Genomic DNA, 72,089 nt, shown 5'->3' with positions numbered 1-72,089 from the left:
CTAAATGGAATTGCAATTTGGAAAGTGGCTGGCGTGGAGACTATGAATTAGGAACTGATGGTACATTAACTGAGATTGTTTTCCTTTGAAGTATAGGGGAATCTTATTTACAAATATGCACCAAACTGCTCTCCAAGAAATTATTGAGATTTTGTCAGAAATTTAGCAAGTCTAGAAAATGTCACAATACAACAATGTGGTATCCTCTCATACAACATCTGCAGTAGCCTTTTTTTTTTAAGGTTTGTATATATAGGACAAAATATTAGCTAAAAGAATACTTTAGGGCTGGGGATATAGCTTAGTAGAGCATTTGCCTAGCATGTTCAAGGCTTTAGGTTTCATCTCTACTGCAAAAACAAAGGAAAAAAAGGCCTTAATTAATACTTTTTAATAAAGCAAGATTTTAAAGTTAGAAGTAAGGTATTCTCATTGGAGAAAATTAACAAAATTACAAAAAAAAAATTATTTTGAAATTATAAAATCTGGAGAGTTACTGTTAGTATTTTGGGTGAATTTTCTTTCCCAAAGAAATTATTTACATGTAGAATTTGTATTTGCTCTTTTGATTTTTTCATTTAATATTTTCCATGTCAGTAAAATTATAGGAATTTATTATAAAATAGTCAACGATGTAACTATTGATCTATGTTAGAAAATTTTGTGCTTAATGTTGGAAGGAGATATTTTCTCATGACTTAACTGATTGAACTTTAATATTATGGGTATTGAAAAATACATTGAGTTTTTATATTAGGAATTCGTGGGTAACCTCAAATCATATGAAAAAGACCTTTGCCTTCCATGTAAGATTTTGAATGTGTGTCTTGAAGTGATTAAATATTTATTGCAGTGTCCATTTTTCATATGACAATTTTTTTTTTTTACAGATTTAGAACTGGCTAACAATTTGGAAGAACATAACCAGGTGAGAATGTGTAATACTTAAACATTCAATTTTAATAACAATTATAAAACAATTTTTTGTCACATAATATTTTTTTTAAAAAATTATTACTACTAGCCAGGTGCGGTGGTGCACACCTATAATCCCAGCGGCTTTGGGGGTCTGAGACAGAAGAATCACCAGTTCAAAGCCAGCCTCAGCAAAAATGAGGTCCTAAGTAACTCAGGGATATCCTGTCTCTAAGTAAAATACAAAGTAGGGTTGGAAGATGTGGCTCAGTGGTAAAGTGCTCCTGAGTTCAATCTCCAGTAATGGCCCGCCCCTGGAAAAATTATTAATACTGTATTGTGAAACATTGTTCCGGCTGGAGAAAGAGTGAAACCAATATTTTTTAGGAATTGGTATACTATACAACACAAAACAATTAAAGTACACTATACAGCACAAAACAAAACTATGGCTGTATGATCTTAAGTATAAAATGTTTAGAAATCTAGATTGTAGTTTTAGCTCTCTAGTTATCCAAATATGAGAACTTGGGCCAACTAAAATTCTCTAGAAATCTCATCTGTAAAATAGGAGGCTAGAAATTGGTGTTTCTTCCAGTTATTATTTTTGAACCATGGGAAATTTTTTTCCCCCAACAAAATGTTGTGTGTTCTGTCTATGAAATATCTAAGAATGGAGCTACTGTAATTTAGGCAGATGGCTTGGAGAGCCTGCAGTGTGGACTTCTTGAAAGGGAGCCTCCTATCAACCTCATCTTCTCCACTCCTTGGCATTTTATGAAGATGGTTTGAAAATCATTGAATTGCATGATTTCTAAACTCTCTTGAATACAATTGGATGCTATTCCATTATTCTGTGAACTGTGTTGTCCTTGAGGAGAGAGAATTATGCCCATCATTCTCTTCCCAGCAGCAAGGATGTGGAGACATGAGTTGGTCCAGGCTGAACCCGATTTTGGTAGTTGTGTCTTCAGGGGTTAGGCAACTGGCAAGCTTGTTGAAAATTCAGACAAGTGGAATTTTGGATTGGAACCTTAGATTCTCAAAATATTTCTCCCTTCCTGTGAGAAAAGGACAAAGATTTCAGGAAATCCAGACTTTCCTATAACTATTTGGAACTCCTTGAAAGGACTTCTCATTATAGGTGACATAAAATCAAGTGCAACTACCCAGACTATATTTCCCCATGAATTGACACCCAGAGTTGTCTTCTTTCACCAAAGCTCTATTTCTCTGCATTCCTACCTGAGTCATGTACCTTTTTCAGACAGCCTCTAAATGCAAGTTTCCCAATGTTTTTTTGAAGGGGAGTGGGAATTGAGCCCAGGGGTGCTTTATTACTGAACCACATCCCCGAAGCTTTTTCTTTCTTGTTTTGAGACAGGGTCTTGCTAATTTTCCCTCTTGTGATCCTCCTCCCTCAGCATCCCATGTCTTTGGGATTACAGGCATGCACCCCCACACCTAGCTCCTATTTTTTTCAAGCGTTATCTTTTTGCTTATTTCCTCTTATTCCTTTCCTCTTTTTCTCTCTCTTCTTTTCTTCCATCTTTCTTTCTATTTCTTGCTTTTGTCCTTTCTTTTTCTTCAATGGAGACTACAGTGGTGGTTATTAAAGGCTAATTAATTATCTTTAAAAAACCTTAACAGCTAGAAAAACTCAAAGAACAGCTTATGGGGGCAAAAGATACTGAGCTGTCCTATGCTATAGATGGTCTATCCTCTTCCCATCCTATCAAACGAGGTAAGCTTTTATTTGAAAGTTTTGTAACTGACTTGTAAACTGTTATTTTCATAATTAATTCTGAGATGGAAAAGATTAAGTGGATATTTTTTAATCTGATGGTAGTTATCAAGATCAAGACTCATAGTTTTGAAAAGCAATTCTAATGAGAGTGTTCCCCTGGAATGAATCTGAGCTCTGTAATGGTTGGACGGTCATACTTACCAGGTTTCAGTGAAAAAGGTCCCTAATGCTTAAAACTTCTGGTTTACTGTTGCTATTTTGGCCTAAAAATCGATCCCAGGTGGTTAAAAAATAAAGGTAGTTCAATTTTCAGTTAATTCATATCTTCAGACCTTTTTCCTTTATGTGAGGGGAACCCCACTGCTGTAACACTTGCTCTGAACTCCAATGTTTATTCATAACAGTTAAACTTACCCAGATTCTTTTGCATCACTCTAAATTTTCATAGTTTTTCCAGGAAATTCTTGATTTTGCTGACTCAGTTCTTATTATTGAAAAAATTAAATGTACTCTGTCTATCCCCATCCATTATTGATGTGAAATTTCTTAGGGTACACATATTTTTACTTGTCTCCTTATTCCAGATGTGAATTTAAATTTTATAAAAAATATCTTTTTATAATACTACTAAAAAGAAGGAGGATAAACTAGTATCTAAGAACTTAGCATATATCAGAAGTTTTATATTTTCCAAAATAGACTAGGCATTAGCAAGACAGTCAGCAAGACACACTGGTAAATGTGTGCAAGTTTTTTTTTTTCTGAGTTTACATGAAGTCTTACCTATGTTCGTCATATTCCCTTCACTTTGTGCCTGTTGTGTAGAACACATGGTGTCCACACAGCAGAATAGAAAAGGAAGGAAGTAAACATGCTCTTAATTGTAGGAACTAAGTCCATGATCCAATTCTAACTTTATGAGATTGGGGGCACCTGGGAAATGTAGAGAAACACAAAGAATAGTTGGAAAGTTCCATCCCAATCTTGAAGAGCTCTGCCTCCACACAGTCCTTTGTTATCTTCTTAAAAACAGATCCCCCTCATCCACTCCCATTAGAGACAATTCCAAATGCTTTTCACTGGGGCCACAAAGCACTAAGAACAGGCATTGGGTGTGGTGACTAGTCTTCACTAAACACAACATGTCTACACTTTATTTACGGACATTTTAAACTAAAAAGACAAGTTATACACCCCATGCAAACCCAATAATTGGCAGAGGAACAGGGAAAGTATAACCACATTCAATAATCTCATTCATAAAGGAGGACAGGAGATAAACACTGACTGGAATGGTGGCTTCCTGCAATTTGGAAATATCTTGGGGCAAGTATTGTGAAGGACCCTGCCCTGAGGATGGAGAACGGTTTCTTGATTAGGGCTTGGTGGTTCTCAGAAGAGTTCCTTTGATGGTTGTTTAGTTTCCGTTGGCTCCATCTTTTTTGAAGTTTTGGTTTTTCCATTAATATCCCTGAATGCATGTCTCACTAGATGGAATATTCCTTCTTGTGAATCGCATGCTTTTTTGGGGTCTTTTCAAACTCTTACAAGGTTAGAAGTGTGAGCTTTGTTTCAAAGGGCCAAAGACATTTTTGTTTCTAAGGTTTATGACTTTTTTTTCAATGACACTTTTCACAAACTTAGAAAGCTTTTCCACTGTTTTCTACATAACATATCATATCTTTGAACTACTATAATTTTTTGCATTCTTACCCCAACTTAATAGCAGCTGCCTTGAAGGTGTCTGGAATAACCCTTAAACACTGCATACTTAGTCTGTGTGTCCACCCCTAACCCCCAGCTCTTTATTCCAACTGATATTTCCTGAATCTGTCACTTGAAGTTATTTTAAAATTTCCTTTCATAGTGCTTGGGATCTAGAAGCTGTTGGCTATTTTATCATCTCAAGACTCTGTACTTCTAATCTCTCTTTGATCCAGTTTTATTTGTTGACAAAGATACCAGTTCCTTCCTAAACTCATCAATCTCTTGCTAGTTTTTGCTAAATGAATCCCCAAATAACCAAACATATTTCTTATTTTTCTATTTTCCAAACTTTTTGTCTAGAAGATCAAGAGATGAATGATTTGAATTCCAAGCTATTACATATGCCAGCTTTACCACATATTTGACTGTTTTGTGAAATGGCTCTTAATTTTTCCAAAACATAATATCAGTTTCATTTTCTGCCATTAGTGAGTTGCTGAGACTGTGTCATATTTTATATATTTCTTGGAGAAGCATCCTACTTTGAGTTACAATTTGTATATTGGAATATATTACATTAACAAAATATCCTTAAAATAAAGAGGTGCGATGTCCTCTAAGTTTTTTTTTTTTCTGATTTTACATAAAGTCTTGCCTCTGTTCATCATATTCCCTCCACTTTATGTCTATTGTGTGGAACACATGGTGTCTTGTGTCTACACAGCAGAATAGAAGAGGAAAGAAGTAAACATGCTTTTAATAGTAGGAACTAAGTCTATGATCCAAATCTAACTTTATGAGATTGGGACACCTGGGAAATATAGGGGAAAGAAAAAGAAATAGTTGGAATGTTCCATCCCTATCACAGACATTTTGGGCTTATTATGTCATGTGTAACTAAACTGCCTTAGTAGTAATTTGAGGAGATCATTGGATATACGAATTTGGAATTTAGGAAATTAACCCAGATTGGAGATTTAAATTTGGTATTTATTAGCATCTCCATATTGGGCATTGTGATGAGACTACTGAGAAAATGATTCCAGATATAGAGAGAACATATGCAAAGGCCGAGGTCTAGGTGTCTCCAAATTTAGAGATTGGACAGATAAAAGGGAATTAGTTGAAGCGACTGAGTAGGAGTAATCACCACAGAAGGAGGCAACAAAGAAAATGTGCCCAGAAGTCAAGTAAGAAGGGGTTTCCAGAAAGGACACTAAAGCTATGATAGATACAATAAGAATTGATACCTTCCAGCTCAATTTGGCACCAAAAGAATGTCAATGACTTTGAAAATAATCGGTAAATTTTTGGTTAAAGAAATCATGATTAATAAACTAGAATCACTGACAACAGACAATACTTTTTAGGAATTTTGTCATAAAGGATAAAAAAAAATGGGAGATTAGCTAGAATTACTTGTTTGAGAGCATCAAGAAGCTTTTTTGTTTTTTCATTTTTATGCAAGGGGTATTAAAACATGTTTGTGTGTCATAGTAAATAAGTAAATATTCGTGGTGATGAATGTATGAAATAAAGTCACAAAAACTTAGCCCACATTATGTGCAAAGTGAGTATTATTGGCATAAGTAGAAACTGACTACCACATAAAACTATATGAGAATGTGAAATGGACCTAGAAATCCAGGTTTTGGCAGTAGGAATGTATACTTGCTGTGATATATTCTAACTTTTAAAATTGTTTAATATATAGTTAATGGATAACTGTTAAAAACATAGTCCTGTAATACCAAGCATAGCATTAATAACGGGACATTGAATGAGATATCAGGGGACACCAGGATGAGGGCTGAAGTTTTACTTCATGTAAATGATAAATGATTGTAATCATCGGTGAATTGGCTCTATGGCAATACCCCTCATGAGCAATTCCTTTCAACTAGGTCCAAAATTTCTCCAAATTGTATTGCATTACATATGTAGTTGAACTGCTTATGTGGTACAAGTATGTCTTGGCTAAGTGTAGTTTTATATTTTTCTGCCAGATAGAGATATTCAAAGATCTCTGAAAGGACAGAGAGCACAGTGATGATAACTTTCCAAGGCATACTATAAAAAGAAAATTGGATTTGTGGGCCAAGTTCCTCAGTTTCATGTCTGAAAATAGACTTCTGCTTTCACAGGGGTTTGAGTTTAGTTTTGTTTAAAGAAAGCTGTGGATCTTGTAGAAATGAGAAGTATACTCTTAGTATTATGCCATACACTATGTATATGTGGTGCCAAGCACAGGTGTTTTTAGAGTTTAGTTGGGGAAGGAAAGCTGGGCAAGCAGATAGAGTTTAATCATTTATTTCAGAGAGTGGCTAAATTATACTATGGGTTTTTAAACCCTTTCTCATTGTGCATCCCATTATTTCTGAACCAAAGACTCATCTCTCAAAGGTTTTATACACATTTAGATAGAAGAAACGAAAGAAATTGATAATTAGCTAGATGAACCTACTGTAAGAAACATAATAGATCAGGAATAGCCCATGGAAGACTTAAAATGATTTATTTGCATAATTACGGATTAAAAGGATGCTAAATTTTATTTGATTATTCTGAAGCGCCATTTTATGATCACAATTTGAAGGCTCAGTGTGATAAAGATTGAATTTACTTAAATATCACTTCGTGGTTTGCAATGCGATGTTGAAACTCTTTCTTCCTCTTTTCTCAATAAATAAAAGCAAATTTAGCACTGTGTTTTACTTATGTGACTTCCTCTTTGAGACTTCAATTACATAAAAGAGTGAATTTAACAGGTCAACCTACTATGTTCTCTGGATTGAATTACATGCCTTGTAATGTATAACAGTTATGTCTAATAGAACTTTCTGTGATGGGACCATTCTCTAATTTGCACTATCATTCTAGTAGACAATGGCTTCGAGTCACTTACTACCAAGTGCTTGACATGCAGCTGGTGTAATAGAGAAGCTGACTTGTCAGTTATTTAATTTTAATTAATTTAAAGATCCACATAAAGCTAGATCCACATAAAGCTACTATATTGGACATGCTTTTCACAAAGCAGTCCCTCCTACTTCCTGAAGTACACACATTTTATTAAAATATAAGGTTTCATAAAATACCCTTCTAATAAAAAATATTTTTTTTTCTTTAGCTTGCTTTTGGAAATACTGTGTCTAAAGCTTTTTCTATGGATGCAAAAAAGATAAGAATGGCAGACAAAGATCTATCTATATGTCTATATACAAAATCTCTACTGCTTAAAGATTGCAACTGTTTCAAACATAAGGAAGCTGTGGCATTTATTCTGAACATTATTTTTCTCACTTTGTTACTAAGTAGGTTCCAATGTACTTAATGTTTATGTTGTGAATATGACAAATCACTTGCATTGGTGAATTGCATGTGACTATTAAAATGACTTTTGAGCTGAAGTTGAAATTGTTGTATCTATTTATGTTTTCATAAATTCATTGCTTATAGTTTTGTCTTATGATGACTGCAGTTAAAATATTTTAAAAAGCATCTTGGAAAATTAAAATAAATTATACTGTCTCAATTTATGTGGAAAATATGAATTATTATTTTTTTATGATTGTGTTGGCCACCCTTTCTTTTCTGCTAATTTGAACAATTGTCACTGAGACTATTGAAAAAAAAATATATTACTGACAAGCAGAAATGTATTATTTATTGGACTCTTGGAGAAGTAGTGCTGGATGTCTCTTACAATAAAATGTAAGAAAACTTTCTTACAAAACATTATGTCTATTAATTTTCAGCTCTGTTTCCCCTACAACATTACAAAACCATTTGAGACTCCCAGCATGCCTGTAAGAGGATAGACCTAGTGTGATAAAAACCACCAACCAAAAACCAAAGAGCTTCTTGGTTTTCCTTTGTTACGTTTTTGTTTCACACCTATTTTTTTTTCTTTCTTCTCCTTCTTTTTTGGTACTGGGGATTGAAGCCAGGGCCTTATGCATGCTAGGCAAGCACTCTACCACTGAGCTACACTCTCAGGCCTTATTTCCTATCTATTCATCAGGCTAGTTATGCTTACATCTGAGCAAGCTTATTTAACCAATCCAAGGTTGGAAATTTAGCCTGAATTCTGTCTGCCACCCATACTGGAACAGAGGTATTATCAAAGAAACTTTATAGCTAAAGAATTTAAACGACTTGACTAGTATGTGGTAGCTGACCAGATGAGCTCACACACATTCCCTTACTTTACCATATGAGGAAGAAATGGATTTTTATCTAATCATGTGTGGTTCTTAAAGATAAAATCTCAAAAGATGACATGAACAGTATTTCTTAAACCCCTCAAAGTAAAACAGTACATAGAACAGACTAATTTTAGCAAGTTGCCTATAATGATACCAATATACTTACTTAAAAACCATTCAAGTGTACATTAATAAATATTAGTGGCACAGTAATGCCTGAACATGTTTCCATGTATTTACAACAGTTGTAAACACAAATGTACTTTTACCAAAAGAAAGATGAAAAATTCTTTTATCATCTCATGGTTATTAACTTTGGAAAAGCTGAACAATATTTAAGCATCTTAAATCTTTGGGTATAAGGAAATAATGACATTCACAAAGTTTTTGATGCCTCTTCTTTTTAGAAGATTTTATTATTTTTTTTCAATAATTTCTTTAAGAAATTTAATTCCCTGAAGATATCTATAGACTAAACATACAATTGACAGCCTTTTTGTAGTGTAAATTTTAAGATAATATAGCCAGGAATCAATGTCCTCTCATAAAAAGTTGGTTATGTAATTGCACCAGCAGGCAGAAATCCATGTTCACATATTCATTTGCATTATGAAACACTGCATGGGGGCAAGGAGTTAAAAAGGTAACATATTATTTTAAAACTAAACAATCCTTCACATTTGTGGCTTTCCAAGGAAATGTAGTTAGATTTAGTAATAAGCAAGTCCACTGAACAGAGAAATGAAATGAGTTTCATGTTCTTAACTGAAAGTGATGTCTTAATTTATAGTTATATTAGAAGAGGATCCTATTTAAAACTATGATATTGCTGACTTATTTTCTATTTTGTCTGAAGTGATAAAAATTAAAATATGAAAACAAAATTATAGATGGGGAAAACATTTTTTCTTCATTAAAATTTTGTGTATATTAGGCATTGCATATCAAAATAAACATCAATGAATAGATTGTGGTGTCATATTTTATTTAAATTGGATGTCATAACCCAATCTTGAATTAAAAATATTATATAGAAATCTATTTGTGAAACGCAACTTCAAATCTTTCCCATAAGAAATATTTCAGCTGAAGTCGTTTTTAATACCATTGGTCAAAGCACAAAGTAGCACCTAGTTGCTTTAGATGCTTACAAATATTCAAATGGGATTAAATGGAAAGAAAGAACTTCCCAGGAATAGGGAACAATTCCATAGTTCATCAGAAGGCTGGGGAAAGTAGATAGGAGAAATCATTATTTATTTTAATTAATTTTATTGGCTCTCTTTAGTTATACATGACAACAGGATGCATTTTCACATAATTATGGAAGCATGGTATATAATTTGTTCTAATTCAGTTCCCAATACTTCCTCTTCCTTCCCCCTCCTTCTTTCCCCTGTTCCCTTTTTTCTAATCTACTGATCTTTCTGCTATTTACTTAGTCTTTCTTTTTTTAATTATTGTCTGATGGATGTATCTGATGATAAAATTCACTGTGGTCTATTCATATATTTATAAAGGAAAGTTATGTCAGATTCATTCCACTGTCATTCTATATCCCATCCTTACTCCCTTTCTTTCATTCCTCTTTGTCTATTCTACTTATCTTTCTTCTAATCTTTTTAAAACCCATCCCCTTATTTTGGATTAGCTTCTATATATACATAATGGAGTATTACTCAGCTATGAAGAATGACTTTATGGCATTTGTTGATAAGTGGATGAAACTGGAAACTATCATGCCAAGTGAAATAGACCAGTCTACAAAAGTCAAAGGTTGCATATTTTCTGTGATCTGTAGTAACCATTACTTCTTAAATAATCCCTTCAAACTTTGAGCCCTGTAGAATATTTACCCATGTGCTACTTATACCTAAAACAAGAACTAGCTAAATAGCTAAAACAAGTATGAAGAACATAATTGGTTATCTTTCTCAAAATTAATTTCTCTTTACTGTAGCACTCTATTACAAATAAAAGAAACACTCATTTACTGTTTTCCCTACACTTTGAAGATTTTTCAGCAATTTGAAAATTTCCAGAAAAACTGAGAAGTTTTATGCAAAACAGCTATGTGTTCTAAGTATCCATCATTATTTCTTTTACCTCTTTTCAGATCTTCTAAATTGGGTTTCTAAAAAGCATGTTGCATAACTAAAAATTTAATTTTCTTTTTAACTTAGGCCAATCATCCATTCAATTCTTTTCTAATGCATTTTTGTCACCATGCTATTACTTTGAGTTTATTTTGCTCTGTGTACCATACAAGTATATTAGGTCTGTTGGATGGTGAGTTTTGTGAGAGTTTAAAGGAATAGTGTTCTACAGATGCTTTACACAGTTCTGTCAAATTACTCATGCTGAATCTCTGTTCCATGTTATTTTTGTATTTTGAAAGTATCTCCAGCACACAATGCTTATACACCTAAACTGCAGTAACATCACACTTTTTACTGAGAACTGAACTTTCGAAAGTGCAAACTCTTATGCCTTGATAGGTCAATTAAAAATAATCTGCCTCATTTTAAATACACCACTTCCAAATACATTACGCTCTTCAATGCCTTATTAAGCACAGTGTCTGAACTAGGGTAAATAATTTCCTAGATGAGTCAATACTTCCAAAAAAGATTTGCCATTGTTCTATACTGAAATGTTCTGTGCTGTGCTGGCCCTGGTCTGGGTGGTGGTTTACTGCTTACTGATTCTTTAACTTCCTGTCTACTTTCATCTGTTACTTTTGTGTGTAGTTTTTCCCCTCATAATGAACCACTGCTGCTGTTTATTAGCTATCAGTTAAAATTTAGAGAAAATTTGGGGAATAAGAAATATAAAAGTTTAACAAATGAGTAATATCCTTAACTCTAACACAACTCTGGCTTTACAGCTCACTGGGACTGTGTTTTATTTGGTTAAAGTGGACAAAACTTGAATATGATAAAAGTCTATTATTATTATTATTACCAACAAGTTTATGGACAAAGAAAAAGAGACAGGTGAATGTACTCCAGCGAAAATACACATCATGGCCTTTCCTTACTACCCAATAATGAACAAACAGATTTTATCTAGTTTTAAGACTCAAATATCTCTCATTACTATTCTTTAACTGAAAAAAAAAGAAGAAGAAGAATTGTACATGCTTATAGAAGGTATTTCTCTTTATATCATGCTTTTTGAATGTGATTAAAAAATAAGGTCTGGCGAGCAGGTAACCATGCCTGAATAATTAACATACATATTTAAAATATACATGCATTGAAGTGATCTGCATAATGTAATGAAACCAAAACAATACTGTGACGTGATGGACTGAAGTTCAAGGTTTGGAAAAGATTTGCAGAAGACCAGTTCCTTAAAATTTTATGCTTAAGGAGTATGAAGAACTTCACGGAAGCATCTTCCACATTTCGGTGTCATTTCACCCAAGGAAGTTGCATCTGAAAAAAATGAAAGTTGAAATTGCTAAAACTAATGAGATAGATCAGGTGAAAATCCATCAACTTTAATAAAGATGAGCTAAACCTCTAATTATATGATATTTCATAGTTTTTATATATATGGCATATTTTTATTTTGAAAATAATGCAAAATAATAGTTTTGGATCAAAATGCATTAAAGAACATTTTTAAAAATGTATATGTTCTAGGTGTTTGTGCTCATGTGTTAATAAAATTTATAAAAAGTTTCTGTTAAAACTCCTTTCTTCATATATCTACTGTATTCTGTTTCACTTGAACTTTCAATCTTGGCTCAAAGGATGCTCTTCCGACAAACCAAAGACAGATAAAGAAAAGCTGACTACAACTTTCTGTTTATTGTTAGCTAACATATCAATAATTGCTATCTATTTTGCTCTTGTTAAAAGGATCCCAACATACACTGTCATTTATGTATGATCGTCCTGCTATACTTGAGAGTTATATTAATTTATTTAAATGATAGTTATCAAAATTTTTCTAAAATAAAAATTGTCATGGGCTGGGGTGGTGGCTCAGCAATAGAGTGCTCACCTAGCATGTGCAAGGCCCTGGGTTTGATCCTCAGCACCACATAAAAAAATAAATAAAAGTATGAAAAATTATATAAAAATTATTTAAAAATTGTCATTGTAAAACCAAACATATTCATCACATTATTAAAATAATAGCCTTAATGCAGGCATCTTAATTGTCATATTGCTAATTTCATCAGGTAGGTATCCTGATTTTAATGGCAGAGGTACAGAACTTGCTAATTACGTCTAGAGAAGCTATGATACCTGAGACAGAATACCTCTTAAAATCTGTATTGCTTAGAACTAAGGCCCATTTAAAAACTCAAAACTTTGGTACAATGTATTAATAATTTGAGAAAGACATTGTGAAAATATTAGATTATCTTTTTTTCTAAAACACAGAGGAGATTGCTATCAGTTTGGAAACTAGGTAGTGCATAGCAGCTGTGTCTAGACTTGACCTCAAACCAAGCAAAACTTCCATGATTAGGTACCAGTTTCACTTTTGGTGTGAAGACTTAAAATGAAACCCAGAAGGTGAAAACCCACAACTAAACATGCTTCAAAAGATAATATTTCAACCCTCACAGAAATGAAACAAAGATTTTCAGAATGTCTAAGATCTTGTTTCTCTTTGTTTTAGAAAGAATAACCAGTGAAGTTAACATTCAACAATGACAATTTAGCACCAAGAAGACCTGATGGTCCATGAAGAGAATGTTGGCCTAGAAGGCCAAACCTGAGTTTTAGATCTTGCTTTGGCCAAGAGTCTGTAAATGTTTGGGTAAATCAATTTCCTCTCACAGCACCTGTTTCCTGAATTGCTTTAAAAACTGGAATTGGATTAAAAAACTCTAAGTTTCTGGATATCCAACTACTTAGCTGTTTGACTATAGGAACGTTATTTAATGACTTGTTATCTAATAAATGAGTTGCATGTTATATCACAATATCACATGCTTTTTTCAAAGGCATGTAGTCACAATAGGAAGAAAGAGTTCAAAAATAACCTTGAAAATTTGAATGGATATAAATATCATTTTATGGGTTTCTGTTATTCATATAAAACACAAAACTTCACATGAGGAAGTAAAAAATCTTGGGGATATTTGTGGGAATATAAACAATAATTAAGAAGGTGAATTCACAATGATTGACAAAAGGGAAAGAGAAAATACATGATATTAAGTTCTTTTCTAAACCAGTCTTTCATGATATTACTGTCTTAAGATTTTAAAGATTAAAAAAAGCAATTTTCAAGATGCTAAACAAGATTTGTTAAGAGAAGGATAAAATTTACTAATTTGGATTGCACCCAATAGTGATTCAGGAAAGATTATATTAATTCAACTCTGTAGATTAAGAGTAATCCAGAATTTCTATGGCCTGGAATTTCATATAAGTATTTATATGAACATGTATTTCCTGTACAGTTTGTTTATCATACTTGTTTTGGTTTAACTCAGAAATTTAAAAATGGGTAATGATCAAGGATGGCAAGTTGATTGGATTTAATTGTTTTAATCTCAGTGCCATTCAATTAATACATTAAGAAACTGGAGGACATGGGCCCTATTCCATGAGTTACTTGGTTTTTAATAGCAATTAGCTACTTCCTACTTTAATGTGGTGATTTTTAACAACTCGTAAGAGTGTACTTGGTATATTCTAGATGTGAAGAAAAAGTTCATTCTGAGTTTTGAAGATAGTGCAGTTCAAAAGGTAGTAGGAAGGGGAAGGGATATGGGGGTAGGAATTATAGTAGAAAGAATCAGACATTATTATCCTATGTACATTCGTGATTACACCACTGGTGTGATTCTACAACATGTACAATCAGAAAAATGAGAAGTTATACTCTATTTATGTATGATGTGACAAAATGTATACTATACTGTCATATATAACTAATTAGAACAAATAAAAATAGGTAGTATTCAATAAATGGTTATATTTATGGGCATTCAGTAACTGTAGAACATCATTAATCAACAAATACCCAGTGGACAAAATTTATTTTAATTAAGTCATTCTGATAAAAAATATGTACTTCTTATTGTGACTGTAAAGCATTTGAGGAGAAGGAAAATTGGGTCATTTAAATTAAGGGGGGAATGGGCAAAAACCATGCTTTTGGAGACTCTGCATTATTGATCTGAGGATTATTGTAAGAGAAAGAGGAAACAGAATTACCTCTTTGTTAGCTTGAAACTGATAAGGTAGTTATAGGTTGTCTTAAATGTTTGGGAGAAAAGATAAACCTGCGTAAGCCATATTGAGAGAAAATATATTGCCTAGATTTCATATTCAAAAATATTTAGTTTTTAAAACACAATGTATATGATTAAATAAAGTGTTTGACATATAAAATCAGGATTTAAGTTTCCTGGATTTTAATTCTATCTGCATGTATTACCATATGGCATTATGATTTAATTAATATATCTAAACCTTCTACTTGCTTATATAATAATGATAAAAATAATAATAATCATACACCTTATTAAATACTTATATGTTAGGCACTACCCTAAGTGCTTAATATGCATCCATTCATTTTTATCGTTAGGAAAATACTATGTGTTAGAAATTGTTATTATACTAATTTTATAAAGTAAGATTTAAGAATTTAAGGTCGGTCCTACAGCTAACAGGTAGATGACCTAGGATTTGAAACTAGAAAACCTGATGTCCCATGCTGGCACCTTTATTCCATTTTCTGCACTGCTTCTCAAGATACTGGAGATAGAAATAGTTCTACTTTAAGGGACAGAATGATTCAATGAAGAAATGCATGTGAAGCACTAAGTGTAGGGCCCAACACAGAGTATATTTTCAGAATGGTAATGTAAATTGTTGTTAATCGCAAGTATTGTGTGTGCAACATATTCTAGATTTACTACAAAGATCTGATTTAATCTTCACAACGACACTATACTAGTTTAACATAAAAGACATATAAAAATAAGGTATACTGACAGAAACAAGATAATGAATGACAACCAGGATTTGAATAGGGTATTTTGATTCCATGACTTATATTCTTTCTACTATATCATTCTCTCTCCTATGTTCCATATTATCATAATCCTAGTAATATCTTCATTGATAATAATCAATAAAATGTGTGGTGTTTATAACAAAGGGATGACTATACACTTATGCATATTTATGAAGGTGATTTATTGTGTTCATTATAAGTTTAAACCTTTTTCATGTTAATATTTAATAACTACATAGAAATTTGTGAAAATAATATTTTAGGATGAAGAAGATATAAGACATTCCTCTGTTTTCCAAATGTCTATTAAATTGCTTAGCATCAATGTACTAATTGTATACAGAAATGCTTGAAAAAGTGAATATATGAGCTAAGAAATCAAAAAGGTGATTTATAAGCAAGAATGGATTAGTCTATCATGAAACGTTAAATCAAATACTTGCATGCATTGCTACTTATTCAAATTGTACTCACACTTGAAATCAATTAGCCTCTAGAATTTGAAAGCCGGTTTCTACCAATCCGATCCACGGGGATGCCAAATCGTCTTTTTGGATGAGCTACTACTTTCCTGAAACAAAGAGAATATTTTTAAGCTAAAGTTGCCATTATTAACCATTACTTTTATGCTTCCATTTCATGCAGATCTGGGGGTTTTCTTTGGGAGTTGGAATAAAGAAAATAGTTACATTCACCAGTTACCATTCTCACACTCTGAATGTCTGTGGAAGTGAGTATAACCACATCCATTTTACACACCAGAAACCTGAGGCTTAGAGAAGCTAATATATGCAAAGTCAAATAGACAAAGTGAAAAACCAGGTTGTATTGGCATACTGATCTGCTAAGTGGGTAAATCTCTTGACCTCTTCAGATTTTATTCTTCTGTTTATTGAGGAAAACTGAACTGTTCTCTCCAAACTCTGCCTCAGAATAGATCTTTGGGGAAGTATGGTGGTGGGAGAGGAAAGGATGCAGAGAAGAAGGCTGAGTGGAAGGAAGTTTGCCTCTCATGCCTTCATGTAGACTTCACCCAGAAAAACCTTATATGCAGTGGTCTGGGTTGTGTGTATAATCTTGATATTAAATATTGTTTGAAAAATTTAAACAAGCTCCCTATTAAAATGAAGTTTGAAAATATCCACACAGGATTATAAGAGGCCCATTACATCTTTCAGTTTATATGTTCTATACATTGGCTTTTCATTTGGTACATTTATAGTAGTGGGATTCATTGTTACATATTTGTTCATGCAGACAATATTACAATATGATTTGGTCAATTCATTTCCCAGTAACTCCCCTTTTGTTAGCTCTTTTGTTTTATTTTAAAATATTTGCTCTTTAAAAGGAAAACTATATTTAAGCATTTTTATTTTATTTTTTTAGTATCATCATCTATTGCTGTCAAAACAAAATCCTAACATGAGATGTTCAAAAATTAGAATATGTAACTTTCACTTTCTAGCCTTGGAATTAGAGGAGAAACTAGAATTTACTTAATGAAGACAGAGATAGGTGGGATAAACTAAGAAGTCTCTATAAGTGACTTGCCTCTCAGCAAAAGGTTACTAATAAAAGCCAGGCTCCGTGGTGTACGCCTGTAATCCCAGTAGCACGGGAGGCTGAGATAGGAGGGTCATGAGTTAAAAATCAGCCTCAGCAACAGTAAGGCACTAAGCAACTCAGTGAGACCCTGTGTCTAAATAAAATGCAAAATAGGGCTGAGGATGTGGCTCAGTGGTCAAGTGCCCCTGAGTTCAATACCTAGTTATACCCCCTGCAATAGTTACTAATACACATATGGCTTTTGGTTGACTTCAAAGTAGGAATATTATAAATGAATTATATTAGACATGTACAGATACGTACAATAAACACCTAGATCAAAAAAATCAAAATATTATTAGTGAATACTTTAGGACTGAGAATCTGAAAAGTTATTCCCCAACCAAATGCAAGGTTTTCTGCTTTATATTTTTGCAAATGACTATAATAATACAGTTTATTGCTTGAAAATCTCAGTGATGTGGCACATATTGCATTATAGTTCAAGTTAATTTTCAACATCTTATTTAAAATATTTATTTTTTAGTTGTAGTTGGACACAAAACCTTCATTTTATTTATTTTTATGTGTTGCTGAGGATCTAACCCAGGGCCTTGCTCATGCTAGGCAAGCACTCCACCGCTGAGCCACAACCCCAGCCCAATTTTCAACATCTTAAAGAGTGGGAAAAAAAAAGACTTTTGGGGGGAATATTTTCAATAACTTCTTTAGTTCATTGCTGCTTGCATTATATAGTTAATCTCTACTACATAAGTGCCAAAAATTAATGAAAACCTCAATGATTTTTGAGGTTTTATCCTATAGTCATTCAATTGATTTATACTTTACTATGTCCTTACTATGTATAAGGTTGTTTCTGTGGCTGTCCTGACTTAGATGGATAAGAAATTGCCACAGTCCGGCTGCAGCAAAGTAACCGGGGGGGTGACGAGCAACTTGTGTAGATTGATACAGCAGGAGTGGGAGCCGTTTATTGTAGGACAGGAGGGGTATATATACATTCCACACAGCTTATCTTAATTAACATAAACTAGATACATCAGTCAACCAATAAGGAATCTCCACACTTAATGGCTTGCTGGCGTTACTTCACAAACCACTCCCTCTGGCAAAATGCCAGGCGCCATCTTGACTTGTTTATAGACCTTAACAGAAATAGTCTTTGCTTTCAAAAACCTTTAGACAAGTATTCTCAGAAGTGATGATAATTTAATGCAAATTATAGAGGAAAATCTCTTAGTCTTACTGAGACCAAACTTTTTCTTAATGATGGTCCTGATGGTACTGTGAAGCAAATAATTTATTAAAAAGCTCTGAAAAGCATGGAGAACAAACGAAACATGAGGGACTTTTAAAGTTGTACCTTGCACATAAAAATCTATAAATATCATTTAATTTATTTAAAAGAATTAATTTGTAAGTTATTAATATTTAGTGCCTTCTACATGCCTGATGCTGTGTATTGTGCTATCTATACAAGGATGATAACAACACACAGGGGAGCTGATATGTGATTACCATCAAATAATATTTAGGAATATTATATTTTCATCTAATCTAACTTTGTTTTCTGCTGATTCACATCCATCTTCCATTCTGGGTTGGCTCTTGGTTTTGTTAGCTGCATTGACTATATGTATTGTCTTATAAGATTTGTCTTCTAGGAAAAAATTTGGTCAGTTAACTGGGTATGGGAAAATACTTATTGCTCATTTTTACCATTTCTGCATCCCTACCTTCCTTCATTATTTCTGCAAAACATTACTTCTTAAGGTGATGTCTGTTGTTTGCACTTCTGGATTTCTTAATTACAAATTGACTATATATTTGTCAATTTGTTAACCAAATGGGAAATTAGTTATTTGTAAAATTAGCTTAAAATGCATGTTTAAGACTTATAAGAAACTAGGCATGTTGGTCATGCTTTCAGCCATTTGATACAATTATAAATAATTGCTGTGAAAAGAAAATAATGTCTCTTTTGCATTTTAAACTATCTTTAAGCAGTTGTTTTCTTTGTGGTAGTCAGAAAATCAGCTTTCCACAGATGTCTACATGGTAATCCCCAGAATCTGCAAATATGTCACTTGCACACAGGATTAAGTTTAAGGACCTTGAAATGGGAAGATGATGCTACTGTAGCTGAGTATTTCCAGTCTAGTCACTGAAGTCCTTAAAAGGAGATGATGACTGAAGGAGACTAGGTCAGACAGGAACAGCAAACTGAGAAGGACTGCCCACATTTGCTGGCTTTGAAGAGGAAGGAAAAGCTCATGCATTAAGGAATGATGCATCCCCTAGAAGTTTTGGAAAGGAAACAGGGACTTGAGCAACCATGAGGAACTGAATTCTGCCAACAATTTGAAAGAACAGAAAATAGATTTTCCCTTAGAAACTCTGGGAAAGAGGAACAGACGATGAATATCTAGATCTCCTCTTTGTCCAGATAGAAGACAATGCAAGAAGGACAGCATAGAGCACTCTGCAGTAGAAACTTTATAGGACACCTCTTGGCTAGCAATGGATTCTATGACTCATATGATCACATGACCATATGACCTAGCTGAAAGAAGCCTGGAAAAAGTCATCCAGCATTATATACATGTTGGGTGGTGAGAATATAATGGAGTCTGATCTACAGAATTTTAAGATGATCAATAATTTTGTTGTAATTTTTTTATCATAGCAATCAAAAACCAAATACATCTCTCTATGTGATGTAGGGCTTATGTCTGAGTGTAATGGGGTTAATATATAGAAAATACTAAGCCGATGTAATTTTCACCCTAAATCCCTTTACTGACTATTCCACCATTGTAACTCCAGGAGACCACCAATAGGGCAAAAGCCACTTCAGGAAGGGAGGGAATGTCCCCAGTAGTCTCTGATAAATAGGAACAGGAAGTGAAAAAGCAAACCCTCCCAGGTGTTAAAAGGACTGTCAAAAGGGGAAGGAAATAGCAGCTGGGACAAAGATTCATATGACATGTACACTGATTTCCCAAATCTTCTTTAAGAATAGTGGTCATAAAAAAACAAATATTTTTACTTTTTAAGAGAAGTGTGATATTCTCATAAATCATATAAATTAGAGCAGTAGTGTTCCCTACTGCCAATATATTTTTTCAAAAATGAAAGTAAAAGGAATAGAAATAATATTTTTTTCTTTTAGGCTTTACTACAGTTGATCTTTCCTTGAGAGATCGGACTGTGAAAGAAGATTTTATAGTGCTGAAAGCAAAATAAACCTGCTTTTTCCCTCTTTCCCAACTTCCCTCCCTTTCTTTCTTCTTTTCTTCCTTCCTGGATTCCCTTTCCCCCCTAATTTTTCTTCCCTCCCTTTTCCCAGATTTGATCAAAGCAGTATTAGGAACCGGGAAATGGACGGCTTGGGCTCTAATTTGATTGTTTTACTTAGTGCTAATGTGATCCTTTGCACGTCTGTTATTATCAGCTTCCTTTTTTTGATAAAATTTAGATAATACTTGTTGTTTCTATCTTCTGGAGCTGTTTATTCATTTAATATATTTACTTTTTAAGTAATAGTCAGTTGCATTTGGATTTATTCTATGCACTGGGGATACAGTGGTGAATAAGACATGCTACCTCTCAAGAGTTCACAATTCACCTTGAAAAGACCTAATGAGTTAACGCACGTGAAAACATTTTGTACTTTCCAACTGATATTATTCTTTTCTACCAGTCTAATCCAGTGATTTTCAAACTATTTATAGCCTACCTTTATAAACACAAACACTTTTTAAAAAAGAGCAATATCTAAAGTGTTAGGTGAATTGTGTCAGTAAGTTACCTCTCCTTGTCCATATATAGTGACCACTGAAAGAGCTTCCAGAAACGCTTAAGCCTCCTTAGAGCAGAGGAAGTAGCCAAGTGGGTAAAGTAGAGACTAACAATGGATACATAAGTACTTGATTTATTTTATCAAATTTAGGATTGGTTGCAAATGCTCAAAGGTATATAGAAAATAAATTTTAAAATTAAGCATATATATAACATATAATTGTTTATATAAATATAATATATATTATATATTATGTAATATATAAAATATAAATATGTATAAAATATATACATAATATATATTATATGTCATATTATATATGTATACACACACATCTACTCAGCATTAGTGCGTATATAAAAACAAAAACTTTTTTTCAAAAAGTAAATAGAAATTATAATTGTTCAATAAGTTAAAGAATTTCTGTATAATCTATATCATTTCAGAAGTAAACTGGTAATTTAGTTATTTTGCTATTATTATAAAAGTATAATAGTACTTTACACTAAAACACATGTGCTGACAAAAATAGAGTGTGTAAAAAATTAATATTAGAGCACTTTAAAAAATATTTTGAATAATTTTTTTAGTTGTCAATGGATCTTTATTTTTAAAATTTATTTATTTGTATGAGGTGTTGAGAATCAAACCCAGTGCCTCACACATGCTAGGCAAGCACTCCACCATTGAGCCACAGCCCCAGTCCATAGAGAAATATTCTTAAGACCAAAAAGGAAAGCTGTACTTTCTGAGTATTTAGTCCCTCTTGTGACAAAATGGTGGTATGACATGGCTTACACTATAGGCATTTAAAACAATCCACGTTTTTCATTCTAAAATATTCTTTAAGTAATTTAAAGATTTAGAATATCAAATTAATATAAAGGGAATTATTATTTTTTAATTTTTCCTTTTGGTGCTGGAAATTGAAACCAGGGGTACTTTACCACTGAGCTAGATCCCCAGTCCTTTTTATTTTTTATTTTGAAACAGGGTGCTGAGCGTCTTAAACTTGCATGCCTCAATCTTCTTGGTTGCTGGGATTACAGACTGTAATTACAGACTGTCCTTTTAAACATGACTAAACTATGTAGTTTAGTGTACACTAAAGTATAGACTTCCAATATTAAATAGGATTTTCTTTAAAATTTATATTCTTGGATAATTCCATTTCTAAAGGTACTTGAACATTCTAAAAAGGCACAGTTAAACATTTTATCAAGAATCACTTCATGTAAAATACTATAAATTTAGTTATAATCTGTTTAAAGAAAATGAAAAGGAGTTTTCTATTTGCAGCACCAGCATAAGAAATAGAATATTATCAGCACTTCTGACATTACCACAGCATCCCTCTCCCCTCTCATGGCTCATTTTCCCAGAGGTAATATATAGACAACTGAAGCTTAGCCTAATCATTCTCTGCTTTTCCTTATCTTATTATCTGTGTATGTATTCTTCAAAAATCTGGTATTTACCTTAGACAGTTCTAGAATTGTACTTAAAATGAGTCATGTACTGCAGACTTAATGTACAGCATGGTGACATAGTCATTAACAATATGTTAATACTATTACTAGTACTGATAATACTAATGTTAATATTAAAAATGGTAGTTTATTGTTTGACTATAATGTATTATATACATAAAATTTGCTAATTGAGTAGATCTAAGTATTTCATTACCAAATATGAAGGTAACTATGTGAAAGAATGGATATGCTAGCTTGATTTTGACAATCATTTCACAATATAGATTGTATTAAATACCATTTTATGCCCTGAATATAATCAAGTTTTGTCCATCATAAAAAGGAATCATGTATGACTCTTCTCTCTTTCAACAAGTATTATGTATTTTGAGATTAGACATTATGTTCTTGTCAGTGCTAACATGTGTTGCTATAGCTGCTTTATTTATAGTTGCTGCATATGATTTCATCACACGGATATACAATGGTTTGTCCATTCTACTGTGAATAAAAAATTCAGGCATTTTCTTTTTGGTCTTCAGACTGTTCTGCTGAATTTTTTCTTATGCATGCCTTTGGTGTTCATTTTAATGATTAAAGTATATTTTCAGAAGTAGAATTGCCAGCTATGCTTATACTTAATTTCATTTTATAGACCAGTTTCCAAAGGTGCACCAATTTACACACCTGAGAGCAATATATGGCAGATCCTATTATTTCAAAACTACGACAACCATTGTATTGTGAGAATTTCAATTTTGCCAATCTAATTCATCAGTAGTCATATATGGTTTGGGTGTTAGTTGACTTTTCCTGACTACTAATGAGGTTATTCACATTTTCATTTGTTTATTTTGGAAGTGCCTGTTTAAGTCTGTTATCTGTTTTTTTTTTTTAATTGTGCTTTTATTTTAAGTCTTTATTTGTAGGAGGGCTTAGAATACTCTGAATATTAAACTTTATAAGTTATATATATTCAAATATCTTGTCCCATCTGTGATTTTTCTTGTTTTTTTTTAATGAAAATAATATTTAGTTTTATTTTTATACCTCATCTAATAATCATCTCTATCCTAATAATGGATTCAGCTTGCCATGTTTACTGGAAATTTTATTGCAGTATAGACTGAAATTGAACATATAAGTCAATTTGAAGAGAATCAAAATCTTCATGATAGTGAGGCTGATTATTCAAGATCATTTATCATTTAGGTTATTTTTAATGCCTTCAAATAAACTGTTAATAATTTTCTCCATAAAAATCTTCTATAGTTTGTTGGATTTGTTTTTATTGGTGTCAGCTTAGAATATGTATAGTAGGTGTTTTTTTTTTTAAATAGATGTTCCTTCCCTTGTTATGAAGTTTCTTTTTATTATTAATTTACTGGTTATTTCTCTCAGGAATGGATATTGAATTTTTTCAAATGCTTTTTTTTCTTCTATTGGGATGATGTCCTTTATTTCTTTGATTTGTCAATTCCATTATTGATTTTCTATTACAAACCAGCCTTATACAGTATTTTTTGTGGTAACTCCTACATGATAATGAAGTGGCACCCCCTTTTTCCACAGAAAAGCCCTCTTCACCATGGCTGATTTTAGGACTGTCAGAAAAAGAGTCCATTGTAGATAAACTTCCTGTTTTCATGTCGCCCTGTTTACTTGGCCACTGGCCAAGAAGATACCAGCACTCCAGGTGCTGGGCACCCCTTACTAGTTTTTCACAAACGTATCCAGTACAGTACTTTGAAGAAATGTGCAAACAAGGCCTCTGGCCTTGAGCTGGGCTTCACAGAGATGTCTACATTTTTAAGATAAGTGACAAATGGGCTCCATGGTAACATCTGGCATGGGGAGGATAGAAAGAAGAGAAGAAGCTCTCCCCTTCTCAGGTGTTGTCCTTGAAGGGTTAACTTGCCCAGAACAGTGAAAGAAAAAGCTGCTTTTATGTGAACTGCTGCATACTGTGAACTTCTGAGCCCCTCCCCTTACATGTTGGGTATAAAACTCTGAAACTCCCTGAACTTGGGGTTCAGGGGATTGATTGATTACAGCAAAAGCTGTGCCCTCTGAACCTGGCTGCAGCCAAATAAAACTGTTTCCTGCTGTCTTGGGTGCCTTGCCTCGTTTGTCCCTACAACAATAATATTGCATTGTTTTTTAAAAATACATTCCTATATATTTTTTTTTTTTTTTGTGTGTGTGTGTGTGTGTGTGTGTATGTGTGTATGTGTGTGTCTGGGGAGGAGATGGGATTTGGTACCTGTGGTCATTAATGAAGATATCTGATAATTTTCTTTCCTGTTTTCTACATATGTGGTTTTGGTCTTCAGACAGCTCTATTCTCATTAAATGGCAAAGGATTATACCTTCCTCTTTGGTCTTCCTTTTGTTATTTATTTAATTGCATCATGGTTTGAGAACATGTTCTTTGTGAAAACCATGCCTCCACAATTTGTAAAGGTTTATTTTCCAGACTAGCAGTTCATTAATTTCATGTGTAAAGGTTGATTCATGTGTACTTAAAACCTTTTTCCTCCAACTGTTGGACACAACAACAAGTTTTACTTATTCTGTTTGTGGTTTTAAGTTCCTGGGGAAAGAAACTTGGAACCAGAGCATGGAGAATGTTCCTTCAAAACAATAGTCAGATTTGCTGCTCTATTTTAAAGAGGCAATAAAATGCTAGGCCTCTATGAAGAAAGTCATACAGCTCCACCCATATTCAGTATTATGCAAAAGGGGAGGAAATAGTAACAGTTAACTGAGGATGTAATTTGGATTAGTAAAACAGGGAGATGAATTATTAAGTGTCTATGAGTACAGCAGCCAGGCTGTGGCCCCCAATAATTCTGCCATTATATATTCTCCTTCCACATGGGGCAGAGCTGACTTGTCACCAAGGATCTTGTGGAAAGACCATGTGAAATCGAGGAAGCTGCTGCACCTCTTGCTTTGTTGTGTTGAATGAATGCCTGGAGGGTGTGGGGGGAAACCAGCAGCCATTTCCTAAGTACACTCCAACAGCCCTATAAAGAGGTTTTCATAGCAAAGAACTAAGGCCTTGAAAATAGCCAGTGAGGAAGTGGGACTCCCAGCTGTCAACCCATTTTGGAAATGGATACTTCAGCTCCAGCAGAGCCTCAGGTGCTGAGGCCCTGGTTAACATCTTCACTGTAACCTTGGAGAGCCTGAATCAGAAGCACCCATCAAGTTTTTTTTTTTTTTTTTTTTTTTGAATTGTTAATGCACCAAAATGGTTTGAAAATTATAATGCTTGTTGTTTTCTTAAGCTGCTCAATTTTGGATAATTTGTTTCACTACAATTGATATTTATTACCATGAGATTCTCAAGCAATCACACACCAATTTAGGGCTTCCAGGAAAAACTTAGGAAGCATGTGGAAACAATAAGCCAGATAGTCACCCCTGAATCTTGCAATTGTGGTTACTGTAATTTAAAATTCGAGTATAAAATAAAAGAAAAAGAAAGAGTAGGAATGATAATTAACTATAGGAGCTTGGAAGGACTGCCATGTGAAAAACCTAAAATGAAGTACTCAGCAAGGCCCTGTGAGGGATGAGAAGGAAATAATCAAAAGTACACAGAAAGATAGGTTTTCAAATTCAAATTCCAGAATGTTAGAATGAAGGATCATATTAAATCTGAGTGATAAGGTGGTTTTAACTAGCTATTACATAATGCCTTCTCCCTCCTACCAAGTCTACATCTAGAAGTAATAGGGAAATAAGATCTATCTATCTATCTATCTATCTATCTATCTAGAAACCAACATACCATTTTTATTACTGACAAAACTGAATGTAGAAAATGAATTCACATCTACATTTCAAAGGCCTTCCTTATATATTCTGCCTGGATTAGACAGATTGACATAACTAGTCATTGCTATCTAATAAAAACAGGAAGGAAGCGTATGAGCTGAACATACTCAACTACTCCTCCCAACCTGACCAATCAAAGAAGAGGCTATTCCCCTGGGAGGAAGTGAATACAGGTAGAAGAAGCCTAATTAGAGCTCCTGCACATGGAGGAGGGAACCAGTTGGTTCCTTCATAATCAACAGTGTGATTTTTAGAATGATGAAAGGAAATGCTACTTCACTCAGCAGAAGTTTACTTTTGACTTTCAGAATTCTATCTCAAAACTGGTAATTAAATTTAAAACAGACTGCTATTAAATTAATGCTGCTGCTGCTGCTGATGATGATGATGCAGAAGAGAAATAATATTGGCTTCTGAAGTATTGTCCCAGGAATGAGATAACTAAACAGGCATTCGGAACAAAACCACCAGCACTGGGATCAAATAATGAGATTTAGGTAGCTGTAGAAAGAACCAGGGATGCTTAATTTGGAAAGCATTGCAGAGTAGTAGGATAGGGCAAAGGGATCTACATTTACTTGGTTCATGAATCTCTCTGAGGAACTAATGAAAATTTTAAAACTTCTATCCAACAAATAGAATCACACAAAAAATATATTACAAAAATTTCTTTTTGGAGGGATGGGTAATACACATTGCAAAGCCCATGTATGGAGTCAAATATTCTCTCTTTTAGAAGAAAGTTTAAATCTTCATGACAAGAGTTAGGTGGGGAGAAAAGGTAAAGAACTGCATCATTTTGTGGTGTTGAGCTGAGGTGAGAAGAGACAGGCAATAAAGAACAGTTATTGGCAAGAATGGCCCAAGATCATTATGCTCAAGGGCATTTCCCATTGCATGGTCAGGCTTTTTAACTTGGGGGAAAAAAGAAAGCTGGGGCACCTCCCTCTGAATCCTTTTTCTGTGTTTCTAACATCTGAAATGTAGCCCATTTTGAACTATATCCTTTGGGCATCACCAAATAAGAGCTAAAAAGAATCAGCAAAAATCATAAGATGTGGAGGTTGGCCTAGGTCTGTCACAGGATTTACAATGAGTTAGAAAGGAAATAAAATGTTAGGATTTTTATCTTAGTCTCTAGGACAGTCATCAAGAAGGGCAGTCATATCTGACAACTCAAACCTGGTACTACTCTTCTCAACTTTATCCTGAACCTTAGGATAGAAGGCCATATGTCTTCAGTATGGTAATTTTTTTATTAGTTGCACATGACAATACAATGATCTTGACATATCATACATTTGAATCAAATGTGGTATAATTTCTCATTTTCTGAGTGTACAGGTTGCAGAATCACATTGGTTATACAGACACGTATATACACACAGCAATACTAGTGTCTATTTTATTCTGCTGCCCTTCCTATCTCCCCATCCTCTCCCTTCCCCTCCCATGACTTCTCTCTACCCAATCTAATGTGACACATTTCTTTTTTTTCCCCCTCACATCATCATACATGTATTTTGTATAACGATGAGGGTCTCCTTCCATCTTCCGTGCAATTCCCCTTCTCCCTCCCATTCCCTCCCACCTCTCTTCCCTATTTAGTGGTAATCTTCTTCTCATGCTCTTCCTCCCTACCCCATTAGTATTTATTCAGTGTATACGTTCTAAATGAATTTCACTGTTCTTGGTCATGGATAAACACCTTATTCACTCAGCTTTAATTTCTTTATCAAAACTAGCTTTAAGTGGAAAATCATTGGACTTGGATTAAACAACTTGATGCATAATTTATAGTTAGGTAATCTCAGAAAACTCATCTCTCTGAAAATACACCAATAAAATGGGATTCATAGCAACCTCCTTCTTAGAGTGTTATGAAATGTTAAAAAGCAAGTAATATATCAAGAGTTTTCAAATAAGATTCTATTTCAGTTTTGGGCTGTGGTCCCAAAGTAGGCAGGCAAGTATTTCCTCTTGTATTCTAAAGTTAGGTGCTAGACTCATGTAGTATTTGCAAAGAATGTTGCTGCAAACTGATTTTTTCCAACCTTAGTCCAATAAAAGAATTGATGTTGAATGGGTCAGGAGGAAAGAATTTCTCAGGAAGGAGTTATTGGAGAACAGGGACATTTATCCTCTACCTTCAAATAGGGGTCTTCAGGAAAACCACTCAGAGTGAGATATACCCAGGAAGCATGATAGACCTGATGCAACCATACCTATAAAATCTAAAGGGCAAGAAACTTTGAGAGTGAGCTTGATATCAGAGCAAAGAGGGATGACTACATAAGGAACAGCTTCCCTTTTAGTAACCAAAGTTAAGGACGTGGAGCATGTGGATGGAGCTGGCCTAGGTTAATTATAAAGGATAAGTTGCCTCAAGGTCTCTCTGCCAGGGGTGATGGGTGAAGCAAACTCAGCAGGATGCTGGTGGTGGTGTGAAATGGAGAAGCCGAAAGTATAGAGGGTGAAGAGCATCCTGCCAAAAGAGAAGCATGGCTGGAGGCCAGGATGTTTATAACAAAGTTCCCAGTGAGGGTTATGTGATGGTCTGTAAAAATAAGTCCTAATAAGGAGTCAGCTTTGGGTTATAAAGGTCAGGGAGCACTAGAGCCAGATCATGTCTGATCAGTCAAGTCAGATTTCTCTCTGCATCTCCAGTCTTGATTCTGGAGGAGACAAAATCACAGGGGCTACTGCAGTATTGGGAGGGTGAGGATGAAACTGACAATAGCCCTCTTTCCACTGCAGCTTCCCAGCATGAATGGGCCAAGGCTGGGGAAAAGAAAGCTTTAATAATATTCATGGTTTGGGCTAAGACATAAGATTTGATATTTAACAGAAAATACTGAAAGTGAACACAAGGATTCCTATTATTCTGATATGACTATCAGAGCCAAGGTGCCTACTTTTGGCTTTCCCAAGAGAAAGGAAACATGTACTCCCATTGAGTGGGCTTGAATGCATGGAGTAGGGTGTAAAATTGTGTTCTACAGTTATTCCCTTTCAATTAAATGATTATAATAACAATAGTCTGAAGCAAAATGTTAATTGACCCAGTTCTATTGAATGTGCATAACTGTGCTGGGTCTCTTCCATCAGCTGCTTCACATTTATTTCTTCATCTTTTCTCACTCACTTTTAGTCAGAGGTGGCTGACATTTTTGGATAGCATAAAAGTTCCTGCAACCTTAGGCTATAGGTGACCTTGGCAAGAGAGACCAGGAGAGTGGGAAAGATGACAGGATAATTTTTTATGCTCCCATTCCCCCTTGTAAAACCTTCTCCAGTGAGCTATGCTTCTCAATGAGGCTTACTGTTTCTCCCAGGCATCTGATTCTCTATGACTATATATGATATTCCAGAAGCCTCTTGTTTCTTCAGGCCAGGGCCCTTGGCTGTTGTGCCAACTACTATGATTTACCTATATTCAGACTTTTGTAATCTTCTTGTGAATAAACTTTCCCCAAATTTTCCTTTTTCAACAGTGCTAAATATTTCCTGTTGGTACCCTGATTGACCAAGTAACATTATTTGCTTCTCTAATCTCAAAATCTTAATGGCAGCACTAAAGCAATAATAGTTGTGAAAATGTTTAGCAGTAATCAAAATAAAATATAGAGTATTATTATTGTTCTTATTATTTGCAAGATATTTTCAGGAATGTGTGAAGGAGCCAGAAAAAAATCATTTGTTAGAAAAATTCCAGGCCTATCATCAATATTTCCTAATGTTAAAGGGCCATTCAGAAAGTAAGTACTATTTTACCATGGATATAATCATACCTGTTTCCTTTGCTTTGCATTAATGAGGTGAACATTCATTAGTTTTAACTTTTGAACAAGTGAACTAAAATGAGGAAAATATTTTATACTTCAAAGCATAAAATTAACTTTGCCCTGGGAATTAAGTAACATGCATGTGTATCTGAAAATAAAGCTAGTGTCATAGTCAGTGAAAAACTTGGGTAAATAGTTCACGATAAGCACTGTTCAATGCATTCTAATATGATCTGACATAGACTTTGCCCTGTTTAGTGGTTCCTGTTTGTCTATTGTCATTTTTTATTTTTCCTAACTATTCATGTATTGTGCTGTTCTGATATCTTGGTGGACTTTTTCAAAAGCAGATGTAAAATTTTTTTTCTTGCCTAAATATTTTGAAGTTACAAAGAATAAAATAATGCATTTTATATGCTCAAGACTCAGGGTTTTTTAGTGGGCAGCTATATACTAATATAATTCAGGGGTCTATAAATGTGGATGGACAAAGGTTGCTTTTTTTACTTTTATTAACCTGTAATTAAAATACAACACTTCAATTATGAAAATAAGGAACAAATTCCAACAGTATTTAGTTACACCTGGACCTTTGTGACAATCGGATATCAAAATACTGTCAGACTACATTTTTGTTGTTATAAATACTTTGAAATGTTTTTTATGGTGCATTTCTTGAAATTATTATTGTTTTTAGATCCATTTCTAAATCTTGTTATTTTGTGTATTAATAATCATATATGTTAGTATACTACAAGTTAATAATTCTATTTCTAATTTGTAATGGTTGAATTCTTGTGAATTCTACCCATTCAAAAGTGATATCTGAGATAGGGGATATAGGCTTCTTCAAAGTTCCCAAGTGACGTATGGCAGAAAAAGCTTATGAATCCCTGGGTTGAGTTATAGATGCAATTGTTAGGACTAGAGAATGGATGACAGAAATCAGTTACCTTCTCTCCATCAGTAAGAATATTGAGAAAGTTTGTTTGAGAAGGAGAAAAATGTATGATATGCACCTGAAAACCACGGGTGTTTATAAGCAAATCAGAAAATATGTAGATTCATACATATTAAAGTAATAAATTCCCAGCCTTGTGAAAAATAAAAAAAAATATTGGACCAATACTATCATTTCATCTATTGAGATAAAGGTGCAGGTAAATAATCCTTAGTACAGATCTCCCGTGTAAAATTACTGTAGTTTTTAACTATATCATTGTTATATGTAAAGATATCTATTTTAGTCCTGTGCCTCTATTATACATATTTAATGATATTTGAATATCTTTGTAATGTAAAATATTAACCTTGAATATTTTAAAAATTTATATACCACAAAAAGTCTAAAATTATTTTACTAAAACTCAAGGAGTATAGAAATATGTTATGTAATATTTATTATTTATCTCCTATAGTTTTCCACCTCTCTAATATACAAACTAAATTTAATTTTTGCTTTAAGACTAAGAACAGGAATTCTTGTAAAAAAATGAATGCTGCAGCAATAACTCATAGGAAATGCAACTGGAGTTTAATTTGAATGCACAAAGTATCAGCTATCATACAAAAATATATAAAAATATAAAGAATTTAGTTTAGAAAAAAAATTGTTCAACTTTTCAAGCTCATGGGTCAGTCTGTGCAAATCCCTTTTGCTCTCTTTAACCTGCTAAACTTCTGGAAATAGTTGGAGGTGAAGGTGAAGGCAGAGAAAAGGGAACATGATAAAGATCATCAATTATTCTACTAAAATCCTTTTTAGTTGTTCTCGTTTGGATATGAAGTTTCTCTAAAAGCTCCTGTTCATGAAGGAATTGTCAGAGGTAAGATGATTAAATTATGAGAGCTGTAACCTAATTGGCCCATCCTAGTTTGCTGGCTGACTGGGTGGTAACTCTAGAAAGGTGGGGAATGACTAGAGGAGTTGGGTCACTGAGGTTGTGCCCTGGAAGAGTGTGTCTTGTCTTTGGCCTCTTCTCCCCTCCCTCCTTCTCGATGTTTCCTTACCCTTCCAAGACCCCAGCAGCTTGACTCTGCTGGGCCCTTCCTTCATGAAGTGCTGTATCACCTTGGGTCCAGAGTAATGGAGTTTTGCCTCCTCTAAATTGTTCTTGTTGGATATTTTGGTTACAGTGATGCAAAAGCTGGCTAAAACACTCTGTTCATACAATATTGTATGGCACCTTTCAATATGGCTCCAGGAATAGAATGAAGCTATAGGAGTTTTGCATTGCACATTCCAGAAGGCATCCCCACACACAGCATCCCTGTGTTACCCCAACTCTCCTTCCTTATTTCATTTATTATTCAGCTTTTTTTTCTTATTTCCTAACATCAAGCCCACTCCATGCTATTCAGTTCTCCCAATACGACACCCCAAATATTCAAGTCTCTAAGCTATCTCTTACATGATTTTCTCTTCACAGAACAATGTTCCTAATTCCCTCAATCTGTCAAGAATATTACTTATTCATGTCAAAATTTGTTCTTATTGCTGAATTTAAAATTTTATATTTTTTCTATCATTTATTGAAAATTATTAACAAATATGCACAATATTGTCAAATAGTAATTTTTCTCCTCAGTTTGTTCCCACAAAACTTCTCTTTCAGATTTTTTTTTATTATTTTAACTTTGTACTCAGTTTTAGTAAGGCATAATCCACAAATAAAATTGTATATATTTATGGTATATAATGTGAAATTTTGATACATATATGCATTATAAAATGATTAATTCAAGTTAATTAATATATGCATTACCTCACATAAACATTAAAAATCTACTCTCTTAGCAATTTAAAAATATATAATACATTATTATTAGCTGTAATCATCATGTTGTACAGTGGATCTCCAGAACTTATTCATCTTGTTTAACTGAAACTTTGAACCCTTCAACCAACATCTGTACCAATATTGAATGGCAATATTGGATGGCAAATGTTTTTAAAAAACAATTTTTTTTGATACCAGAGATTGAGCCCAGGGGTACTTAACCACTGAGCCACATAATATTTTATTTAGAGCCAGGGTGTCCCTGAGTTGTTTAGGGCCTCGCTGAGTTGCTGAGGCTGGCTTAAACCTGGAATCCTCCTGCCTCAGCCTTCTGAGCTACTGGGATTACAGTGTGCACCACCAGGCCTGGTAGTTTGACTTTTTCTTTTTGATTCCATATATGTCCCACAAAACTTATTAGATTAAATTTTATGTTACAATTTTTTATTCTACTCTCCATATACTTTTGTTCTATTCTGAGTTATTTCTTTATGATAGATTTATTTATCTTTTTTCCAGGTCTAATATGCTATTTATCTCATTGTTTAGTTTTCAAAATATCTGTTATAAAACATTTCAAACACATATCAGAATAGAATAGTGTAATGCACCCCTCTGAACCCATCAATCTAAGACAATTACTAATTTATTGTGAATGTTGCTGTATCTGGGTCCACTTCTGCTTCTGTATTATTTGGAAGCAACTTTCAGATAAATAAACAAATAAACTGTATCCCAGTTACACTGTTTCAGCTTAAATTTTTTTTTTGTCTTTTTCACAGTAGTGAGAAAGCCATACTTACTCAGTAGAAAACATATTTTGAATTTTTATCTTTTTCTGGACAGAAGATTTTCAGCAGAATACCCTGTAGCAATAGCAAGCTACTGCTTCTATTGAGCCACTTGATCATAAGCATAAATAAGAAATATTCTACAATATACTGTGTTGCTCATTATGCTGTTCAATAGGTTAGATGTATTAAATGCATTTGGACTAGTGAGATTTTCCTCTTCTGTTGGGTTTATCAAGACGTAACCCCATCATAAGTCGAGGAGCATCTACACTTTCAATTTAATTATTTTTTTGAGGTATCTCTCATTTTGAATGATGGTATCATTTTCCTATTTGAAAGTAAATAATAATTACTTAATATCAAATAGCTATACTGCTTACATTTGCAACTGTCATTTACATATGTTAACTTATAAAAAGATTATTGTTCAAATCAGGCTGTAATTAAAAGAAATTGTTAATGCTTAATAAGTCTTTTAGGTCTACTTTAATCTCTAGAATCCCCTTTGCTGTCCATCTCATTTTTTCCTATTATTTCTTGAAGAAACCGGATTATTTGTCCGGTAGTTTCTCACCATCTGGATTTTGCTCTTTGTGTCTTTGTAGTGTTTCTGAAACCATTCCTGTCTTCCATGGTTCCTGAACATTGCTTGGTGGATCTGGAGGCAAGACTACCTTTATTTATTTATTTGTTTGTATGTGTGTTTGTTTGTTTTCTGGCAACAGTCTCTTATGTGGGGCTGGCTTCTTTCATCAGGAGGCATGTAATGACTTGGTGTTTCCCCTTGTGGATGCTGGCAGTGTTCAAAAATCATTGTCTACATCCAAAGTCCATTAGGGTATGCAAAATAGAGACATCCTAATTCTGTCATTCCTTCTTTTTTTATTAGAGAGAACAATTCTATAAAAGGTTTCTACCGCATCAGCTAATCTTATCATTTCCTGATTATTTTAGCTACAAAGATTTAAAGAGAAAATTTCATGTCTACTGTCAGTAGTGGAGTTCTCAAAAGAAAGATTAAAGTTATCCCCATTTTGAAGTTTTTAAAGCAATGAACTGAAAATTAGTATTCTGTAAAGATGACCCATTAGGCTTTAAAATATCATTTTAATACACAGATTTATGCTGATTTGGTGTACTATATTTAATGTCTTATTTAAAGCTCAGATTCTCATATTTTAGATCCTTTTGACTGACCATCATAATAGCATGCTTCCTTGCCATAAGGGTTCTCAAGACAGTTAGATAAAAGATAGACAATAAAAAAAGAAAACTTAGAGAATTTAGTGAGAAATATGATATTTAGGGTAAGAAAAGGAATCCTAGTAGATTTTACAGAGAATTTGGTATGGTAATTGGGTGGTCTCTTGTGTCTTTGCTAATATAAAATATATTGCACAAGGAACAGATATTGGGAACATAGAAAATAAATTAAACCATTCTTTAATTATGGGTTAATTAAGGGAGATCAGTAATTGAGGGAGATGCATTTATTCTAATTATTTTATGTTGATTGAAATATCACAATGCACTTTAATTTGATTATCATGTTTGATTTTTTTTTTTTTTACAGAGGTAGGTAATCACACCAGTTTGTAGACAAATAAGCTGAGGATTACAGAGGGTAAGCTACTTTTAAAGTCTCCAGGCAAGAAAAGAGCAGAAATTTGACTTAAATACCTGTTTTCTCACTCCAAGTTCTGAGAGCTCTTCATTATTTCTTGGTAGAGAAAAATACATTAATTCACATATTTTGAAAGCTTTGTGTTGAGGATAAAAACAATGATATTCTGAATGCTTCTATTAAGTAGAAGACTCAGGTGGCAGCAGAACACAACAGACACTAGTATGGCAATATGTAAATCAATGGATGTGTAACTGATGTGATTCTGCAATCTGTATATGGGGTAAAAATGGGAGCTCATAACCCACTTGAATCAAAGTGTGAAATATGATAAATCAAGAACTATGTAATGTTTTGAACAGCCAACAATAAAAAATTAAAAAAAAAAACAGAATATTTATCCCACTATGCACATGTTCTCCTTCACTTTGCAAATGCAAACATGTCTTACAACAGCCATGGTATACATGTGTGTGAGGATCCTCCTCAGGGAACATTCTGACAGGAAAGCTAATGAACACTGTAGCTAGAGGTCATTTTGTTCCTTAATCACTTACTTCCAAATTCACACTATTAAACCCACAACTTTAATACTCTGTCAAATCTGTTTGCATAGAATTTTTTCACTGTATTTTTTTTTACATTTAATTCTCTTTACTTTGGAGCCCAGAATGAAAGGATTAGAGAGTGCAGATTTCCCTTCTCCAAAAGGCTCGCTTACCTCTGTTTAACTTTATCTGCAGAGCCCGCTGAGAGCCTGTCTAGGGGAGACCCAAAGCCAGAAAAGCTCCTTTTCTTCTTTGTCTCTGTCACGTCGTTCTCCAAAGATACCAGCTCATCAAGGAGCAAGAGTTTTGCAGCCAGGTCAGTGGCTGACTTCTCTTCTCGGACTGTGGGTGGTGACTGCAAATCTGTGACTCCAGAATCAAAGGCCTGTAGAGCAGAGAAAGGTGGTTCTACTCTTTAGATGAAGAAACCCAAATTAGGTAAAGTTAGTGGACACTTCCTGTATTTAGATGATATCCCTTTTGTGTTACGTTCTATACTTTCTCATGGAATTATGTTTCACACAGAAAGCTAAACCTTTGGGGAAGGAAACATATAAAGGTAGAGTATATATATCCAAGAGAAAACAGACAAAACAAAAACTCCAGGCTTGTCTCTAAAATTGAACATATTCTGATTATTCTTTTGATTTTGTACCACTAAGAATTGAATTCTTGCTTATCATTCTTAGAATGCTTTATCTATACCTTTTCATCATCATACCTATTACATTTTATTTTATTTACATTAGGTTGCTTACAACACATTTGTATTCCTTATCAGATTATAAATAACTTGAGGACAAAGACTGTCTGATTAATCTTTTATTTACTTTATTCAATACATAGCCCAGTATTTTACTCAGAGTTAGTACTCAATAAATAACTGATGAATATTTATTGGATGAACTCTCAAAAAAAAAAAAAAACAAACAAACAAAAAAAAACTAAACCTCTTGCTGTTTCCCTTTAGTCACTCATTCGTTATTTATTTATAAAACCTATTAAAATACCAATCTATGCCAGGCTCTGCATTATATTGAAGGGATACAAAAATGAAGAAAATTTAGCCACTTGCATGTCCAGGGACTAAACTTCTCCATCCATGCAATTTATTCACAATCTGTGAGTGTCTACAATGCATGAGAACTAACCCAATTTAATGTCAAAGTCTAGGATAAAATTTCTTGTTTGCTTAGATGTTACTATATATTGTCACTTTGTACTTCATCCAAGTCATAATATAGGTATGGATGCTCAGATTGTGAAGTCTCTTTTTTTTTTTTTCCTTTCTGGGACTCAACAAAACAAAACAAAACAAATCCTCTGCTCCTATTAACCATCCCTGTCATTCTGCAGTACAGGAAACACTGCTTCTTTTTAAAAGCTTGAGAATATTTCTCTAAGGGAGGAAACTAGATTCAGGGGCTTTCTTCCTTTCCTCTCTCACTTCCATCACATTTTTCCATTTACCTCACTCTTGGTCACAACAAAGAAACTGAAGAAGAGATGGAATGTCAGAAAGAAACCCCAAAGAGCAGGAGACAGACCTTCAAAGGCAAAGATCTTACATTATCTCCAAAGCAGCCTTCACAAAATATTCTTCCAACTAATATATATACCAAGTAGAGTTTTGTTTCTTTAAGATACCCTTAATTCTGCAGGGGGTGGGTGGGTGGACTATAGAATTCATGTAAGACTAAACCTTTTGTAAGGTGCATTTCAAATCCTTACTTTAGGTTACTTAAGAAGTACAGAGAATACATGTTTCTCATAAGATCAAACTTAATTTGATCTTGAGTTTTCTCTGTGTGGAGATGTCCTCATATTTGCTTTTCTTTGTACTGGTCAAGACATAAAGAAAACATTTATACTGTAATAAAAAATACACAAAATTTGGAATGCAAACAAGTTCAAACTGATTTAATTAAAACTGGTAGAGCTGGGGGCGGTGGTGCACACCTGCAATCCCAGCAGATCAGGAGGCTGAGGCACAATCACAAGTTCAAGACCAGACTTGGCAATTTGATAAGACCTTAAGCAATTTACCAAGACCCTATGTCAAAAGAAAAATTAAAAGGGACAAAGGACTGGGGATGTGGCTCAGCAGTTAAGTGTTCCTGGGTTCAATTCCCAGTACCAATTGAAAAAAAGAAAAAGAAAAAAGAAAGAAAGAAAGAAAGATGGTAGAAATTTTATATATATATATATATATATATATATATATATATATATATATATATATATATATATAAATGCTTTCTACTTTAAGGAATACAAGTGTTTCTTATTTCGAGTTACTTTTAATGTTGAAAATATGTGACTTGCTCTGAATTTGCTTAGAAGGTTAATAATCATTACTATTTACATTTAAAGTTCTTAACCTTGAATAACATTGGCAAAACAAACAAACAAAAAAAGCAATAGCAAAAGCACCTATTTCCTTGACTTTGTGTTATCAAAATATATCCCTATTTTTTAGCTGTGCCTCCTGACTATAGTAAAAATAGCTTGTGTTCATAAAACTGTTGATAAAGTCTTTCAAGATAGTTTCCATTACCTCTGTTGCTGCATCCACTGAGAGCACTTTTCCTGAGCTCCACAATATCAAAGACACAGCCAGGATGAAATGTGCACTTGCCAGTCTCCAGTCCAGCATCTAAGGGTCATGTAGATCAGGGTTAGCATTGATTAGTTTTGAATAGAAATATAGAGAAGAAATCTCCTAAGAAGTATGTTACATGCACATGATAAGCACTTCTGTGTACAGGAGTGTATTTCTATAAAACTTAAATGATACTCAATAGAAGCTGTCAGTCTTCCAGATTGAATTCAATCAAGTCTTCATTTACATGGAAACATAGATTGGGTTTGTATAGCTATAATAATAATAATAATAATAATTTAATTCAAAGTAACCTGGGGTCTGAGAAATTTATATAACTTTATTCTTTGTCTAATACAGAGAATGAAGCCTCACGTACCTAAGGAGAAATATGTAAAATTGGCAAGGTAAAAGAGAAAAAGGCCTGATGGGTTCTGAATCAGACAGAATGTGGTGTATCTGAAAGCATTTACATTAAAAAAATTATATTTTTATTATGTCAGAATTTTTATGCAAGTTTCAAAATGTACATATAGAAAAAATAGTGAAATTTCAATACAAAATGTTAAAATTCCATGTCCAATCTAATAAAATCAAAAGACAAATTACAAAATGGAAGATATTATTAATAAATATATAAAAGAAAAAATAGTATTTGGAGCATGTAAATAAGTCTGATAAATAAATTTAAAATATAGACACACAACTAAATAAAAATGGCCAAAATTGTAAATGGAGATTTCATAGAAAAGGAGAGAAGTTAATGGAAAATAAACATCCCATAATATATGTAGCCTATTTAACATAAATAAAAAGAGAAATGATATACCATTTACACAATAAGATCAGCAAGAAATTTAAGACACCACTGCATATGTTTAGAATAATGCTAGAAAAAAGAAAATATAAAAATGCTGATTTGGAAATGGATCCTTCCATTTGAAAAAAATTGGGCATAAGGATTGAAAGTGATCATGCAATACCTATGATCTTTTATTTTGCTTCTGGGTATATATCTCTGAGAAACTCTTATAAGCTTATTAGGAGACATGTGTCTGGAAGTCCAAACCCTTATAGTAGTAAAAAGCTGGAATCAACCCAAGTGGTCCATTCGAAAGATGAGGATTTGTCAATTGAAATTTATTTATACTATGGACTTAAAGCAAATAATTTAGATATACTTCTATTTACCATTGAATTATTTAAATGTATTTGTGGATTTCATTAAAACTGGGAGTGGGGAGTATAGAACAATACATGTATTATGGTTTGGATATGAAGTGTCCGAAAAGCTCTTGTGTGAGACAATGCAAGAAGGTTCAGAGGACAAGTGATTGGGTTGTGAGAGTCTAAACCCAATCAGTGAATTAATCCCCTGATGGGATTAACTGAAGGCCGTTGGGGTATGGCAGGAGGATGTGGGACAAAGGGCGTATAGCTTTGTATATATTTGTATCTGGTGAGTGGAGCTCTCTCTCTGCTTCCTGATTATCAGGTGAGCTGATTCCCTTCTCCACACTCTCTTACCATAAGGTTCTGCCTCACCTTGAGCCCCAAGGAATGGAGCCAGCCATCTATGGACTAAGACCTCTGCAACCATGATCCCTCAAATAAACTTTTCCTCCTCTGCAATTGTTCTGGTCAGATCTTTTAGTCACAGCAGAGAAAAAGCTGACTAAAACAACATGTCATAACACTATATAACTGAATTAAAAATACATAAAGCAATTCTTTTATTTTGCTTCTGGGTATTTTTTGAATATATACATATAATTAAACTGTAAACCAATAGAACTTGATTTATGAATATGAGTGCCTCAGAAGAAGAAATAAGGTGAATAAGATTATGGAGGAAAGATAAAGGACTTAGTTTTTAATCTATAATTTTAAAAAAAGTAAATATATAAAAAATTACATTTAAAAATTCTGTGTAGTAGGCACAAATGTATGTCATTTATATATTTGTGATTTATACAGCCAATTAAAGTTCATCTATGATTTCTATTGGGCTTGCTGATTGCCTGATTGAATAATAAACTCTGAACATTGAATAGTACAGGAGGAGACATTGTCCTACTGAGGGCAGACTTCAGGTATGAGCCAGCTGGAATAGAGTCTTTGCCACTTAATATGAAGAATTGGGAAAGTCTCCAAGGTTCATTGGTAATTAATGAGAAGTCTCAGTACACTTCTGTCTCCTTAAGGAATAATAATTTGAAAAACTTGCTGGGGGCAAAGAGAAAGAAATGCTACCATGAAATCTGAAGGACTGGGTTTGATTCTCATTATTTTTGTTTTCATATTAGTGTGACCTTGTGTGTGTGTGTGTATACACACACACACAAACACACACACACACACACACATATATATATCATTTAACACACTTGAGCTTCATTTTACTTATATATGAAGTGAGAAGTAATTTTCACCTAATAAGAGCTTTGAGAGGAGTAAATTGATTCATGCATAGCCCCTTTATGTGGTATTTATAATTTGTAAGTGAAGAAATATTTATGAGAATTACTAAATATTTCTTTAATAACAACATACATTTTGGTGTGACTAAAATTTTTCTTTATGACACTTCCTTAAAATATTATCTTAAAACCTCAGTGTAAATCTTAGTGATATATGTTGCATGTTAGAATATGAACAAATAAATTTTTTGTATAAGCAGAGTAGCATCTGTATTAATTATGTTTATTGAGACTAAATGGAGATAAAAATATTTTGGCATTGTCTGTAAAATTTATTTTTATCAAATATAATTTTAATTTTCACATAGTTTAGCCCAAACTATTTGCTCATTATCACATCAAATAATTTATTTTGGAATCTTGCACTTCATACTATTCACTATATATTTTCTTTATTCCATCCTTTCCTGGAAAGAAGCAAGAAACAAATTCTTTGTTCTCTTTTTGCTAAACTGATATTTGATTTGGGTATTTTCGCAATAAATAGTAATTTTTGCATAAATCATGACTATGTCTCTAAATTGAGAAAATAGATGAGAAATAATGCAACCAACCAAACACTGCCTTAGCTATTCCTTTAGAAAATCAGCCACTTAGTCATAATTTGTGCTCATTTTGCTGATGTTTCTTTATCCTCCACATAAAGGAAAACATATTAAGAACAAAGGTATATTTTTAAACCTGATCTCATGTTTTATATATATATTATTTTAAAATAGAGTTCTATCATTTAATCGAAGATAAACTACCACTGTGATGTTTTCCTTCTTCATTTTTATTATGTTAAAAATAGGTTTTAGAGTGTGAAATTGCCAAATTTTATAAGTGTTTCCATGTGGATTTCCTTTAACTATTTTTATACACTTCTTACTAAGGTTTCTCTCCATTTCTGTAATCTTATAAATGGCACAGGATGATGGGTGTTTATAGTATTGATGATTATGTCTGAGGCATATATTTTTGTGCTTGGGTGTATATAGGAAAAAAGTCATAATATATCATCTAACAGATAACCACATCCTGATTATTTGGATAGGGAGACGTAAAAATAAATGCCGAGTTAAATACACTCATTTAATGGTTTAAAGCCAAGCTTGTAGCCAGTTAACCAAAAGGCCAAGTTCCTAAAAATGGCATTTGGTACACTAATGAAAACAAGCACCCTGGCACCTGCCGCACAAAAGACATTTGATTAACCAGTTGAAACTTGACTGCTACAAAATTAGAAACAGAGGAAATTATAGGGAGGAAAGGAAAAGATTACCTTTAGGCCCATTTCCCTATTTTGTTGATAGTGCATAAATATAGCTCATGGTTTAAAAATCTCCTAAACCCCATGTACACTCCGATTCATAGAGAGACCCTCAAGGGATGTTCATTGACTGTGTGAATTCACCAAAGGGGGAAGTATGTGCACCCTTTCAGTATATCAATCATTTTTATTGAGTAGTATTCCTCTGGGTATTGAAGAATTTCAAAAGAGACAAGTGAGCACAGGATTTACTATATAAGAAGATTTTGTGTGTGCTTCAGTCTTAGGCAATTGGAATAGTATATGTGTTTACTTTGTAAACAATACTGCTCATGAAGAAATATTTCACATAGTCAAACATTTTCAGCTCTGTTTCATAGCTTTTCTACCTGTAAGACTTTCCATCCCGAAAGAATCTTCCAAACTCAAGCTGGAGTGGTGGTAGATGGATCAAGAAGGAGGGATACAAACTTTTGTCACTTAAGTAGGGGAAACAATATGTATTGCTTATTCCTTTAGAGAAGTGATAGTTCATATTGACATGCTGCTATGAAAGTCCAGCAGACTTAAATATATTTAAACCCCAGTTTAGTGAGAAGACTATTAAAATGAAGAAAAGTGTTTCATTGTTAAGAATCAGTGCATTATCATTATTCATCTTTACTGGGAACAACAAATCTCTGAAGTGGCTAGGCATGAAAAAAAAAAAAAAGATTGAGAATCATCATTTGAAAAAAGGGAGACCAAACTAGAGCAAAGTGCTAAATTTCAAGATGATAAAGGTGAAAAAGAGAAGCATTGTGAGCTAGTATCTGACCTAAGGCATTTTAAAACTGATAAAACTTTTAAAGTATCTGCATCTGAAGAAAAAAACTTCTCAAGTGATTAAAAACATTTCTCTTCAACCTGAGACTTAATGATTTACATTTAACTTAAGGATATTTGATCCAAGTATTAGAAACTACTGGGGTTTTGGGTGAATCTTGATATCAACTGGGAATTTTTTATTTTCCCCAATATCTTGATTGAAGATATTCAAAACAGACTCTATGCACATTTTCAACAAAAATTTAAAATAAAGGACTTAATTAAAGATTAAAGATTTATGGCTAATTCAACTTTCACTTTTTCTTTACCTTCTCTTCTCATTTAAAAAAAATTAACAGGACATTCTAAAAATGGAGCCTAATTCTGACACCATGAATTGGCCACGTGTGCCTGCTGACAACACTGTGTACAGACTTTTTTCTCTGAAAGTGAAGGTGGTCTTCCAAACAAGTATAGTCAGTATGATCAGTAAATCTGTATGACTGTGAGTTCTTCAACTCACCACTTATCCCACTCCACTAAGTTACAGTCACATAGGTCTTTTTGATAACAGAACAGCTTGAGATATAGTAGACAACAGAGTAACTATTGCATACACACACACACACACACACATATTAAAGGAGGGTACACAAACACAGTGCTTAACACAACTTCCATGCAATTCACTGCGATAGAAAGAGACCTGATACAGGAATTCTGGGACTGAGGTTGCTCACTGCCTCTCCTGGTATTGAGCAATGTGGTGTTTGCAACCCTTTCTTCTTTAGACCAAATAAAAACAGAGTTCCTAACTAACTACTGATGTTGCATTGGCTTTTAAAGTCAGTTAGTAAAGCTAGTTGGTGGAGGAAATGATGGTAGCTGGTGCAGGCTTAGCTAAAAGAAGCTTCCTGCTGTTCCTCCTATCAAGCGGGAGGCTATTCACAAGACTGTATTTGGTCATGACATAAACATTCTCCTCCATAATTTTAGGTATTTATAGGCAAAATAAAGAACTTTCAAACCTTTGATTTAAAGATGCCATTTATAATAAGATATTCTATTGTTAAAATGTGTTTGAAGAAAGAAAAAATGCTGTTCATTAAGTGATGACATGCTATCACATATCAGACTCCCTCCAAAATTCAGAGATGTTAAATATTGGACAGAATTGATAAAATAAGGGTTACACACACACACACACACACACACTTTCAAATGTTTACATAGAATTTTTTTTTACGTTTTCTTTTTTCCGTCATGAGTAAGTCACTAGATGCATTCCCCTACAGTTTCAAAACAAAAAATTATTAGCACTAAGATTCAAGTTGCCATAAAGTACAGTTATGTTCCCTCTTTTGGGCTCAGAGAAGGGAAGGATAATATGATACTGAACTTGATTATCCGATATAATTTTAAAACCACACAGTTAATATTAATAATTTTAAAGTGTTGACTGAGGCCTACTCCCTACCATTTGGAATAAATAGTCTATCAAGGTAAAATAATTATTTGAGTAGACTCTCAGAAATAAAAAATCTTAGTGGATGCAGAAAGATGGATACAAAAAGAGGAGAGTTCTTTATGTTTTTATTAGTGCATTATTATTATACATAATACTGGGTGCATTTTGACATAATAATACAGACATAGAATATAATTTGTTTCAGTTCAGTCCCTAGTACTTCCTCTTTCTTTCCCCTTCTCCCTCCCTCTTTTCTCCTTCCTCTAATCTATTGCTCTTCTATTTACTCATAATATTTTAAAGTCAGTGTTTTATAGATATACATAAAGGTGACATTCACTGTGGTATATTCATATAGATATATGGCATAATTTCGTCATTTTCATTCCACTGTTCCTCCTTTTTCCTCTCTCTCCTCCCTTCCCCTTCATCTCCTTCCTCTGCTCCAGTGATCCTTCTTCTATTTTTTTTTTTTTTTTTAGTTTTCGGTGGACACAACATCTTTATTTGTATGTGGTGCTGAGGATCGAACCCAGGCCGCATGCATGCCAGGCGAGCGCGCTACCGCTTGAGCCACATCCCCAGCTCCTCCTTCTATTTTTATGGGATCCCCGCTCTTCCCCTTTTCCACCGTTTTGGTCTTGAGAGAAAACATTGAACCTTTGACTTTCTCTGAGTCTGGTTTATTTCATTTAGCATGATGTTCTCCAGTGCCTTCCATTTACCAGCAAATGCCACATGATGTTCTCCAGTGTCTTTCTTCTGTATGGCTTAGTAAAACTTCACTGTGTATAGATACCACATTTTCTTTATCCATTTATCTGTTGGCATACACCTGGGCTGGTTCCACAACATGGATATGTAAATTGTGCTATTATAAACACTTATGTGCCTGTGTCTCTACAGTATCAAGGAAATGCAAATCAAAACTACACTGATATTTCATCTCACTCCATTCAGAATGGTGATTATCAAGAATACAAATAATAAGAAATGCTGGTAAGGATGTGGGAAAAAAGTGCACTCACATAGTGTTGGCAGGAATGCAAATTAGTATAGCCACGCTGGAAAGCAGTATGGAAATTACACAAAAGACAGGAAATAGAATCAGTATATGCCCTAGCTCTCTCATTCCTTGGAATTCATCCAAAAGAAATAAATCAGGAGGTTTTGATAACAAAAATTTTCTACCAATATCATATAATTATATCTTCATATATTTGCTATATAATGTTACTACAATAATTTTGGTTATGAGTAAATGAATATTTAAAAAATAAAGCTTTTAGTCAATGAACAGCTATTCATTAACATCAGAAAAATTATTTCTGGTGTGATGAGGAAAAACTCAGTATTAGATTTGAAAGATGCTGATAAATATCCTTGCTGTGCTCCTTATTGGCCTGGTAACTTTGACCCAAACTCTTAAATTGTTGCATAAAAGTCACTTTTTTAATTCACAAAATTTTAATTAATTAATTCTAGTTAAACTTAATTATTTTATTGGCTTAGAATTAACAAAAATCATGAAATAGGCTTAGAGTTGCCAAGAAAGAGCAATAAGCATATTTGTCTATTTAATGTTATTTACTAAAAATATATAAAGATATAAATTTTTCTATGAAAAAACTCTCATAAAATTTCTTATTTTATCAAAGATAATATCTCTGCACTGGGAACTTTAAAATGGTGCATGAAAACATTTGTAAAGCATATGGTAATGTGAAAAGTTTGATTAAATGTTGTAAAATTCATGATTAAGCTGAAGGTAGATCTTTGAAGCCAAGCTCTACTAGAAAACATAAAGGTTACATGCACTAAATAATCACCTATAGAATTTAGAGCCATTCATAGAGAAAATCTGCAAAATTTGTAATAAAAAATCAAGAAGATCAATAATAGTTTTTCCTTATATAGATAACCTTGATATTTCAATAAGTAACAATGTTTGAACAGAATTTTAAACAAGGTTGTTTCTAGTTTTCTTCAGGGTGAGGCAATCAGTTGGTTGAGACACTTCCTTGAACCTTATAGCTTGTAGATTCTGTCACATACATGATCTATATCAATTTCATGAAGTACATCTGAGAATTACTCATTTAAGATTCTCCTTAGAAAATTTAATTTTAACAAATCATGTGATGGATATTTTACTTTATGGTGGGGTATGATTCTGAAAAGAAGGTGCACATTGAAACTAAGAAATGTAACACTTTCCAATTTTTTAAAGATTAAAATACCAAGGCACGTGCAGTGGTGTGTGCCTGTAGTCCTACTGGCTTGGGAGGCTGAGACAGGAGGATCCTGATTCAAAGCCAGCCTGAGCAATGGCGAGGCACTAAGCAACTCGGTGAAGCCCTGTTTCTAAATAAAATACAAAATAGGGATGGGGACATTGCTCAGTATTGGAGTGTCCCTGAGTTCAATCCCTGCTATAAAAAAAAAAATGAGAATTAAAATACCAGGATTGTGTTCTCCATTTCTCATTGCTCTTCAATTGGCAGTAGTAAATTTTCCAAAGTCACAAGACCAGTCAGAAGAGCCAGAACAACAACTTACATTTTCAGACTACCAGTTTCACTCTCTTTCAAGTATAACCTATTTGTGGAAGTATAAAACATTTTTCCATCTCCAAAACTAATTTCATCTAAAGCAAGGTTTTTATGGATGAGTTGTTAATGTGGTGGACATCTGTCTTTTAAAATGACTTTCTCTGTGTAATACAAATCAGGAAGAATGGTAATTTTCTAGTGCAAATATATACCTGATTTTATTCTATTTGGCACAATTTTCATTCTTTTTCTGATGCTATTGCCTTTGAAAAATCTCAAAAATTTTGTGGTTAAGTGCCTCTATTTTATTTTTGTTGTTGTTTGTTTGTTTAGTTGGAATTTTCAGTCGGATTGCTAGTCTCTTATTTGCAAATAAATAAATAAATAAATAAATAAATAAATAAAATTAAATTAAATAAAGGCAGAAACCTACAATACTACTTTAAAGAAAAATCCTATTATTAGCAAGCCCAGATCTGTATGTTTAACAAAAGTTATTTGTGGTTGTAAACTCCTTGAGAGCAAAGACTTATGCCATATCCCCAAATTAATCTTAGCACCTAGCTGAACACTTGGCATGGAGTCAACATCAAGTTAAATGAATGAGTGAAGAAGCCTCATGCAGTAAACAGGAATGCAGGGCAGATATTAAAATCAATATGGATACTAATTCATATCAACAATCTTATCTAGATTTAGAAAAAAAGATTGATCCAAATTTTTACACCTATATTAAACTGTGATGAAGTTCTTACTAGAATCCTGACATGGCCATTAATGTTTTACATCATAGACTCTTACTCTAAAGAAAGAAACATGCAGCACCATTCCCCAATAATCATTCCTCAAGAGTTTAAGAGCTTTCCTTATTAGATATTAATCTGCACTTAGATCTCTGAATAACTAAACATTTTTTTGATATAAAACCATGACATGTACAAGCCAAAAAGAACTTTGGCATATGATTATGAACAATTCTGCTAAGAAAATTTGTTCTTTAATTCATATGCTTATGCTCACAAATGAGAAAAGAGAGAACCTTTAAAGCTATGGATGGGGAAGAGCTGTAGAATTGCCCATAAGCAAGTTGGTTGGCTATTCAGTACAGAGGTAATTTTTATGGAGCGTAAAAAATCTTTCAGAGGGTAAAGGTGAAAAAACAATTAAAATGTAACATATAAATAAGCCTGATGATAATGTGGGACATGACCACCCCCTTCCCTCTTTATCCCACTTTCTATCGATATATTTTAATAAAATTCTTACATTTAAATTACATTAAACAAGCCAATATCATCAATGAAACAGTACTCTTCAAAATATAAAGAAAGAAAGAAAAATAGGGGCTGGGGCTATAGCTCAGTGGCAGAGCTCTTGTCTAGCACATGTGAGACACTGGTTTTGATTCCTAGCACCACATGAAAAAAATAAAATAAAAAAATAAAATAAATAAAGGCATGTTGTCCATCTATGACTACAAGAAAAAAATTTAAGAAAAGAAGAAGAAAATACATATATTTTATAATACTCAACCACAGGATACATTTATTAGGCATACTCAGCATGTCAAGTACCAGGGATATAAAAGAAAGTCAGTTACTTTCCTGGTCCTTCAGGTTGTTCACTTGTAAGGATTTCTTCCCACAGGAGCAGACTCTCTGGAATGCATACATTTCCTTCAGCTATAATTGTTAGAGACAACCTTTAAATAATCTGCAGTGCTTATTGGGAAATTAAGCTGAATTACTTTAGAACTTGGTATATTTTCCACTATAAAAATGTGCATTAGTAGAAATGTGTCAACTCTTAGGTTATGTAGACCTTGATCGGCATCCTGATGGAGCAGATTACTTAGACTCTATTTTAATATATTCATCAGGTAAATGGGGCAAAGACATACTTTGCAGGTTTATTGTGAGGAGTAAAAATAATACAGGTAAAGTGATTCACATGAATCAATTAACAAATAATAATTATATTAGCCTGACATTGCCTTTCAAATGTGGTGACTTCAAAAACTTTTTTAATTTTATGAAAAAATATCAGTTTGCATTTTTAATTTCAAGGAATACAGTTAGTCCTTGGAAACTAGAATTACAACATAGTGATAAAAATAAAACATAATAAAGAAAATAATATTGAATGGGGGTAAGGAATTTTACTAAAGAGAGTTCTAAGTAGCAATCACTATAACACTTAATGCATTATCATTGTTTTCAGTCATAATATTTGCATGAAAATATTAGTATGCAATAATAGAGAATATCCTCCAGGGCAGAAAACAAAGGGAAGAGAGCTCAGTTGAACCCAACCCAAAGCATAGTTATCTTTCAAGCTCTACTTTATTAAATGAAATGAATTTTTAATATTATTTTACATGATATTTAAAAAATGTTATTGTATTTTTATGCTTTTATTTTATTTGTTTATATTTATGTGGTACTGGGGATTGAACCCAGTGTCTCATGCATGCTAGGTAAGCGCTCTACCACACAGCTACATCCCCAGCCCTTCATCTGATATTTAGAGTGTGCTTTTCACATTCGAAGTCACACATCAAAAGAATACAGAATTTTAGGAGAGAGATGGCGATATTACAAATTGTTGAATTTAGCACTCAGTAGAAGAAGAAAGTGTCCATTTTGGAATGAACTTGCTAAAAGGAGAGGGAATACGGGAGGGGAGACAGTGGTGCATAAAGAGGAGGCAGCAGAAGGTGGTGGCGAAGGCATGGTGCTTGGTAAGGAGGCTTGAGCCCATGCAGGTGACTAGAACAGAGCAAGGACAATGCTGAGGAGCAGCAACCATTGTAAACCAACTGAGGCATCTGGCAACTGCTGGCATGTAATGCTACTCTCTGCTTCAGAGCGGCGTCCTGAAGCTTATTTGGAGAAAGGAGGAGAACTTTAGCTAAACAGTGGCTTAAGTCAGAACATCCAGATGACATGCTTTGATCTGCTAAGCAGGATGTCCAAGGCTAGAAAGGAACCTGCATCTCACCTATCTCACCTCACAGACTCCAGCCCCAATGAAGCTGAGTGACTAGTCCAAGGTCACAAAGCTGTTGAAATCAGGATTAACAAAGATTGTTCTACTCCAAAGTTTCTGGTGGAGAAGGATCACAGTAAATTAAGTATTGGCAAAGAGGTTAATTAGGTCATATCTAAAGATTAGCTTAGAGAGTCTGTGAATAAATTTCTTGAACGAGGCCACAGTGCAACTCAATTAGAGGGGGGACTTGAACTTGTATCTATAAAAGGCTCTTAGAAAAGTTCCATAAGAGTGAGGAAGAGTAGTATCAAAGTGAAAAGGAGATACAAAATGTGCCTGATGATTTTGGGTAGATTGTTATCTATACCACTGTCTATTCTATAGCTTACATGGGCATTAAAATTACCATAATCCATTTCTAGAAGGATAACTCAAATAATTCTCATATTCCTAATTCTATAGAGTCTATTATAGAAATTCAAAGGAATACTATTTTACATTGTTAGAGCTGAATTTATTGAGCATATGCTTGTATTTCCAAACTGAAACAAAAATTTAAATTTGTCTCAAACAGAACTCAAATGTATATTTTATATTATTAAACCCATCACTGAATAGCAATAATATTTTAAATACTGAATAATAGACATAAGTCACTTTGACTATATTAATACCACATTAGCATATTTTATTTTTATAATAAGAAAATAGAGAGTGCTTTAGGATTTATGAATATAGAATAAAGACTTTGATTAATTTAGGATGTTCTTATTTTCTAATTTGGTAAAAATAAAGATAACAGAAAATTTTCTTTTCCATCCAGATTATTTAGACAACTTTTATAAAAAAAATTAAAATTTTTTCTGATATTGAGCTTCTGTGATGAAAGCAAAATACTTCTACTGACATAGAATCAGTCTCCTGACTTTCCTTTTTCTTATGAAATGCAAAAAAAAAAAAGCACAACGAGTATAAGAAAGATAGTGTCTGAGCAGATTATTAGCTTCACCTTAAGCTTGTGCTATAGAAATATTCCAGCTTTTCTACTTCTTTGAGAGAAGGAAAAATTATCAAAAACATTTTAACAAAATCAAGACATAAGCAACATATTTTACAAGTATGTGTAAATAAATATAATAGTTAAGAAAAATAATCTCCTAGAGCTTTACAAATTTTTACATTTAACTTACCTTGTGAAAAACCAGGGGTGCCTAACTTTAGAGTCCTGTATGTGCAGTTTCTCCCAAACTCAGCCCTGATGGAGAGTTTTCTCTCTGAGTTTTTATAGTCTCAGCTATACACCCCTTACTCCAATCCCTGCCTTTGCTGTCTCTTACATCATTTCTACAGATTTTCCACTGAACATGTTCCCAAGCCTCTCTTCAAGCTCCCTTCTCTCTCTTTCCCCTCCCTCCCTCCTTCTTCCTTTTCCCCTCCGTCCCTCCTTCCTTCCCTCTCCCCCTTTTCTTCCTCTCCTTATTTTATCTATTGCTTTGATTATGGCACTTAAGTAGCAATGGGAGCTTAACTCTGGAAAATTTAATTCTACATTTAGTATTGTGTTCCGTTTCTGACCCATCACCTCTTCCTGAGGTTTTAGTCCAACTCTGAGTATTACAAATCATATTTGGGAAATTAAATGCACAAAGATTTGTTAAAGTCACCAGGGCTTTTCAAAGTAAGATTTAGGGAGATTATAATCAGAAACCCAAACTGATTTATTGGTGTGTTTTTTGGACCTTTAAATTAAATGATTGTCCATGGAAATGATGAATAGTTCCAGCCTCGGTCAGGTGCACAGTGCTGTGTCAGTGAAACCAGCAGCTACTTCATAATTAACATGGCTATACTGGGAAGGCTGTCACTAGCAAACCTATAAATACCAAACTGTGACATGTGGGCTATAAATGCAGACGTTGTAATCATTCTTATCTTGCTCTTGTTCTCCAGTATTTTAATTTCCTTTCAACCAAAATATTCCTGCCTCTATCTGAAAATTTTCTTCATTTTCATCTCCTACTACTAACACATATATCCTTACATACACAAATTAGTAAAAAGATAAATGCCTAAGTTTTAAAGGTAATATGTTATGACATTAGATCATTATTGACTTATTTGCTTCATCAGCAGGTCCCCATTTAACAGATACAGAGACTGAGGCTCAGATAAATCAAGTGTCTTGAAGAGAACACACAGCTACGGGTTACTAGCAGAGCCGGATTTCAAACACAGATTTCCCTAATTCCATATCCAGTTCTTCACCCATAGCTGCATTTCTGACTCACTGTTTAAAAACTAGAAAAGAGAATCCAAACCAGATTATGTTTTTGCACAAACAGAAATAAAATTGTTCTTTTTGGTTTTGCTTAAAAGCCATTTAAAATACTACTCACTAGTATAGGAACTATTACATGGTTAATTTGGAACTAGATAGGGGAACTGACCAGAGCACACTGAATTGGTGGAACAGTAAAATGCTTCATTTTTATGAAGGGTTTCCAGGGATAACATATGTCTCAACAAGTTTTAAATCCGAGTAGTTGGCAGTGATAGTTCACAAGTCAAGATAAAAATACAGCCTAGTTGTAGACCCTTGTTTAGACATTACTGCCATAAAACAATTATGTTTGCTTGAATGCACATGATGTAAAACTCTCAATATAGATTTAATGGATGCATCATAACACTACCATAGCCAATATTCCTGACGTACCTTCTACCCTTATTGGAAATGCCTCCCTTAGCATGCTGACAAGTGATATCTGTGGCTGATTTATTCCAGATCTGTCCCTGCTTAGACAGTCCAAAGATTCCACCCTATTTGTGGATTTTGTTGACCTAATTCAAAAGTTTGACTTAACTGTTCTGCAGCAATAGAAATAGAAACAGTTTATTCCAGGAACACAACCATGGTACATTTAAGCCACTTATACAGACTTCTGTACATTATACACTAAGTGACTTATTGATGCATTTTTACATGACAAAAAAATTCAAATATCTTTAAAGAGTAGAGGAGAAATGAATATATGCAAACAAAGAGAAGATGAGGAAAATAATCATCCAGTGATAGATGGGAAGAAACTTAAGATGAGAAAGGGAGAAAATATTAATGAAAGATTTTTCAGATAGCATATCATTAATTTCCCTGACAACCTTGCAAAGGAGGTATTAGTCACATGGAACAGATGCAAAAAAAAAAAAAAAAAAAAAAAAAAAGCTCCACTTAAATAGATAGCCCAAGTTCTCATGGCTTCAAAACGATGGAACGGGTGTTGAACCTGTTAGCCGTATCAGTCTGGACTCCGGCAGTAAAGAGAAGTTGAGGGAAGTTGAGGGAAATGTAATTTGGGCATAGTGTATAGGAACCAGAAGGGATAGTGCAATAACATTAACCAACAATAGGCATTCTGGTGGAAAGATTGTTACAGGGATCCAGAGACAGAGGGATCCAGGTAGAGAAAGTTGTCCAACCGAAGTCTGACCTTCCATTAAAAGACAAAGCCAGTCATGAGCAATCTATGGGGCAGGGGGACTGATAGAATGAACATTGAGATTCTACTCAACTTCCTTGCTACAATTTCCTCTTTCCCTTTAGTAAAAACCATGGGAAAAGGAATTGAAAGATGGGAGATAAAAGAGCCCCAGGGCTGTTTAACCTTAAAACAGTACTAAGAGGCATGCAATGGGGTCTTATGTAAAGACCAATGTGAGTCTCTCTACCCAATCTAATGTGACACAATTCTTTTTTTTCCCCTCACATACTTATTTCTAGATTATATGTCAATTCTTTTTCCAGTTAATTTAACTTCAGTGAATATCCTATTGAGATTTACTTTTTGAGTTTAACAAAGTGAATTTTTTACTGGAAGAATAAATGAGAAAGAGCAATAAAAAAAAAAGACCAAATGTGAGTGAAATTGACATTGTTTTGGTATTGTTATCTAATGCTTCTTTTTTAAGTCCAGTTTTTTAAATTTACATACAAAAATTACCCTTTTAAGGAATACACTTTGACATATGTAGACAGCATGAAACTTTCACTGTCATCGGTACTTCTATTAACCTCCAAATTTCCCTCATGCCCCTTTTCAGTCAGTCCCTTTTCCCAACCTGCAGGCCCTAGCAATCAGTGATCTGACTTCTGTGTACAAATTTTTGCTTTTCCCAAAGACCATAGTAATGAAATATCCACTATAGTATTTTCCTTATTATCACTCTTGTTTTATCATTTTCCTATTGGATGCTGCCAGGGTTTGGATCTTTTTTAAATTTATTTTTTTATTTGTTTTAATTAGTATGTAGTATTTGGGATCTGCTTTTGTTCACTTAGACTAATGCTTTTAAGGTTTATCTATGTCACTAGATTTTTCATTTGTTATTTGAGAAGAGGTTGTTTTTAGTCTGTAGATGAACTGAATTGTGACTGTATGTTACTAAGATGAACTCTCCTTGATCATGATGTATTATCTTTTTTTCTCATGATGTATGAGTTTGTTTACTTTTTGCTAATGTTTGTAAAGAATCCTTATTCATAAAAGAGATGGAACATTTATTTCTTTTAAATATATTTTCAAGTTTTAATATCATCAATATGTTGATTTCATAAAATGATTAGGAAGAATTATACTCTCAACTATTTTTTTGAAAGATTGTGTGGAATTTGTATTATTTCTTAAATATATGGAAAATTTTCTAATGAATCCATCTAAACCTTTTGTTTCTTTGTGGGAAAGTTTTCATGGAAAATTTCAACTTCTTTAACAGGTACAGGATTAATCATTTGAGCTATTTTTTTCCTAAATGAACTCACACAGCTAGTCTTTTAAATATATTCATTTAATTAACTATTAAAGTTCCTTATACTATTATTTTTTTTCTTTTTGCTATCTGTAGGATCTATTATGATGTCCCTGTTTTATTCCTAATTCTATATTTTTATCCAAATTTTTCTTGATCAGTCTAGAATTTTATGCATTAAAATAATAATAATTAACCATTTGTTTTCATTGATTTTTCTCTACTATTCTTATCATTTAATTTAGTTGACTTCTGTTTTGATTTATTTCCTTTCTTTTGTCTCACTTGGATTTAGCTTGTGCATAATTTTTAATTTTCCTAAGGTGGATGCTTAAATGATTATATATTTCTTTTTTCTAATATATGCACTTTATGTTATAAATTTTCCTCCAAGCACCCACAACTCTATATTTTGAAATGTTCTTTTTCATTTTTTATTGTTTACTTTTATAAGTTATTTTTCTACAATTAGCTATTTAGCCATGTCATTTAATTTTCAAATATTTAGTGATTTTTTATATATCTTCTGCTATTGATTTTTAGTTTAATTATTTTGTTGTTAGCAAAGGTACTTTGCATTATTTAATTTGTTTATAATTTATCAATATTTGTCTCATGGCTGAGCATTTACCAAACCTTGGTGAAGTTCATGTGGACTTTAAAGAAAATATTTGTTTTATTGTTATTGAGTGGAGTGTTCTATAAATCCTCCCTAAATTTGGCTGACTGATAATGTTTAAATCTATATTTTAATAATTTTTGTCTTTTTTCTCTCAATAATTGAAAGATTGCTGATATTACCAGCAATCTTTAAAATGGTAAATTTTTCTACTTCTTTTTTCAGTTTTATCAGCTTTATTTTCAAACTCTTTATCAGTGTTTACGCTTTTATTATTATAAAATGTATTTATAATAAAAATTCAATGTTTTGTAGTCTACTTTATCTGACACAATTTGTTCAACATAAGCTTTCTTTGTACTATTGTTGGCATAGTATAACTTTCCTTCCTATTTTTTTTTTAGTCAATCTATGTAATTATTTACAAATAGGTTCCCACTGAGAGATTTAAGATTTATCCATGTCACTAGTTTTTTTTTTTTTTAAGCTTTTTCTTTAATTATTGGGAAGTGGTTGTTTTTAGTCTGTAGACAGACTGAATTGTAATTGTGTGACAGGATGGCTTTATGCTCCCCACTTCCTACATTCTGACAAACTCTAAAGTTCAATTGATATGTTTTGACCATATATATATATATATATATATATATATATATATATATATATATTTTTTTTTTTTTTTTTTTTGGTGGGGGAGGTGGGGGGGAGTGGCTACTGAGGACTGAATTCAAGGATGCTCAACTACTGAGCCACATCCCCAGCCCTATTTTATATTTTTTTTAGAGACAGGGTCTCAATGAGTTGTTTAGTGCTTTGCTGTTGCTGAGGCTGGTTCCTCCTCCTCCTCCTCCTCCTTCTTCCAGTAGTGGGGATTGAACCCAGTCCTTGGCATTGGCTAGTTAAGTACTTTACTACTGAGCTACAACCCAAGCACAGATGTTTTCTTTCTTTTTAATCTTTTTTTTTTTTTTTTTTGGTTGTAGATAGACACAATACCTTTATTAAATTAATTAATTAATTAATTTATTTATTTATGTGATGCTGAGGATCAAACCCAGTGCCTTGCGTTTGCTAGGCAAATTCTTTACCACTGAGCTAGAACCCCATCTCAGATTATCTGTTTTAGTAAAATTAATTCTATGTTTTCTTTTGGATTACACACTATTTGATGGAAAGTCTGCTATCATCTGTTTTTCTTTGACCTGCTTAGTTGTGCTTTTCTAACCTGCTTGGAATTCTCTGAGTTTCTTCATTATGTTTTCTTTTTTAATTTGAGAAGAAGTTGATTACTGTCTCCTTGAGTATTTTTTTATCCTCATTCTCTCTTTCCTTTCTGTTACTCTAGTTATGTATATGTTAGATCATTTAATATCATTCCACAGATCTTGGATGGTCTGGGATTTTGAATAGTTCCTTTTTCTCTCTCTCTGTATCTCCATTCAAATATTTCTATTGATTTGGCTTTAAATCAAATGTACTGTTTTCTATTCTGAATACAGTCTCTGATATTTGTGTTTATGTATGTATATTTTTTTTGCATATTATAGACCTGCAAATTAATATAGTTTTCACTTATGTCTGGGGCTTCTGGGAAATTCTCATGAAGCCTACACATTTATTTTAAAAATTTGTGAAGATTTCAGCTGTTTTTCTTAACTTCATTTATGGTAGTTAGATCACCATCATGAAACTTGTTCTGAAATGTTCTAAGAAAGGTGAAACAGTTTGTGAACCACTTTTCCTTGGAAAGACTTATAACCAGCTGAAATTTGGTATCTTTTATTGTCTAGTGACCTTTTCAATGGGCTGAAAAATAAGTGATGATTTTGCATGATTTTGTTGAAGTGATATTTTCTTGCACTTTTCTATATACCCATTGGAAGCACAAATCATTTTCCTAATATTTTTGGTGCTTATTTTGTGGCATAAGTTATTTTGATAATCCCTTTCCATTTTTTTTCTGATAATATTTTATCATCCCAATCTGGTAGATGTGAAAATAGCATTCATATTACAGAAATAAGTTGTAAAGCATGACTTTTAGCTATATCCTACCTTTCCACTGCATTTTTCATCGGTATAAATCATCCCTTTAATGATGGAATTCAGAAGTGTGAGAATTGCACTCACACGCCTTCTCACATTTTCTCTTTTATTTATTCTGAAGTGAAGTCCAGAAAAACGTTTTTACATTTCATTTTTTTTTTTTCAGGTGAGGGACTCATTTGTATCTGTGGATCACAATAGGACTCCTGTTCCTCTAGATTTGCACTGTTTTTTGATGTATTCCATGTCTGGGCACGCTGAATTTATGGAACTACTGTGTGGGGGCTTTTTCAATATGTAAAGGTTTACAGATGAACTCTTAGCTAAAGCACATTAGCTTTCACCTTTATTTTTATAGAGGTAGAGCTTCAATTAGTCTTGGTGGCCTTATTTCAAGAATGTTTTTATGACCACACTATTTGCTGACCCTGATGGAATGAAAGCCCTTGCCATCTGATACCTCCACCCTTTACACTCTCTCCCCATTCAGATCACCCCAACTCGTTAACATTAATGAAAGAATTCTTCCTACCACATCCCAACAGCTCATCACTGACCTTAAGTTTAAGGACCAGGGATTTCTGGGGATAGCCACTGACACATAGGCCCAATTTTATCTCTTTCTTACATACATACACACACACACACACACACATACACACAGTCACACAAACACACACAAACTAGAATAATGGTAATGTAATGACTATACACAGAGGTCAGCCTGGAAAATCAGTTCCCTATGGTGAGGCAGTAATATAATAAAAAACATAATAATGAGACCTATTAGCACATGACAAGCTAAAATTTATAGATCTTATTATGATTTATATCACTGTTAATAGTAATGGTTCTCTTGTTAATATAAAACTCTTATATAATGGGGCAGGCATTATTAATACCATTACATAGATGATAAAACAAATTTACCTTTTTTATTTAATATGCAAGAAATTTTGCTTGTTGTGTGGAAATAATGGCCTTGCTGTCTGTGAGGACATATTTTAATGAGCAAGGCAAAATTTTATGCAAATAATTATAGGAAGACTTTCATATCATTCTGTGAGGTATTTAACTCTTCTTGTTGAGCTTTTATTTGCATAATTTTTACAGGGTTTCTTTCCCTAAAGGATTTTTTCTGATTCTCCAGAAAAGTTTCCATCAATTACCATGTCTCCTGTATCTCCTCTCATGTTGAGTGCAGGAAATTATCACATATTGATTACTTTCCTTTAGACACGACTGTACTATATTTTAATAGTCAATATAATAATCAGTAATTTATTGAGAAGAAGGAATTATCTTAGCTTCACAGAATTAAAAATCAAGGCTTATCTGAGATCAACAAACTAGTTAGTGGTAAAGCCATGAGTTTAGTCAAAATTTTCTGACCTTAAAGTTTATGTTTTTAACAACTACATGATATGGTGTCTTTTCTAATTTTAGAAACCATTAGATAAGATAGGTATTATTCAAGATTAAACCATGGGAACTAAATGTGGAATATGTTCAAAGTCATTCAGGTTTAAAGGTCAAATCTGAGGTTTATTTGTGTGCATAAATGACTACTCCAAAACTTAATCTAAGCATTTATTTCTACTGTATTACACCAATGGCACTGAGAAGTCAGCTTGACAGCTCAGCATTCTTTCCACTTTTCATGTGCAACTGTTTAGTCTGTCAGCTTCCACTATGCAGAGAAGTAGTGTCTCTGTGAGTCATGCATCCCATAAACTCATGTCTATGAATACACACTGGACAGAATCTTCAGGGTAACTTATGTTACCCTGCTAACATAAGTAAACTATAACTTCTCAAGGAAGGACAAAAGTGCTACCAACAAGATTATTAAATTCTCTAAGAACTTGAAAAGCTTATATGCCTAGTACAAATCTACACTGTGAAAATGTTGATAAAACATTCTAACATAGATATGATATCCAAAGGATGGAGGTAAAAGTCCTCTTCTGATTTATAGTGGTCAGATTATATCATTGTTCTAGAGAGAGATAAAGACAAAGAGGGTGTCCAAATAGAACCCAGGAAAGAATGGGGACTGGAAGATAGTAAATCTAAGGGCAATGTAAAAGTGTTGGGACGTTTGGTATGAAAAAAAAAAGAAAAAGAAAACTATCAAGAGTCTTCATAATGATTTGGTTTGTAAGTTCAGGAAGTCTGGCTTGAATTTAACAGAAAGAAAAGATTACCAATTATATTTTTATTTAATACTTTTGATAGAGGAATTGTTTCTCTCAAGGAACAGTGAATGCTTGCACCATAAGGTATTTGTGTAAAAGTAGATCTGTCAGGGGTTCCAAAGAAAGGACCATCATAGCAAGTGAGAAGTGAAATTAGAGGACTAATAAAATCTTTCCATGTTTTGTTACTCTAAAAACAAAAATGAAAATTATATACATACTTATATCAAATTGATAAAAAGTAAGTTATTTCAATAATTCATCATGCATTGATCAACGTTTTTACCATCAAAAGTTTTTAAATTACAAGTTTCACAACCTAGCATGCTTGCTGGTCACTATCAGCATAAAAATGTTTTTGTTTGATAATTTTTACCTTTGCTGTATAGTTAATTTACATTCTGTTACCTTAACAAATGCATTTATGTATAAAACATGATTGTAAAATGTGATTTGATCATTCATCTTTCTTTCTTCAGAATTAATTCTTTTTATACTATATTTTTTCCAAAAAATTAAACATACTTTTATTTTAAATAAAGGTATCATGGGGTAGGCATGAATTTAAGTTCTGTTCAGCTAGTCTTTGTCAGATTTTCATTCATTTCTCTATTTATTGCTTCCATATTTTAAATTATAGTTTAAAACAAATAAAACAAATCATTTTAGAGTTATACACTTTTTGCTTTTTAATGCTTTTCATTAATTGATTTATCAAACAAAAATTTTAAACAGTTTTCTGTTTACCTTTTTTAGTAATAAATTCAAATTTGTGAAGGAAGAAGGAATGACTTACAAGAAATTTGATTATTTCCTTTAACTTCAAATTTTCTTTTCTTTCATGTGTCAGATTTAGAAGGCACATTGAAGAATTCATAACTTCACGTCCAGGAGTTTGAATGTATGTTACATTCATCAAGCACACACTGTGAACCACAAGATGTTCTATGGTGTTATACATGTACCAGTTTATTTAATTATTTCAATGATACTATGAAGTGATTATGTTGTGATATTCATTTCAAAAAAGATTAACTGAAGTATGAAGAAGTTAATCTTTGATACAGAGGCCACATGCATGGCTATTACTCTATTTACTGACAAAGAAAGTGCATTGTGTCAAGGTGGTGACAAGTGTGTCAACTTTAGCTGGAATAGCAATAAGTTGTAATAATAAAAATAGTCAAGATTTGTTGGCTGGGGTTGTAGCTCAGTGGTAGAGCACTCGCCTAGCATGTGTGTAGCACTGAGTTCAATCCTTAGCACCACATAAAAAAATAAATAAACAAAATAAAGGTATCATGTCCATCTACAACTAAAACAAAACAAAAAAATAAATAAAACATAAAAAAGATAGTCAAGAGTTGGTGAAGATAATGGTACCTTTTTTTTTTTTTTAAAAAAGTATTCATATGTAAAGGTTATTACACTTAGTTTTTGATTTTTAATTAATTAATTAAGTATATTTCCTTCGGAAAATTGTTTTCATCCAAATCTTGCTCTCTTACTATCTCATAAACATACACTGACATTTTTAGTTGTTATGTATACTTATGACTTTGTGAACTAAAAAGCAAAAGATATTTAGCAGAAGTACCAATTTGCCTTTTGCTTCATGAAGAGTCTTTATCCTATCTTTCTATAGAACTGGGCATTTGGTTGTAAGCCCTGAATTAACTTAGGAGTATCCCACAGCTTTTCAGTGTGTGAATCTGAAATAAAATATTCACCAAAGCAATGACTCTCTTGCACCAGGGACTTTCTATGAGCAAAGACTGGGGTAATTAGGTTCAGGAAGTGGCACTGGAGCTCTGTGGTCCAGTGCTGGTCTTAGATAAATCTTGCGTTTTTTTTGTTTTTAGTTTCTTGTCTGTGATTCCTATGGCCTTTTCCAGAGTTCAAGTCTCCTTGATTTAGTATGTCAAGCAATTGCTCATTTGAGAATGTGTCTACACTGACTACAGAATCATGTGCTTCACTTCCACAAAAATTTCCCCACAGCCCACTGTATATCTGGTCCTGAGATAGTCACTGTAGGGTAAAGTTTGTAGGAAAATAGCTCCCTTAAAGTAACTTGAGGTCTTGTGAAAGAGAGAGTTTATTTAAAAAATAATGGCCCTTTAATGTAATTTGTGCTATACAAACAGTAACAAAATAATTTTTTTATGGAACCATATTTTAAAAGTCATTTGAGAGATTTACCTTCTGTCACATTATTTTAGTTGCTAGTGTGCCTGAAGAGTGGCTGACAGATCTCACCCTAACATTAAGTATGTGCACATATGTTTTTTCAATAAGGATGCATCTTACCAGCCACAGGCCAAGACTAGAAATGGCCTTTAGTGTCTTCATCATTAAAATCATAAATGGACAACAGCAATTTTATTTTCACATCTCAGATTCACATTATCTTTCAGCTTGCATGGATGTTAAAAAAAAAATGAAGCTAGAAATCAACATCCAGGCTTAAAATGACCTAGCTACAACTTTCACCATGAACTTTTTTCTTGAATAGAAATCACACCTACTTAGCACTGTTTCTTTATATTTCTAACAATGTTAAAACAAAACCAACACTGATTCTTACTCTTTAGACTGAGACTTTGTTTCAACATTTGCACTGATCTTGCTTATTATCTGAAATATACTCTCATCTATACATCTGCCAAGATATTAGAATTTACTCTCCCACCAAGGTGAGCTCTAATTAAAATGTAAACTTTAGTCTTTAATTATAATTGTGGACATGATAACATGAAATTCAATGAAAAATTCAAGCTTAACCTTATACACAGTTGTGGGTGAAAGCAAAGCGTCTGCAGTCTATTTAACAATAATTCCAATTTCATCCAGTCCTTTCCAAGCAGCCTTGAAGTGATGCCATCTTGTTTTTATTTTTTACACATGCTTAAATCTAGTATAAAATAACAGTGAAAATTCATTGCAGTATTAGAAAAAGAATAAATTTTATTACTGACATAAACAAATGAACAGGATGAAATAAAATAAACACCTATTAAAGTTTAAATACTGCTGTATTAAAATTATTTCTTTAATTAAAAATGTATAAAGGATGGATGTAGTTAGTTCTTTACTTATTAAAAAACTTTAAAACAGTTTTTACAGATTCTGAGTTCATTATGCAACAGGACTCTCAACAAAATGTTTCCTTGGATTATTTTATTCATAGACCTACCCCTTTAAAAAAATCATGATTTATTGAAACTTGCCTCATTGGATAAAAAGTCTCTATATTTATTCAGTTATGAACATTAATCTGAACAACTTTATGATCCTCTATTCCTGGATGGTAATGTCATGTTAGGGTAAAAGGAAATTGAAACAGAATGACACATTTTCTTATTTCTAAAACATCAAGTCTAATAATGATAATAATTATTGGTACATACTAAAAGCCAGAGTTCTGCTAGTAGTATTACATTCATTTTCCTGTTCAGCTCTCACATAGCTATCACTATTATCCATAAGTTTAAACTGAGTTCACTTTTGGAATAAAATCCTTAAATGACTTACCAGACTGAGTCCAACTAGTAAATGGAAGAGATAGGATTCAAACCTGAGTATTCAGAATCCAAACCCAAATTTCTAATTTCTTCTTACACAATTATCTTTTCTTTTTCCCCTTTGCATTATTATTTTCTTGAAACCTTTTGCTAGGGTGAAAAATGTATTTGAGAAAATTCAGAGGAAGTCTGCGGAAAGTGTATATGCTGAGGATATGCATGTATACAAATCTCTTTTTGGAAACAGGGCTAGCCAGATTAAGGAAAGAAAAATTAATTGGATGTAGGGCCATAGAATGTGGCTCAGTATTTGTTGCCTCAGCCCAAAAGACTATCATCACAGTTACACATTAAAAAATCCCCAGGAGAAAACTTTGTAGATCTGAGGATTTAGAATGCAAAGATTGTTGACATATTAAATTACCCTGAAATAATATGTGTTGGAAATACTTTTCTGTGTTGAAGCCTTAAAAGAGACCTTAATACTTAGTTTGATAATTTACTTTTGTAATTACCATTAGAAATTAATCTTTGGCACATGATTTTTGGCATCTGTCTTCTACTTTTAAGTTCTCAAGATAAAAGTTTCCCTTTGTTGAAAGAGATGGAATTTATGTGAAAAGTATTTATTCATTCAATTTATTCATCACAATGTTCTAGCTTGATATCTGATTTGTATTAATATAATGATCAATTTTTCCCTTAATCAAACACATGATTTGTTTTTAGCTTTTGTAAAATTTATGGCCTCTTGAGATTTCATCTATAAGTCTTTATTGGTTTTGCTAAAATAGTCTTGAATTTGTATTATTTTATTAAAGATAGTGGCTCCTATTAAAATTAGATCTCTGTTTTTTTGTCTTAACTTTAGCATTATATTGAGTAAAAATCCATATTAATCAGATTGACTCATATTCCTTTCTACGTTCTAGTTGTTTCCTTGTCATATTCCAGCTCTCTTTGCCTGGATGACTATACTGGTCATGTTTTTCACACACATACAGTCATGACTTAAGAGTAAATTTTCTGTAAAAGATGGCTATAAATATTTGTTCTGTAAGGGTACAGAGATGATTAATTTGAATAATTTATGTAAATAACTATAAATGCAAATATATATTTAATAAATAGTGACTATCATCACAGTTACACATTCAACTGAACCGTATAAATAGATAGTAATGTTCTGAGGTGGTTATTATCATTATCATAATTTTGCAGCTGAGGATTTGAGACAGAGTGAAATGTTCTGCTCAAAATCACATATCCAATAAAGCATGGAGATTGTCTTGAAACTGAGAAAATTATTCCCTCATTCTCAGTTAATTTGCTCAATGGAAAGTATCAGACACACTCATATGCAGACAAATGAATGTCTGCTCTTTCCAGAAGTACTTGAGAATTAAAATAGGACTGGGCTGTGAGGTAAATGAAAACTCTTTGTTGGTAGAGTTACTGGCAGACGTGGCAGTACTCAGGAGTTCCTTAAAATACAACAGGGAACAGCTCTCCTATATCAAGTGTCTATGAATATCTTCTGTCTCTGCCAAGGATAAGCAAGGCAAACTTATTTAACTGTTTGAACAAAGCTATTGTGACAAACAAACAAAAAAGTGAAAAGATTCAAAAGGCAAATAGTCCTATATGTCAGAAGCATAAAGTGCATGTATGGTACAGGAATGAGGTGTGGTAGGGAAGATCTAGAAGGCAGGTTCACTCATTGAACAATCATTCTTTTTTCTCATTTGCGTTCTGGAATGTGCTAAACAACAGAAGTCTAAAGAGAACAAGATAGGTCTCTTGCCATTGAGAAATGCAATCTTAGAGAGGAGGTAGAGAAATAAGCACCTTATTTTAACATGTTTAATGACCACTGTCATTTCCTGGGGAGCTTGAAGGAAGTTCTAACTGATTTGGCCCAGAGCAGTTGACAAAAGTTCCATCAAGAAGATACTAGATCCCGAGCACCACAAAAAAAGAAAAAAGAAGAAGGAGGAGGAGGAGGAGGAGGAGGAAGAGGAGGAAGAGATACTGAATTTCAGACTGGAAGGGTTGTAACAATTGTAACAATTCCAAGTGATGAGTAAAGATTATGTGAAAAAGGCCTTAGCAGATGAAAACGCGTGGTCTAGGAGAAGCAAAAATTAAACTTGGTACATAAAATAATTGGAAACATAATCTTTCAATCTCAGGAAAACAAACAAAAAGTACCATTGTAATAAGTAGGTCCCTCATATTTAAGATAACTTTGGGTCTGGGGCTGGAGCCCAGTGGTGAAGAGCTGACTTAGCATGTTCAAGATGCTGAGTTGAATCCCCGTGCTTGAAAGAAAATTAATGTACCTTTCTTTCCATGTCTAGTTTTAACATACACTAGCCCCATGCACATTAGTAGAGGACTCTATCATAGATTTACTTTTTAATCTGACACAAAAATCAGAGTTAGTGATCACAACTTGCTTACTTTAATTAAACTATTAAATATTTCCCATTCTGAAGCAAGGAGATTAGAGAAGTGTGAGCTATATATAGTCAAAAAGACTCAAACCCTTAGTAACTAGAACAGACATCTGCTTATTGGCATAGGTACTGGGGGATGTCCTCTCCTCACATTACTGACATGTCAGGACTTTTAACAGATGTTATTAAGACACCACAGTAACGCAGGGATGTATGTAAACCGAGAGCATAATCACTAGGAGGACCAGGGGCTGATGATCTGACTGTGTTGAAATTACTCCAGTGTCCCTCTAATTTGTCACATGACAATGTTTAACTCTGTTATATGGTTTTAAAATCTGGATTCTTGATGATTTCTTTTTCTTTTTCTTTTCACGAAGTGGATAATGATTTGTAAACTGACTCTTCATTTTCCCAAACCACCGAACATTTTAAAAATTAGTTTCCATGAAATACAAGTGGTTTCAAAGGAAGTCTTGGCTCAAGTAGCTTCTGTTTGGGACTTTGACTGCCAGGATATCCATTCAAAGAAAGATGGTGATTTCTAAATTATTCTATTTTTACTTTGATATCCTCCCTGAAACTCTACAATTTTCTCCATGCTACTTCCCATGATCTCCTCCTGTTTATTCTCAGGATTTGTTTCCATTAGCAACTGCTATTACTGGCCCTCAGTATTCCATCAGCTACCAAATCTTAGTGTAAAAGTGGAAAACCTTGCAAATGCAATAATCCAGGGAAACCTTTCCACACAGATTAGTGGACATGACCTTTGGTTTTCTTTTTCAACATGTTAATATATGAAAAGGAGATAAAAATCAAGAAAATTATTTATTTAGTATAAAACAAGCTAAAACAAAGAACCTTAATAACAGGCACACAAAACTGGATTTTTTCCTCCAGATCTTTTGACTTGACTTGTTAATTCACTTTATTGTCTTGCAAACTTGACAGTAGCCATTAAATAAATATTTATTGTTAAGTACTTAGAAAATGAGTGGAAAAATAGGAACTATGAGTCTTCTCTTGAGAAATTTACCAGTTAAAGAGAGACACATAAAAAATGGTTTGCCTAAGGAAGCTAGATGACTTTGCATGATGCAATGTTAAATCTACTGTTTTTTTGAGTGGAAAACCAAACTTCATTTCTGTATTTTAGGGATTCACAAATCTCACTGTAGATAGTCACTAGACGATTTTGATGTTTAAACATGTCTGGAGGTTCAATGATGGGGACTCATCTGGAATTTCTTTTTATGAGAAACTAAAGGACTTTATGGGAAGGAGGTCTAAATAGTGGAATGGATGAGGTATATTAAAAAAATAAGTCCCTAACACAGTGGAAGTGTGAAGAAGAAACAAAGGAAGGTTTTAAGTTTCTAAATCTCTGTTAAAGACATACATGATGTACAACAGTCCATGGGCAATTCATGGAGCTGGTAAGCACCGTAGCTCAAGAAGCCAACACTTTCTAGCTAATGGACCAGGATAAAAGTAGGGGAGAATGTCATACTTTAGCATTTATGGGCGATTCTGACAGTAGCATAGGTACCATGTCATCTTCTGCATAGGTACCATCAATTTTGGCCCTTATACGGGGAATGCTGGCTACTTTGGTAGTGTCTATGAGTCTTAGTAGTGATTTTAGCAATCTCAGCAGAAATCCTTTCAATTTATTTATCTGTAGCAGTAGAGGAGAAATGTGGCAAATAACACATAATCATTGAGAGGGATTATATTATTGTGAGCTCATGTGTAACATCCTTTGCAAACATTAAGCACTTGAGTTTGAAGGATCCTGGAAGTATTCACAACACCAGACAAAAGCCAAACAGAGCATTCATTATTTGGTACTATTATTATATTACCTGTCCCCATTTTAAATGTCTTTGAGATGATTTTTCTCTGAAGAAAAATAAACTCTAAATGATAACAGTATGCTTAAAATTCATTCTTCCATATTTTCTAAATACTCCTATTATTAACTTAGACCTCTAATAAGTAGCAAGCCTGTACCATAAAAATTTGGTCCTTGCCAGAAAAATGCCTTCTTGGAAGCTAATCAATCTATGATCTAAATGTTAATCATATCCATTTCAAAAAGATCCATACAAGATATTTATGTATACTCTTTAAATTCGTTCTGCTTCAACTGTGCCAGTTACCAACTTATTGTTGCTCATATCTACCTTCACGCTTCTTAGACCTGCTTTAGAATATCAGAGTAGGACCCTGTGGGTTTTCTCAGTTGGTGGAATATAAGTCCTCATTGATAAAGGGCACAAGAGTGAAACTGCAAGATGATGGAGAACAGGAAGAAGGCTCTTTTCTTTTGGTCAATTCTCCATTAACATTATTATTCAGAGAGGGGAAATTCAGGTTCATCCTCAGACTGTATTTCCCCAAAGAAAGCACTTCCAAGCAGCTCAGTACTTACGAAGACCAGCTCTGGCCTGTTGATTCTCTCTGCAGTGATCAGCCACTGTCACAAACTGCCACAAACAACTCAGGCTGAACTCTCTGGAGGTGTGCTGGCCATGGGCAGGATTGTGTCTTCCTGTGGTTGCCATGACCTGCTCTGCCACTGAGGCCCGCATTTCAGTTCTTGGGGCAGGCTCCTTCTGCTAACCCTTCGTTCCTTTGTTGTGTGCTTCTCTCAGGAGAGAAATAGGAACTGCTTTTTTTTGCACCTGTCATTTCTGGACCTTGTAAATGTTCTGTTGTACTTTTAATAGTTTTTAAGACTTAAATATGATAGTTAAGAACTTTTCTTTATATTAAAATTTCTCTGTGTAAATGACTGATGTGCTCTTAATCATCTGATCACTCCCTGGTGGACATATCTCATTTTCTATGTTATTTAATGTAACACATAAATATTCAAATAATAAATTTAGCATCACAGATAAAAATAAATCCCCATCTTATTGCATAATGGAAATCCATTTGTTTTACTTTCTATTTTGGTGTCTAGGATACTCAGAGTGCTCAATACATGTTGGAGAAAAATAATGGAATCCTTATACCAGGTTTGACAAACTTTTTCTATAAAGAGCCAGGTAGTAAATAGTTTAGGCTTTGTGGGTTACACAGTTTCTTTTGCAAATATTTAACTCTGCTAAAGCAGTCTTAGACAATACAAACTGAATGAGAGAAGCTGTGTTACAGTAAAACTTTATTCACACAAATGGGCATCTGGCTGGATTTGTCCTTGAGATTGTTGATTGCCAAACTGCTTTAGGTAATAATCTCATTACACAGATTTGCAGCAAAAATATTACATTAAAATATGTTTTTGAGATGTATTAATCTTATTTTATTTTTTAATTTTTTGGTACTGGGGTGTGAACTCTAGGGCACTTTTATCACTGAACTATACCCTAGCCCTTTTTATTTTGAAACAGTATCTCACTAAATTTTTAAGGCTGGCCTGGAATTTATCATCCTCTTGTCTCAGCCTTCTAAGTGGCTAGATTATAGGCATGTGCCTCTGTGTCCCATTAAGCATTTACATACACAAAAATGTGTGGACACACATACAAAAACAAAACAAAACAAAACAAAACAAAACAAAACCAGAATTTGAATGGGACCTTCCAGTTAATCTAAAATGGTGTTTGAATTCAATAAGGAAGCAGAATTTGATAGACGGAACCTCAGCTTTGGAATTATACTTGAAATATTAACTCTGCCATCTCCAGATTATCTATGTGTCCATGGGTGCTTTAACTTCTTTCTCAAAGAAAACTTTGTTTTCTTCTTATGCGGAATGGAGATAATAATTCTTTGTTTCAAAAGCATATGGCCATACTAGTATTTATGAAATTTTAATGAATATATATAGATTGTTATTATTTTATAAAATGGAAAAAAGAGGCCAATTAGATGTGAAACCTGCCTAGAAACTAATATTGATTTTGGGAAACAAAACAGATACAAAGGGACAGTTGATATACACTGAGTTGTGTAGGTATATTATGAAGTCTACTCTTTTAGCTCTGGTTCAATATTATATCCTTTAAATATTTGTTCAATATTAATTTAGAAGAGATAGCACTGATGGTGGAGGGATTCTAGCCAAAGAGGAAAGGACAGCTGTTGCTATATTCAGTCTGACTACCCTAAATAAACTATTTTTAAAAAGAAAAGACTGAGATACCTTTATTTGTCAAGGTCAAATACCACCTACTATCAGTTGTCACAGGGGTTTGAAACTAAGTAGATTTTAATAAGAGAAAATAAAGTTGTGTGCTTTTTATAATTCAATTTCTGACCATATGTACTTATATGTATATACAGATACTTCTATAATGAAACATTTCTCTATATACCTGCAATGTAGAATACACACATGGAAGTGAATGTAGAGAAAACATGTTTACAGAAGTCTATATCCAGCTCAAGAAATGGAACTTTTCCAGAATACTCATTTTCCATCACCCAATTATCCCTTCCCTCCTGCCCAAACTCTTTATTTTTGCTTTTATTAATTTTAAAAAAAATTAATATGCATGAAAAAAGCAGAAATGTGTTATTCTTAACAGTAATTTTTAGTAATATTAGGTTAGTGATTCCAATATGTGACTGCTAGCTATAACTTTATTTTCATTACCATATAGTAATCCATTGTATAAATATGTTTAAGAGTTAAATGTACATTCCTTTTCTGCTTATGGTCTGTTAGGGTTTCCAAGTTCTTGTCCATTGTGAATATTGTTGCTATGAATAATTTTCATTTTTATACTTACATGTATATTTTTGATATATATGATTGGAACTCCTCTTTCTTAAGTTATATATGTCTTTGATTTTTCTAGAATTGCCAGTCATGTTCTCTTACTTTGTTTAGTAATTTTCTTTCTTTCTTTCTTTTTTAAATGTAAGTATGCCTCTATTTTATTTATTTATTTTTATGTGGTTCTGAGGATTGAATCCAGTGCCTCACATGTCTAGGTGAGTACTCTACCACTGACCCACTATCTCAGCCCCCTATTTAATAATTTTCTATGGATATTCCCTGTGTTCTTAGAATATGCATTCTGCAGGGGTTGAGTGCTGTGTTCTACATATTTCAATTGGGTCAAGGTTGCTACTCATATTGTTCACATTTTTTGCAATAATTTTGCTTTTCTTTTTTCCTGTTTGTATTAGGTTATGAATAAGTTACATTAAAATGTCTGTTTATAGGTTTGTTTATATCTTTTAATACTTCTGTCATTTTATTCATCATATTTTATGAGACAATGACATTAGTTTTATTATACACACCTATATTTTAATTTTTCATTCTATCTAATCCTGGTGAATTAACCATTAACCAACTCCTTGATGTTTGTCTATATTTCTAATAGATTTTGAACTAAAATTTACTTTGATACACATAAAATTTAAGAGCTTTGTTTTGGTTTGTGCTTATACTCCACATTTTCCTCCAATTTTAATCCAGAACTTGTTGTTCTTATGATTAGACTTGCTTTGTATGTAACATATTACTTTTTTATTCAGTCACATCTTTCCTTTAATTAGAGCACTAGGGCAAGTCCTAAGTTATATTATCTTTGATATGCTTAATATTTATATCTGCCATGTTCTTATTTGGCTTTCTATTTATCCCATCTCTCTTCTGGCTCCTCATTCTGTTCCTTTTCTATAGATTACATATTTACTTGGCTCCAGTTTTTTCCTCTATTAAGAGAAAGACTTTTTTTTTGGGGGGGGGATACATTAGAAATACAATACTCTTGACTAAGTCTAATATTTATTTATACTTTTAGTTTATGCTTAAAAATCCAAGGAATTCATAATACTTTGCTTCCTTTTAATACTATATTTCCATCTATTCATTCTCTCTCTGTGTGTTTGTATCCTAAGGCACTTTTATATAGGTAATGTTTACTAGATCCATCTTGATTTTTTTTCTGTTTTTATGCATGAAAATGAAACCAATTTATCACAAGGGTTTATATGACAGTGTGTCCTGAGGGCCTTTGCATTCACTATTCCAGATGTCTGGAATACTTTTTCTTCAGATATTTGCAAGGCAAATCCTTATCCTTTAGCTTTCTTGACTCAAATGAACTGTCTTCAAGGAGACTCCCCATGGCCAACCAATCTAATATCCACTTGGCTATTATTATTATCCAGTTTTATTTTCTTCTTGGATGTTCTCTGTAACATCAACTTTTAAATTAATTTTTTTAGTTCATATTTTTCCTTTCTCCTTTCTTGGAAGCAAAATCAAAAATACTCCGTAAAACTCAAGATTTTATATTTTTGTTTGCTTCTGTCTCTCCCAAAATAGAATAATGCCTGGCACTTGGAGGCCATTCACATATTCCTATTCAATGAGCAACAATCTCATATATACTCACAAATATTTCAATATGCTTTTAATAGTGATTGAGAAAGGGGTGGTGATTTGGAATATGCAAACTCGTAGACTTTCTTGTCAACATTAATGTCCATCAACAGTTGTGGAGATTCCATATTGTT

The 72,089-nt window shown here is 33.2% G+C and overlaps 2 protein-coding genes across 2 annotated transcripts in view; one reads left to right on the top strand and one right to left on the bottom strand.

Annotated features, from left to right (window-relative positions):
• The window catches only part of Uts2b (urotensin 2B), an 11,895-nt gene extending 4,370 nt beyond the window's left edge, over window positions 1–7,525 (top strand). Inside the window, exons 3-5 of the mRNA XM_027935928.1 lie at window positions 891–928; window positions 2,566–2,659; window positions 7,500–7,525. Of these exons, the coding sequence (XP_027791729.1) occupies window positions 891–928; window positions 2,566–2,659; window positions 7,500–7,525 (158 nt within the window). The remainder of the gene's footprint in view (window positions 1–890; window positions 929–2,565; window positions 2,660–7,499) is intronic.
• An 8,537-nt stretch (window positions 7,526–16,062) lies between these two features.
• Window positions 16,063–38,452, bottom strand: Ostn (osteocrin). Its single transcript, XM_027935901.1, has 3 exons — window positions 38,354–38,452; window positions 35,970–36,181; window positions 16,063–16,147 (listed from the first exon to the last, which is right to left on the bottom strand). The coding sequence occupies exons 1-3, from the start codon at window positions 38,450–38,452 to the stop codon at window positions 16,063–16,065; spliced, it is 396 nt and encodes a 131-aa protein (XP_027791702.1).
• Window positions 38,453–72,089: the final 33,637 nt, after the last annotated feature.

This window comes from Marmota flaviventris, chromosome 8 (genome assembly GCF_047511675.1).
Source record: "Marmota flaviventris isolate mMarFla1 chromosome 8, mMarFla1.hap1, whole genome shotgun sequence".
In the NCBI taxonomy this organism is placed as follows: Eukaryota; Metazoa; Chordata; class Mammalia; order Rodentia; family Sciuridae; genus Marmota; species Marmota flaviventris.
The sequence above is the reverse complement of the archived record's forward strand: the minus strand, read 5'-3'. Positions and strand labels throughout refer to the sequence as shown.

Bases quoted from the DNA above. Each gene is read 5' to 3' on its own strand.
- Ostn (XM_027935901.1), bottom strand. From the start codon at position 38,452: ATGCTGGACTGGAGACTGGCAAGTGCACATTTCATCCTGGCTGTGTCT. The intron at 36,182-38,353 runs GTAATGGAAACT...TCTGCTCTACAG, and splicing joins CAGTGGATGCAGCAACAGAG to GCCTTTGATTCTGGAGTCAC. The intron at 16,148-35,969 runs GTAAGCGAGCCT...TCTTTGTTTCAG, and splicing joins GCAGATAAAGTTAAACAGAG to GAAAGTAGTAGCTCATCCAA.